Here is a 72,089-nt window from a genome sequence, read left to right as displayed (position 1 = left end):
CATATGCTAGATGGTTGTGGTTATAATAATCACTTTGGCTCTGAAAAATGGAAACTCAACAAAGGTAACTTGGTTGTGGCTAGAGGGGAAAAGCTTTATAAACTACATTGGACAAAAGTTTTGGTTGCTAGGGACAGGGTTAATGTTATATACATGGAAGCATCTTTGTGGCACCGAAGAATTAGTCATATTAGTGAAAAGGGGCTTAATGTTTTGGTCAAAAAGGATGTTATTCTTGGATTAAAGAATGTAGATTTTGAGAAGTGTTCTCATTGCATGGATGGTAAATAGACTAGAGTATTTTTCAAGAGACATCCTCCTTCAAGGAAGTCAAAGTTGCTTCAATTGGTACGTTTTGATATTTGTGGTTCATTAAAGGTAAAATTCTTTAGTGATTCACTTTATTTTGTTACTTTTATTGATGATTGCTCCAGGAAACTATGGTTTTATGCCTTGAAGATAAAAGACCAAGTGTTGGAAAAGTTCAAATATTTCATGCTTTGGTTGAGAGGCAGACATGCGATAATATGAAATGTGTTCGTTCAGACAATGGTGGAGAGTATTCTGGACCATTTGATTTCTATTGCAAGCAACATGGTATTGCACATGAAAAGACTCCTCCTAAAACTCCTCAATTTAATGATTTATCATAGAGGATAAATCAAACACTAATTGAGAGAGTAAGGTGTATGCTCTATAAAGCTAAGTTTCCTAATGATTATTAGGGGCGAGGCACTTTACACGGCAATGCATGTTCTTAATCTCACTCCTACTGGTACTTTGAATAGTGAAGTTCCAGACAAAATTTGGTTTGGAAAGAATGTCAAGTATGATCATTTGAGAATCTTTGGTTGTAAGGCTTTTGTGGATATTCTAAAGGATGAAAGATCCAAGTTGGATGCAAAGTCAAAACAATATATCTTCATCGGCTATGGGCAAGATGATTTTGGTTACAAGTTGTATGATCCTATATGGAAGAAGCTTATTTGAATCCGTGATGTGGTTTTTATGGAAGACCAAACTATTGAAAACATTGATAAGGTAGATAAGGCTACACCCAAGAAGGATATCAGTTTGTCTAATATTGATCCAGTTCGGTTACCTAGTTATAATCTAGATGCTATTGGTGGTGATGATCACAATGGTGAGTCATATGATTATGTTGATGATCAACAACTTGGAGATGAGGTGAATATTCCAACTAATGATGGTGAAGGGGAGAGTGATTTGTCACATGATGAGAATCTTGGTGAAGCTCTAGAATCATCTCAAGTTCAACTTAAGAGGTCTAACAAGCAGAGATAACCTTCTATAAGGTATAATTTTGATGAGTATGTGACATTGGTTGATGAGAGTGAACTCGAGAATTTTAAAGAGGCCATGGAAAGTGATAAAAATCAAAAGTGAATGGATGAAGTGCATGATGAGATGAAATCATTGAATGATAATCACACTTATGATTTACTGAAGCTTCCTAAAGGCAAAAGAGCTTTGGAAAAAAATGGATTTATAGGGTTAAACATGAGAGCAACTCTAAGTCTCCAAGATATAAATCCAGATTACTGGTGAAAGGTTTCCGTAAAATAATGGGTGTTGATTTTAATAATATTCTCTCACCTGTTGTAAAGATCTCATCAATTAGAATCGTGTTGAGTTTGCCTGCTACTCTTGATTTAGAGGTTGAGCAAATGGATATGAAAACTGATTTTCTTCATGGTGATTTGGAGGAAGAGATCTACATGAAACAACCTGGTGATTTTCAAGTTAAAGATAAAGAAGATCATGTGTGTAAATTGAGAAAAAGTTTATATGGGTTGAAGCAAGCTCCAAGGCAGTGGTACAAGAAGGTTGACCCTATTATATGTGACAAAGGATACCAGAAGACTACTTCAGATCATTGCGTATTTGTTAGAAAATTTTCTAAAGATGACTTAATTATCCTATTGTTATATGTTGTTGATATACTTATTGTAAGGAAAAGTATTTCTAACATTAACAGGTTAAAGAAGAAATTTGGAGAGTCATTTTCCATGAAAGACATGAGAGCATCTAAACATATTCTTAGCATTAGAATCATGCGTGACATAAAAGAGAAGAAACTTTTGATGTCACAAGAATATTATATCGAAATAGTGCTGCAAAGGTTCAAAATGGAAAGTTCTAAGGCGATAAGCAATCCTCTCGCTACTCATTTCAAGTTGAGTTCTAACTAAAGTCCTTCATGTGAAGATGAAGTATTTGATATGAAATGTATTCCTTATGTGTTTGCTATGAGTAGTTTAATATATGCAATGATGTGTACAAGACTAGATATATCACATGTTGTTGGTATAGCCGGTAGATTTTTGTAAAACGTAGGTAGAGAGCATTGGAATGTTGTAAAATGGATTTTAAGGTATCTTTGCGGTACTATTTCTACACGGCTTTGTTTTGAAGAAGATAAGTCTACTCTAGTAGGATACTCTGACTCTAATATGGATAGAAACATTGATTCCAGAAAGTCCACTTCGGGCTACATGATTAAATTTGCAGGGGGAGCTATGGCTTGGCAGTCCAAATTACAAAAGTGTGTAGCACTGTCTACTACAGAGGTTGAGTTTATTATAACTACCGAAGCATGCAAAGAGTTACTATGGTTGAAGAATTTTTTGCATGAGTTTGGTTTTGTTCAAGACAAATATGTGTTGTTTGTTTATAGTCAAAGTACTATTCATCTTGGTAAGAATATGACTTTTCATAATAGGTCCAAACACATTTATGTGAGATATAATTGGATACATGATCTTTTGGATGTTAGTTGTTGGAGTTAGCTAAAGTTCATGCAGATGATAATGATTCTGATATGATGACTAAAGCATTACCAAGAGGAAAATTTGAAGCTTGTTGTGATATCGTCAGTTTGGCGATTTCCTCCACATAGCTGCGAGGGGAAGATTTATTGAGTTTAGGCTCCCTTCCTATGTGGAGAAATACCCAAATATGATTAGCTCATTTGTATCACTTATTAGATGATCAATTTATGATTAAGAGAAATAGAGAGAAAATAAGGATTCAAAAGAGAGAAAAGATGAGAGAAACTCAGTCTCATTTTTCTGCAACCATTCTCACTAATCGAAGATCCCGGATTCGTTAACTGTCGGATCGAGCTTAAATTTGGAGCGAATGTTTGTAACACATGTATCTAACTTTTGATTGTTAAGAATTTCAAAACAACGTTTGAGGTGAGAGTTATCTGCTTCACACTAAAGTTGTAGATTTGGAAAAAAAATCATCTTTTTTATTCTTATTGTAAGCTAGTTTGCTTTGTGATTTGCGGTTGTTAGCACTAGTTTGTGAATCATTTTAAGACTCTCTTGCACCCTTAATTGATTATAGTGAAGTTATTTCTTTGGTTGGACAAATCATGGTTTTTACTTTCATATTGAGGGGTTTTCCATGTTAAAAATATCGGTGTTCTTTGGTGCCTTTATTTATTTGATTTATCATCTTATATTTGTTGTTGATCATCAAGGTTCCTACAAATCTGGGGAATTTTATATCCGATTTATATTGGTCTGTTATTGTGTCTTAATTTCTCATCAATATAATGTTAAATTTATATTAACGTTAACGATTATCTATGTAATATTTATTTTGATATTAATGTTAAACTTATGTGTTTGTTTATTTTTCGTTATGTCTGTCATTATTCTTGGTTGTTTCTGGTTTGAACTAACATGACATAAATTATGTGTCCGTACAAAAATGCATCTCTAGACTAAAAATTTTAATAAAACAATGGTTTCCCATCCATTAGCATTGAGGAGTGTGTAAAAAAGATGTGTTCGAAGTGACGTCTTCAAACGCTAAGGATAGTTGTGACTATTCACGATAGGACCCCTAAGAATAAAAAGAACAATGTGCTTTGGCTTCATTTACAATTTTAATATTGTATTTTTATTTTAAAATTTGGTAATTTATATTTTGGTATAAAGACATTGCTCAATCAACAAATAACTTATTACATCATCAACATCACATACCACATCATCCAATAGTAAACATAGTTGTATATTTTATGTGGTCAGGTGTTAACTTTTAAATATCTCCAAAGGTTAGAAAGGATGTTTAATTTATGGATTGGTGCATAAAACTTTTTATAATGTTTGAACTTGAAAGATAAGAATAAAGTGAGTAATGGAAGCCAGTTGGAAAGGTTAGCACATGCACATCTTTTGGCTTAACTTGCACATGCATTTTGCCATATTGTCTCCTTTTTTTTCACAAGAAGATAGGCAACAACAAATTATATTTGATTCCTTCTTTAACTACTACCTCACCTGTCCATTTTGTCCATTTCATAAATTCATGCTAATCCAAAATGGATCATGCATTGCAGATTCCTCACAACATTGATATGATGCCAACCTTCCCCCTTGTAGTATCCAAATCCCTTTTCATAACTTTATATTAAAGTACGTTTGCTTTCAATGAATCACTTATAACTAGTAGATTTTCAAACTAGTTAATTAATATAGTTTGGACTAACTTTTGACATGTGAAATTGGAGTGAAGAGTATATGCATTTTTATAAATTATCCTTAATCTTGATTTCAAAGAGAAGCAATACTTGTAAACAAATGATTGGTAATTGATTCCAATTACTCAATTGTCATCTGCAAAAACTTGTAAACTTGGCTCAACAGAATTAATGAAATATATTGAAATGAATGAATCAAATTAGTAGCTTCAGCTACACATATCAAAAGTTAACTGAAAGGAGAAAAACATGAAACAAATATTCAGTTTTTCAGCAAAACTCCTTAAAAAGTGCTACAGAGAGAGTATGAAATTAATCATGGAAGAAAACTACACCATGAAAAATGATAATCAAGTTCCACATAGAAAAAACCATCACAAGAAAGCAATTAGAATCACAATACACACAGAGAACCACCATACAATTACAAATTATGTACAAAATCAAACATGATCGATCATCTACCATCGGCCGACGTGAAAGAATCGGCAAATCCATATGGACGAGTAGGTATACTTGTTTGCGTGTTATCCAAACTTGGAAGAAGCGAAGAAGAAGACGTCGACTCCAATTGACTTGCACCTTCATAAGCCTGCCATTTCTTGAGTGCTTGTGGTAAAGACAAGTCAAGGTCGATACCATATATATCTTCGGAATTTGAATCAGATGGTTTCCATTGTTCAACAAGAGACGAAAGCACGTTAACCGCGTGTCCCATGTCTGGTCTTTGATATGGCTCCCTTGCACTGCAGTGACCAGCTAACTCTGCTACGGTGTGAATACTAGCGAGTGTTTCCTCGTTGATGTCAATTGTGGGGTCGATGGACTTGCGGAATGAGTCCTTATCTAAGTACATTCTTCGGAACCATGCTACAAGGTGCATGCTATCCTCAGGTTGGCTCTCGTCAAGTGCTTTTCTTCCGGTTATCAGCTCCATCAATATTACTCCAAAGCTGAACACGTCAACTTTAGTTGTCACACGGCCGGTAACTGCACAAGTCAGTGTTAAGAGACATTTTCCGAAAAATCAAACATCCAAGAATGATCAAAATTAAACATATGCATTCAGAATTTTTGTACTATCAAATAAACACAACCGTTCAATCAAATACGCCACACGCATAGCCGATTTTACAAATTGAATATGAACAACATTTTTGGACACAAGTTACATTATTGAATTTCTATTAACAGCATGAAGTTGCATTATTGACTTTCTATTAACAGCATGAAATTGCATTATTGACTTTCTATTAACAGCATGAAGTTGCATTATTGACTTTCTTAGTTATGTAGCTACATTCAAACCAAGTCAATATATTGATCAAGGTGTTGATTATATCTACTTTTTATTTGGTATTACTAACTAAAAAAGAGCATAGAACACCGAGAACAAGTGATGGAAAGGAAAGAAAAAGAACTAAAATAACATACCTGCATATTCCGGAGCTAAATATCCAAAAGTTCCTGCAATTCTTGTTTCAATTGAGGCTTTCCCTTCGGGAGCGAGACGCACAAGACCAAAATCTGCGACCTTGGCCCTCATATCATCTCCAAGGAGAATGTTTGAAGGTTTTAAGTCTCTGTGTATGAAGCTTTGATGAGCCAAGCTATGAAGGTACTCAACACCCCTGGCGACATCTAAGGCAATGATCAATCTCCTATTCCACGCAAGTGGTTCGAGCCCTTCATCCGGCCAATTAAAAATATATCTACTTAAGGTCCCCTGAGGCATGTACTCATACACAAGAAGCTTCTCGTTCCCATCCAAGCAGTATCCGAGAAGAGCAACAAGATGACGGTGACGAACCTTTGTCAAAACAGCAATTTCAGACTTAAATTCTGACGCACCCTTGCCGGCTATTGCCCCACACTCCATTCTTTTCACTGCAATTCTTGTACCATCATGGAGTTCACCTTTATAAACCGTTCCAAAACCTCCTTGTCCCAATATATTTTTCTCGCTGAAATTGTTTGTAACACTCCTTAAAACCTGTATTGAAATGACCATGTTTCCCGCTTCAACCATTTGAATATCTCCCACCTCACCATTGGGCACAGCGTGGCCTTCACTCACACCTCCAACACTGACACTCGAACCTGCAACTGTTATCTTCACACTTTCGTTATCCGATCCAGAATGTCGAGGGTGAATAACTAGTGCATTCGGACTCTGAACCCTACTTAACTTCTTTTGCTTCAACCTTAGCAAGCAGAAAACAAAGAAACCAATCAAAGAGGCCACAAAAACAGCACCAACAACAGCAAACACAATCAATCCTACACGAGACGAAGACTTTTTGCCGCCATTTCCAGAACTCCCACCATTTCCGTCACTCACATCGGTACCATTAGGAGACAGTGAACCCTGAGGTGAAAGACTGCTCTTATCCTTCCCCATATCAATGTTCCCACTAGTAGTCACAACTACATTCCTCTTAAAACTAGGTGTTTTTCCATAGAGATGATTGTTTGCAACATTCAACTGAGTTAGCATAGGCAAAGTAGTAAGCTCATTAGGAATCAAACCCGTGATATTGTTATCGGACAGAATAAGTCTTTGCAGCGACTTAAGCTTAGCAAACTCCGGAGATATCACACCGCTAAGACCCATCTTTTGAAAATTAACAACACTAATGTTCCCATCACTACAAGTAATCCCAATCCAATTAACACAAGGATCATTCCCCTTCCAACTCTCAGCAAACTTCAAAGGATAACCCATAACCCCAACAATAGAAAGAAGCACCTGCACCCTAGGATCACAATCACCAGGACTAGACAAACAAAAGCTATTAGAATCCTTAACATTATCAACCTCAACCCCAGCACCAAAATCAGGCACAGGACCCTGAAACAAGTTATTAGTCAAGTTCACAACTTTAAGCGACTTCAAGCTAACCAATGAACTGGGAACAACACCAGTGAAAGAGTTATCTCTTAAACTCAAAACCTCTAAATCCTTCAACCCTTCAAAACCAGGTAAAGGACCGTTAAAAGCATTAGAATGCAACCAAACCTCAGTCAAAGAAGTCATATTCTGCAAAACCTCAACCGACCCAGTAAGCTTACCATCACTCTTCTGACCATTCAACCACAAAGACTCAACCTTTAAACCAGAAAAGCTCTTCGGCAACACACCCTCAAGATTATTGAAGGCTAAATGCAAAAGGGTCAGAACAGGAAAAACATCATCACCCAAAAAATCCGGTAACTTACCCTTCACATTAGCATTGTTAGCAGAAAAATTCTGAAGCGAAGAAGCATCTTTAAGAGACACGGGAATCTCCCAAGGCTCAAAAGGATTATCATCGATCTCTACAGAAACAAGCTGAGACATACCAGCAAAAAAATCGCCGGGAATCACTGTAAAACGGTTACTACTCGCCATGAAAACTTGAAGAGAGTTTAACCCGTTTAAACTCGGGAGAGGACCCGAGAAATTGTTGAACTGAAGCTCCAAGTGTTGTAACTCGGTTAAGTTGTTGAGGCTCCGAGGGATTGTGCCGTGGAGATTCTGACGACCGATTTGGATTCGAGTAACCCGGTTATCGCCGGAGCATGAAACGTGGGTCCATTTACATGGATCCGGGTCGGACCAACCGAGTGAAGCGGGCGGGTTGATATTTCTTTTGAGAGATAACATGACTGAAGCGTCGTCGTTTTGGGAGTGAGTGAAGAGGGTAATAATGAAGAGGAAGAAAGAAAAAGTTAAAGGGTTTAGTACTATGATGTTTTTCTTCATGTTGTTGTTGTTGTGGAAGAGAAGAGAAGAAGGTGGTGTTTTGTTTTTGGTTAGTTTTAGTTTAAAGAGTGAGAAAAATGGGAAGAGAAGTAATGCACATGCAGGTGGGGTCCATGTAAGTTGTCATGAAGAAAGTTTGAGAGGCTGTTCTGTACTGTCATGTGTGTGTATGATTCTGGTATGTATGGGCCACCTTCTCCTCCTCCTCATCTTCATTTATAATTTATACTTTTTTATATATGCACAAAAGTGAAGAATTTAAACATTTACAGCTCATTAGTGTCTGGAAATTTGCAAAAATATTCTACTTTAAATATTTTATTTTTAAAATTAAAAAGGATAAATTTATTTGTAATCCTCTTAAATATTTTATAAATAATTTCACTTATATTTTATTTCTTTTATAATTTAGTACGATTTTTAAATTTAACCGAATTAGCGACGAACGGCTTGTATAAGAGATTAAATATATGCGTAAAAAATTTTAAAAAGATTATTTGAAAGAAATTTTTTAAGTGACTAAAAATAAAAATATGAAATATTTATAAAAATCACAAACAAATTTAATTTAAAATTATATAATAAATAATAATAAAATGATTGTGGTATAAGAATTGGATATTGGGATTTGAGTTTAAATTCGTGACATTTTAATTATTTTTATCTTTAAAGATAAAATTACAACCAAAAAATATTTAATTTTATATTAAAAAGTAAAAAATATATTTATTTTAAAATAAACTTTAATTAATAAAATAATACTATTTTTTAAAGAAATTTTAAACTAATTTTATTAAGAGGCATGGTGTTGGGTTTCTCAAAATTAGAATGTACTTTAGTTTATTGAAGTAACAATTTTATATTGGACTCATAATGAATTGAATCAATTTGAACATAGTTCGAAATTCGATTCGATTTGGTAACTAAATTATTGAATTTGGTTCATGAACCAATGAATTGAATATAAGAAAAAAAAAACTAAATTTATTAATTAAATGAGTTGAACTTGAACAATGTATAATTCGATTTGTTAGATTCATGAATCAATTCGGTTATATATATATATATATATATATATATATATATATATATATATATATATATATATATATATATATATATATATATATATATATATATATATATATATATATATATATATATATATATATATTATGTTTTTAAATTATATATCTTAATAATATCATTTAAAACAATTAATGCATAGATTTTAACTTTTTAACTTATCAAATTAAATATTTAAAAAAATACTTCTCTTTTTTTTTACCCAAAAAAATCTTCTAATTTAAAAAAAAAAAATCTATACACCGTGACTTTTAAAGTACCATTTTAAAATACTTTTTAAAAATAACGCTTTTTAAATATCGTAGTATTTACCTTATCTTTTAATTTATATTTTTTTTTTAGTTTATTATTAATTATTTTTAAGATTTTAAATATGCACCTTTATTAGTATTGTATTTTTCAAAAACAAAATCTTTAATCTCCTTTTTAGATATTAGAGAATTCATTCATCTTTCGTTCTCTTTAGGATATGTTCTCTTGTTGTTTTCGGTTTTGAAAAATTTACCATAAAGAAAATTATCGGGACGAGTCGTGTACTAGGTCACTTTCTTTAAGACGTTTCATCGTACTGCAAATAATTATGCAATACAGTCGAGTATCGATGACGTCTCCAGGATAAAACAGTTTGTTCAATTTTACGATTATCACTTGCACTATAATAAATCGTTCAAAGAAATACACCTTCAGATGGTATTTAAACCACTCGTCGTGTCTGGAAAACAATTTAGTCGTTGATGGCACAATAGGCCACTCAAAAAATAAAGAAGAATATAAATAATTTGAGATGAATAGAATAAAGAGGGAGAAGATAGATTCTAAATATTTAGGAAACTGGAGCAAACTGCAACTGAATTGATGAACCCTATTTATGGGTAAATGATTCAATTGAGTAGAGAGAAAATAATGGGGGGAGTTACTTAGTCAAACTAGGTTAAAACTAGGTTTTGATGAGTGACACCTTATAAATATTAATTAATATTAATTAACTAATTTCCACCTAATTAACTTCCATTAATTAATCGGATGACTCTTTCAAATTCACATCAATTTTTCAACAATCCCCCACTTGAACTTAAAAGGTGATTTTAGAAGTAACGTAAAACGTTTCTAAGATTGTGCAAACGCAAAGGTGTTTACGACTTGAACCTTTGCGTAACAAATAGGATTCTAATTCAACAAGAGTGACACAATTGTCTTGAACTCTATCTCAGACATCAGACCCACACACAATCTTTTCTTAAGGTGTATCCTAATAGCCCGTACTTTAATGATCATGCACATGTATCCCGGTTTAGTGAAGGCTCTAGGAATTCTGCCCCGAAATTCCATAAGAACCGGCCCAAGTTCCACAATCACAAAGGTGAGTCTATCAAGAGTACTCTTGTAGCCTAGGTACTCCCTCATACATAATATAGATCTCTTTAAGAGCTTCTATTATATCATCCTCTTATTACTTCAGGATTCATGCTTCACTTGCATGATCATCTCATATTACTCATAACCTGTTATTACCCATTGAACTTATTTCTTGGGATCTCCAGTCATCTAGGTCGGGTTACCATCATGAGCAACTCATTTCTTTATAGGAATTAGTCTCATCTTCTTAGATGTATTGTGAACTTTCTCTCTAGCTAATCCTTTTCTCAAATGATCTGCTAAATTTTCATCAGTGCGTACATGATCCGCTCTTACAGCTTCTCTAGAGATACAATCTTTACTGGTGTTGTGCTTTCTTCTTATTTGACGTCTTTTTCCATTATAATAATGGTCTCAATATTTGTAATAGTCACAGTACTATCGCAGTGGATCAACACAACTGGTATAGGTTTTTCCCATAAGGGGATCTCAGCTAGTAAGCATCTTAACCAACTTGTTTCTCCACTAGCTGTGACTAGTGCTATCATCTCAGAATCCATTGTGGACTGAGCCAGGATAGTCTGTTTCTTTGATTTCCAAGATACTGTTCCTCCAGTTATACTAAATATATTGTCACTTATAGCTTTGGAATCATCCGATAAGGTGTTCCAATCTACATCATTGTACCCTTCTAATACAACAGGAAATTTCTGATAATGTAGGCTGAGATCCATGGTCTTTTTAAGGTACCTCATGACTCGCTCAATAGCGTGCCAATGCTCGTTACTCGATCTAGTCGTAAACCTGTACACCAATGTCTGGTCTAGTATAATCAATGGCATACCCAAGACTACCAATGATGCTTGCATATGCTGTTTGTCTGACACTTTCACTAGTGTTCTTAAGCAATTTCACACTTGGATCATATGGCATGCATGCAAGTTTACAGTCAAAATATTTATATTTCTTTAAGATCTTCTCCATATAGTGTGATTGATCCAAAGAAATTCCTTGTTCGGATCTTGTGATCTTGACACCAAGGATCACGCTTTCTTCTCTGAGGTCTTTCATGTCAAAGTTGTTTCACAACAATGATTCCACATCATTAATGGTCTGAATGTTTGATCCAAATACGAGTAGATCGTCAACATAGAGACATATGATAATGCATATGCGATTCTCATTTTTGTAATAAATGCATTTGTCACTTTCATTCACTTTGTACCCATTCGATATCATTAAGTTATCAAACTTTTCATGTCATTTTTTAGGAGCTTGTTTTAGTCCATACAGAGACTTGTCTAACTTACAAACCTTGTTTTCTTGTCCATAGATCACAACCCCTTCTGGTTGTTCCATATAGATTTCTTCTTCTAAGTCACCATTTAAAAAAGTTTTTTTAACATCCATTTGGTGTACTATTAAGTTATAAATAGAAGCTATTGAAATAAGTACACTAATGGATGTAATTCTAGTGACTGGAGAAAAGGTGTCGAAGAAATCTATGTTTTCTCTTTGTCTAAAACCATTTGCTACAAGGCGAGCCTTGTATTTATTAATAGTTCCATCAGGTTTTAGTTTCTTTTTCAAAATCCATTTACAACCAGGAGGCAACTCTACTAAGTGTCAGGTCTTGTTACTTTCTAGAGATTCTATCTCATCATTAATAGCCTCTTGCCATAAATATGCATCTAGAGATGGCAAGGCTTCTTGAAGATTTATTGGATTTCCTTCTACATTATAAGCTACATAATCAGGCTCATAGTCTTTAGAAATTCTTACTCTTTTACTTCGCCGAAGTTTTGTTTCTACATTGTCGTTTCTTTCTGTGCTTCTAATCACGGGAACGTGGCTCGATTGAGTGCCCCCACTATTTCTTGATTTGAAAGGAAATTTGTCTTCATAGAATTCAGCATCATTTGATTCTATGATCACTTTTGTATTTAGGTCATAAAACCTATATGCCTTACTATTTGTTGCATACCCAATGTGAACACATTCATAGGCTCTACTAGCGAGTTTAACTCGTTTGAGATCCGGAATTATGACATAAGTCAGACAACCCCAAGTTATCAACTAAGACAAGTTTGGTTGTCTTTTCTTTAATATCTCATAAGGAGAGATATTACTTTTTGACTTGGGAACTCTATTCAGGACATAGCAAAATGTCAATAAAATTTCTCCCTACCAGTGAGGTGCAGCACCAGAATTCATCATAATTACAACAACAAGTTTAGTAAGAGTTCTATTCTTTCTTTCTGCTTTACCATTCATTTCAAGAGAATATGGAGCAGTCATTTCATATATAATTCCATGTTTACTAGAAAAATCATTACATAACCCAGAATCGTATTCAGTTCCCCTATCACTACGAAGTCTCTTAATCTTCTTACTAAGTTGATTCTCAATTTCAGTTACATACATCTTAAACATGTCAAGCGCTTCACTTTTATTCTTCATTAAGTACACATAAGTATAATTATAATAATCATCAATAAAGGTGATAAAATAACATTTACTATTTCTAGTTAAAGTTCCATCTAATTCGCATGTATCAGAGTGTATAAGATCTAGGGGATCGGATTCTTTAATGATTGATTTATGAGAAGTCTTAATTATTTTAGCTTGACTACAATATTCACATTTATTTGAATAATTGACATTTAATTTAGGGATTAGGCCTAAGTTGCATGCATTAGAAATAACTCGCTTATTAACATGACAAAGTCTGGCATGCCAAATATTAAAATCACATAGAGAGTAAACAGGAGGAGAAATTTTATTCAATTCAACATTCAACTTAAACATGTCATCAGTGGCATACCCTTTCTCAACAAAAATACCATTCTTAGTAATGGTGTACAAATCTTCCCCAACAGACTAACTAAACCCTGCCTTATTTAAAAGAAAACCAGAAACAGGATTCTTCCTAATTTCAGGAACATGCATGACATCCTTCAAGATCAAAGTCTTTCATGAGGTGAAGTTCAACTCAACATCTCCAATTCCAGCAACATTAGTGGTGTAAGCATCTCCCAACATCACTTTCTTATCTTCAGCATTCGTGTACGTCTTGAACATAGCACGATCATAACAGACATGACGTGAGGCACTAGTGTCTATCCACCAACCATCACTTCCACCAACCATGTTGATTTCGGTGATCATAGTAATGAATTGCTCATCAGTCAGGTTAACATATGCATTAGAGCCAACAAATTTAGGCTTGCTCTTACATTTCTTAGCCATATAACCTGGTTTTCCATAATTAAAGCAAGTGAAGATCGGAGCGTCATTTCTCTGAGATGGTGGTTGCTGTCTAGAAATCGGAGCATATGGGGCCCTTGAGGGATTACTATTCTTATATCGATTCACAACATTGTGGTTCTGATTCTTTAATGGTTTTCCCATAGGCTTCAGAACTGCATTGAATCTCTTGTTGTTATTAGAAACAACTAAGACTTCATCTTTCTTATCTCGTCTCCTAGCTTCCTCTTCAATTCGGAGGCAAGTGATCAGACTCTCGATTGAAAACTCTTTTGTTTTGTGTCAAAGCAAATTTTTGAAGTCTTTCCAACCAAGGGGAAGTTTGTCAATTATAACAACAATTTGAAATTGTTCATCGAGGGGCATATCTTCAGTTGTGATTTCATGAGCAATTTTTTGAATTTCGTGGCTTTGAGCTTCCAACAGACCTTTCATCCACCATCTTATAGTTCAAGTAGTGGCTGACAGCATATTTCTTTGCACTTGCTTCTTCAGTATCATATTTATTTTGCAGAGTTTCTCATACCAGTTTAGCAGTCTTACAATTACTGTAGTAATCGTACAGATCATCAGCAAGACTGTTCAAAATGTGATTTTTGTAGAGATAGTCACTTTCATGCCATAAGTCGATTTCTTTCCTGATCTGTAAACTCGCAGATTCATCAGGTTTAGCAATTCCACTTGAATCTGCAGAGTTCTTACCATTAGTTTGTTCGGGTGATCCAGAATGAGCAACAAGGATATCCTCAGCCAGAACTTGGGCAACCTTCTTTAAAGTTAAGAAATTTTTTATCTTAGCTTGCCAACATTTGAAGTGAAAACCCTCAAACTTAAATGGTTTGTCAGAGACAGCAGCGGCCACAGTAGTATCGATAATTTCCTCAATAGCTATGGCAGTTAAAGCAACATTTTAAAATTGTTGTTTTTGGTTTTTAAAAATTTGCCACAAAGAAAATTATCGGGACGAGTCGCGTACTAGGTCGCTTTCTTTAAGACGTTATGTTGTACTACCAATAATTATGCAATGCAGTCGAGTTTCGACGATGTCTCCAGGATAAAACAACTCGTTCAATTTTACGATTATCACTTGCACTGTAATAAATCGTTCAAAGAAATACACATTCATATGGTATTTAAACCACTCATCGTATCTGGAAAAAATTCAGTCGTTGATGGTACAATAGGCCACTCGAAAAATAAAGAAGAATATAAATAATTTGAGATGAAGAGAATAAAGAGGGAGAAGAGAGATTCTAAAAATTTAGAAAACTTGAGCAAACTGCAAGTGAACTGAGGAACTCTATTTATGGGTAAAGGATTCAACTGAGTGGAGAGAAAATAGTGGGGGGGAGTTACTTAGTCAAACTAGGTTAAAATTAGGTTTTGATGAGTGACACCTTATAAATATTAATTAATTAATTTTCACATAATTAACGTCCATTAATTAAGAGGATGACTCTTTCAAATTCACATCAATTTTTCAACATCTCTATTCTGGAGAAAAAAATAATCTTTTTTCTAGGTTCCATTCAAAACAACACTCTTCTACTTTGTTTCAAATATCATCAAATTTATATCTCTACATTACCTATCATCTAGATTCAACAATGTTTGTCAATAAAGGTAAATATTATTTCCTCATCATCATCTGGTTGTTTTAGTAGCTTTGTTACTTTTTTTTAATGTGTTATGAATATGTTCTTCCTAGAATAAACTATAATTGTGTTATACGAATTTTATTTCTTTACTTTGTTTTGTATATGTTCTTCCTGAATCTGTTCTTTCCGGAATAGACTAAATAGATAACTTTGTTATGAGAATTTTTTTATTGTGTTATGTTTAAAAATTTTAATGATTTTTTTAATGGAACTTGTAGCTTTATTTATTTTTCTATTGTAGAGATGTCATACTCCCCACCAGAAATTGGAGAAGAATACTTAAACATATTGAATCCTGTCATTGATTTAGATGCAAATACAAATGAAGAACCACTAACAAATGAATCAACATCCGCAAATAAAATTGTGAATGAAGACAATGTTGAGAGCAGTGACATTGTTATTCAAAAGTCCAAGAGGAAAAAAACTTCTCTAGTTTGGGATCATTTTAAAAAAATGGAATTAAAGAATGGAAAAAAATGGCAATGTATACACTATAAAAAGAATTATGTTGTTGTTGCTAGTGGATCAACCAGTCATTTGATGAGGCATTTAAAAGAAATATGTCATGTTTACAAGAAGCTAGCAGCACAACAACAAAAGTTAAACTTTTAGCCTACAAAAAGCATGATTGATTAGAAGCTTTTTGACCACTACTTATGAATTCAGGGGTTAAATATGACCATGAAAGACAACGATAAGCCACTGTATATTGGATTATGATGCATGAACATGCATTTAGTATTGTTGAGGAATAAGGTTTTCTTTTTATGATTAAATGTTCTAATATTTCATATAAGAAAATTAGTCGGAAAACATTGAAGAGTGATTGTATTGTTGTTTATGAAGCTGAAAGAAAAAAGTTGAAGTCTACTTTGAGGACAGTAAATAAGATTTGCTTGACCAATGATTTATGGAAGTCACAAAATCAGAAGATAGAATACATGGTGTTAACTTGCCATTTCATTGATGCGGACTGGGTTTTGCAAAAATGCATTCTTAGCTTTGTTCATGTTCCTCCTCCTCGGCGTGGTGAAAGTGTGAAGTTCATCAATTAGTCTGAAGCAAGGTTGCAAACATTCTCACAAATAGTTCAACAACTAAAGCTTGGTGGTAAAAAATTAATTCTTGATTTCCATACTCGTTGGAACTCCACCTATCAAATGTTGTCAGTTGCAATGCAGTTCAAAGAAGTCTTCCCTCTTTTTCAAGATCGAGAACCAAGCTATAAAACTCTTCCAGATGATGATGATTAGAAAAAGGTTGGAAAAGTTTCCAAGTTGCTAGAGGTATTTAATGTTGTTACAAATATTATTTCTGGTTGTGAATATCCAACTGCTAACTTATATCGTGCCGAGGTGTTTCGAATCAAGCTAGTTTTAGATCAAGCTATCCAAGATGAATATGATTTTATTAAAGAAATGGAAAAAACAATGAAAGAAAAATTTGACAAATATTGGAGTCAATATAATCTTGTCATGGCACTTGCTTATGTTTTGGACCTTAGGATCAAAATGATGGATGTTAACATGTGTTTTCCCTTAATTTATGCAGAAAATGAAGCTAGAAAAAATATAGAAAATGTGTGTATTTCTCTTGATGATATGTACAAAGAGTATGCTGATTTACTTAGTGAGAACGATGAAGAAGGATATAGTAGAACTAGTGTTGATCAAAATGAGCTTATTTTGGAGCCACAAAAATCCTTAGGGTGGTCATCGTTAATGAATTACGTCGAAGAACAACAAGCAATTCCTGCTGTAAAATATGAAATTGAAGAGTATTTGAATGAGCCAATATCTACTATGGCTTCAGAGTCAACCTTTAGCTCCGGAGGGAGAGTTATTGATTCATTTTGAGCTTCTTTAGAGTATGATGATCTGCTTAGTGAGCACGATGAAGAAGGATATAGTAGAACTAGTGTTGATCAAAATGAGCTTATTTTGGAGCCACAAAAATCCTCAGGGTGGTCATCGTTAATGAATTACATCGAAGAACAACAAGCAATTCCTGCTGTAAAATATGAAATTGAAGAGTATTTGAATGAGCCAATACCTATTATGGCTTCAGAGTCAACCTTTAGCTCCGGAGGGAGAGTTATTCATTCATTTTGAACTTCTTTACATTTATCTACTGTTGAAGCTTTAATTTGTGGTGGTGACTGGCTTCGAATATTGCATGGAATTAGAAACAAACCTAAGGTAATAGGCTATCTTTTGATTATTAAATATAATATAAACTTTCAAAAATAGCATGATAATTTATTAAAACTAACTTCTTCTTTTTATTAATAGGTGGAGCAAGTGCAAACAAAAATTACATTGCTCCCTTGATGATAAATAAGTACATTTTTTATTTTTCTTTGTTCATTAATGGATTTGGTTTTATTTCATCATGGGTAGTATGCTTAATAATAGTTACTGTCCTTTTTTACTTCTTCCATAATACAATTTCAAAATATTTGTGTACTCTTCCAGAAACATGAAAAGTTGTCTTTGCAACTTTTTAATTAAGCTTCGAAGTTATATTGTAGTGTCAGAATCGAGAAAGGAATAAGCACGCTGAAGTTTATTATGCTCCTGAAGTTATAATTACTCTAAATTAGGTGGTTAAGCTTCCAAATTTTTTTTTTGATGTTTTGTTTTGCAAATGGCATGCCTTTCAAAATTTAATATATATATATATATATATATATATATATATATATATATATATATATATATATGTTTATCATAATGTATTTTGTTATATATTGATGATGAAAACTATGGTGATGTAGAATAGCATGACATGATAATTGTGTTAGTGTTGCAATATATGAATTTATTTGGTTAAAAGAATACCATCTTGCATTTTGCAGGTATAATCACTCTATGGTGGGAATGTATCAATTTTTAGTAGTATTTGTTATAATATTTCATTAAAAATTGGAAGATTACTAAATATTTAGATAAAGTTGTAAAACAAAGTTAAACTCTAATTAAGTAGTTTTTGAATTAGAATTTCATATGTATCTTTTGAAAGATTGGTATTTGGTAGTTTTTTATGTTGTAGATCTTTAGAGACAAAGTTAAATTCTAATTTGATAAATTTTATATCAATTCAATATTTTTATTTTAAATAATATTAATTTAAAATGTCAAATAGAAAAAAATAGATTTAAAAAAATAACTTTTAAGCTCGTAAACAAACAAGCTGAATCTAATGAGATGCACTTAACAAGATGAATCAAGTTGTTCGTGAACTATAAACTAATCAAATTTAAACTTAAAATAGAATTTGTATTGAATTTCAAACTGAACATGTTTTTATCGAGTCAAGTTAAACTAAGACTCATTTTCAAATTTGATTGTATATATAAAAAAAAAAAATTGTTGTCAGGTAATCGATTAATTCATACAGAAAAAAAATATAAAAGTAATGATGGCTTATCAAAGTTAGTATATTATAAAATCAAAAAGTTTGAGATTTTGACTTATTAATAAAAGTATAGAATTATTTAAATATATTATGTGATATATGGCTTAATAATAAAGGTGCAATTTAGAGTTTTTCTACTTAAAATTGTGCACTAAAGATAATATTAAAATATCCTTTTAAATCAAATGGTACTTGACTAAAAATAAAAAGAATTAATGGTGCTGACATAACCGTCTTTTGAGAATCTTATAATGTTGATGTTCGCATAAATTATTATTGTTTTTCTTACTTTACATAAATTAATGTTTTACTTGCTTTGTTTATTTTTGTTTTTAATATTTAGAAGATATTTTTAGAATTTGTGAAGAAAACTCAAAGTGGAAAGAAGCATCCCGACTCAATAATTGTTTTGCATAAGCTTTTTCAAATACAAATTTATACTATATTTTTATTTAAAAAATAGCAAGTAACCGATAAACTAGTTTGTACCGCATGTGTTATTCTTATACTCCACTATATATCAATTATTAGAACGTTAGCATGACACCAATGTCAGCAGAGGGAGAGTGGAGGCCGGTGAAGGGAAGAAGCGGGAGGTTGGTTCAAAACTCAACATAGAAGATCCAAAGGAAATAATTCGTTCAGTAATGATGGTAGTTTAATGTTCTTTTTCACTTTTTTTCCGGATGAGTTTATAGTTAGTGATTTGTTTGAGGAGTTCAAATGTTTTAGAGATTGAAGAGGTCGTCATTCATTCAAAGAGAGATATTTGTGGGAATCATTATGGTTTTGTTAGATTCTTCAATGTGGAAAATGATAAGCTATTAGAAACTAAACTTGACAATCTTTTCCTTGGTGAGCAGAAGCTTTTTCTCATATTCCCAGGTTCCAACGCAAGTTTAGGTTGGGTCAAAGACCTCAAGAGGCACAGTTCAAAGGTGGTTTCGTCAAGGCTTCTCATGGTGGTGTCCCTAGAGGTAGGAGTGATATTAGTGGCAGCTTGAGAGGAACCATATCATTTGCGAATGTGGTGAGGAACAGAGTGATGGGTGGCGCTTTAGGGGGAGACACTTCTAACGATAATGATGATTCACATTGTACGTCTCTGTTGCCTCAGGTGAAATATGTTGACAAGGAAACAAAGGATAGTTTGAGGTTTGAGAAAGCTTACATATGGGTGGTGGAGGTTTCAGGGAAGACATTCAAGATGCAGGAGCATTTCAATATGGAGGGGTATTTTGATTTTAAAATCTCTCCTTTAGGTCCTAATTTTTCTTTGTTGGAAGACAGAGTTTCAAGGGTGCTTGAGGATATTATTACCAGAGATCAAGACTAAGTGATATGGATTTGGAGAGTGACTTGGATGAGGTTGTAGGGCGTTCCATGTCATGTTTGGAACTAGCACTTCTTTGATTTTGTTTCCACTATGTTCAGGAAGTTCATCAGTTCCAATGGTCCAACAACTATGAAATCTCAGTTGAATTGTGTTAGAATCATGATAAGTACTAGATGCTCCATGCTTATCAATGAACATATTTTGGTTAAGATTAAGGGGTGTGTGTTTAGGATCATAATTTTGGAAGATTTGTCGGGATCTTTGGTGGTGGGAGGTGATGACCCTTCAGGTGTGAAGGAGGATTCAAATTTGGATGATGATGACATTCTTGCGACATAGTTAGATGACAATGAGGCATGAACTTTAATCGAGGAGGAAGGTGAAGATTTATCAGATAAAATTTTAAAAGATAATGTCTCTTCAACAGGCGTGGGGCCTTGTACTAACATTGAAGGAGGTTTTCTTGATATTGGTGGGGGGAAAAGGGATTACTTGTCATGCATGATTAGGAGATGGAGGTTGGAGGGGATGTGGCTTTATCTGATAAGGCGACAGAGGTTCGTGAAAAGGTGAATAGACTAGAGGCCTTAGAGTCTGTAGATGTTAGGATGCGTGGAGGTGAAGGTTTTAACTTGAAAAAATCTAAGGTCAAACTTCAGAAATTGAAAAGCCTAAAAGATATCCACGCTTTGCATGATGATTTTAATCATGTGGTTAGCAAGGTGGGTCAGGCAAATGTTAAGGGTGTGGGTGTTGGGCCCAAAGAGATTAGGGCATGCTGCAGTGTTGTTGGCCTTACGAATTATGGACCAGTTGAACCTAAGGGTGGAGTTGGGAAATCTCAAAGGATTTTGTCTTCCAAGGCCCAATCATCATATTCGATAGAAGATGTGGAGTTGTTCAGACTGTCTTACTATTCCATCCATAACCCAGAAACACGTAACAAAGGTAATATGGCTTTGGCTTCCTCTTCTAGTTCGGTGGCATTATCGGAGAGATTCTCGACTAGATCAATCCTATGCTGCGAATCTGTGGGGGATTCTGATGTGGCTCATTATAATAAATGATTTTTACTCAAAAAATAGGAAGACATGTCTTTAAAGATTTGGGATAAAGCTGCTTTTTTGGAGTTAGGGGAGGGGATATTGATGATGCACATGTTAAAGTAATCAAGCAATTGGAGGCAAATGACAAGGCGGGAGTATCTTAGAAGGAGATGCAAAATAGTGGTGATCAATGAATGTTCTATCATACAATTTGAGAGGCTCTGGTAGCTATATTAAGAGGAAAATTTTGTGTCGGTTAATTAAAGATTAGTGTTTTGATGTGTGCTTTCTGCAAGAGACTAAGATCCAGGTTGTTACGGAGGTCGATATTTTTGAGTTATGGGGTAGCAAAGAGGTGGAGTGGACTTGTAAAGGAGGAGAGGGAAGATCAGGGGGTATCATTTTTATATGGAAGGCATGTGTGTTTCAACATTTATTCGGTTTTTCAAGAGAAGGATTCGTTGGAATTAATGTTTATTGGCAAGGGAATTTTGTCTATTTAGTAAACATATATCCTTCTTGATCCATTACCAAGAAGAGGTTATTGTGAAAACAAATTCAGGACTTCAAGAGTAGTTTTCCCGTGGGCGATTAGTGTTTAGCGGGAGACTTCAATTTGGTCAAAGTGGAGCCAAGGAGAAAAGGGTGTGGCGACGTTGTTAACGTGAGAGAGATGGACGGATTTGGGGACTTCATTTTGAATATGGAGCTAGGTGATGTATCTACAGCTGGTAACAAGTTCACTTGGTACATCTTGGATGGCAAGGCTATAAGTAAATTTGATAAATTTCTAATATCAGAGGATTTTCTTCTTATGTGGAATATCACACTCCTATTTGGATTAAAGGTAACAATTTGAGTTGGGGGCCCAAACTGTTTAAACTTTTCAACTATTGGTTGAAAAATGATGAGTTAGTTTCTTTGATCAAGAATTTATGGGAGTTTAATACTATTGAGGGTAAGGCGGCATCTGGTTTTGAAGGAGAAGTTAAGGTTGTTGAGAGGGGTTTTAAGAAAGTGACATAAGGAGGTTTTTGGAGGGATCAACTTGGAGGTGGTGAAGCTACGCGAATTATACCTGAGCGCATCGCGCGCTTAAAGATACAACAGAGTCGCCATCGAACTTTATTTATTCTCGAAGAAAAGGGAAAACATCGATAAAACCCGGGGGAAGAGAAATGGGTAAGAAAGTCGGTTATGCAAAGGGAAGGTATTGTTAGTTTCTAGTGATGTATTATTCTACTGTTGTTTGTGATGCCTTGCTATTATGAGGTTATGAATGTAGTTATGTTGTTATGTTTGAAGTGGACCATTAGTATTGCAATGAATAGTTTGTAATGCTAGGTTGGTGCAATTGGATTGAGATGATGATGAATGTTTAGCCTTGTTTGTTATACTTCGCCATTTGCTTGTGCAAATTCGATTTTGACATGGGGAGCAAAAGGATAACCCATAAATGAATGGAAGGTCAAGTTTGGAGGATGATGGAACTTGAAGATTAGGTGTTTAGAAATAATAGGTTTATGACTTTTGTGTAATTTTCTATGCATTTGAGATGGATTTGTTATGAAAGTAGCACATGTAACGGATTTGAATGTGTGATTAGATGTAATGGTTGAATTGGATTAGCTTATGATATAAATGGAAATGTAAGTTGAAAATGAAAATGAATTGAAAATGGAAATGTATGGTCTTGTATTGGCCATGGATTTAAATATATGTATGTGATTGGAATTTTGAATGAATATGTGTAAAGGTTATTATGGGCAATGAATGAAATGGTTATCTTGGTATATGGAATGGCATTGTTTAGGGAATTGAAATAAAATGGTTGTTTTGAATGATTTAATTGGAATGATTTATGATGTATATGAAATTAAAGCTTGAATAGCTATATGATCATGTGATGAATATGGTTTAAATGATTTAAAATGAAAAGATGGCTTGAAGATGGAAATTGGATTAAAAGATGGTTTAGAATCAAAATGGTTTGAAAAGTTTAAAATGAACATGGCATATGGTTTGAAAAGTGACAAATGGCATTGGTTCAAAAATGAATCATGGTGAATCAAAGGTGGACTATGGAGAGATGGAAATAGAGATTAGGGTTTGGGATGAGAAAATGATTAGTTGACTTTGGTCAACTGGTTGATCAAAAAGTCAACAGTTGACCAAAAGTCATCTTAGGTAAGAATGTGCATTTTCTTATGGACAAATGAATGTGTACCACAATGCCTTTAAAATATTCCATGCTATGAATCGAACCAGATGAATACCAACCAAGCAACATATCATGACCATGTAAAACTTTGAATGAACCCTACTCAATGAATCAGAATCATGAATATTGCTCAAATAAATGAACCATCCATAATGGACCAGACGCCCTTAATGAATCCTTAATCTTGAATGCGTACACCATAGATGATAATGCCATAACCAATAATTAGGGTTTCAGACAAAGGCACAAAGCTCCACCAACAACATCTCAAACTATGGGCCCATAATTAGGGCTCAAAAGACAAGTCCAGGCTTGGAAGTTCAAGCAACGAGATCCCTCAAGATCAAGTATTAGGGTTTCAATCCATATGATGAGGAAAATCACAACCTTCAAGCCAAAACCCTGATTTTATCAATCATAAACCTTGAATCTATGATGCCTGTTAGAAAATGTTAATCATGAATGAATGATACACATGAGTGGGATATGGATGAGCATAGATGGGTCTCAACTTATAGGTCAGATGAAAAGCAAAAAGGGAGGGAAAATTTTGGGGTATGACAGGTGGATAGTGTTATCAAGGACCTTAATTAGTTAGACTGTTTAGCTGTTATAGGTAGGGATGTTAAGGATCTTTTGGATGGAGTAGATTTTTAAAGGTTAAGGTGGGAGGCAACCAGGAATGTGTGGAAGTCCTTGCACAATAGATAAAGAATTTTAAGACAGAAACCTATAAGCATTTGGATCAAAGAGCGCGATCGTAACACGAAGTTTTTCCACCACTCGATGAAGGCATGACTTATAATAAATAACATTGTGGGGCTTAACACAAGCAGTGGCAGACTTGAGAAAGTTCAAGAAGTGAAGGCAAAAATCAAAAATCATTTTGAGCTTAGGTTTTCAGAATCTAACCACTTGAGGTCTATGTTGGAGGGAGTGGGCTTTAGGCAGCTATCTTTAGAGGATAAGGCTTTTCTTGAAGCGCCTTTTGCTTTGGAAGAGGTTAAGGAAGTGATTTGGAGTGGAGACAAAGATAAGAGTTCGGGTCTAGACGATTTTAATTTGGGTTTCTTTAAGGTTTGCTGGAATTTTCTCAAGGAATATATTGCCAGATTTGCTAATGAGTTTCATGATTGTGGAATAGTTCCAAAGGCAATTACGGCCTCGTTTCTTTCTCTTGTTCCAAAAGGTGATAACCCGTAAGATATTGACGACTTTATACTAATAGTATAACTTATTGGTAGCCTTTATAGGATTGTCTCCAAGATCTTGGCTAACATAATCAAGATCATCCCGAGCAAATTGGTTTCAAAATCTCAAACTGCTTTCTTAGTTGGCTGGCAAATATTGGACGACATTTTAGTGGTAAATGAATTTATGGACTTTGATAAGCGTAATAAGGAGTGTCTTCTCGTGAAGGTTTATTTGCTAAGGCGTACAACTACATCTCTTGGGAATATTTGAGAAACAATTTAGGTAGGATGGGATTTGGGCCTAGGTGGATGCTTTGGATGAAGGCTTAATCTTCAACAACTCTATGTCGATTCTTGTAAACGGTAGTCCAACGGAATTTTTTTTATGGTAAGAGGACTTCGGTAAGGCGACCTGCTTTCTCTTTTTTTCCCTGCTAGTTGCAAAAGGTCTGGCGGGGCTGGTGCGGAATGCTATGAATTTGGGGCATTTTAGTGGCTTTAAGGTTAGTGGTTATATCCAGTTTGAGTTGTTACAACTTACAAATGATATGGTAGTTATATGCAATGGAAAGTGGGAAAATTTGTGGAGTTTGAAATCAATCTTAAGGGGATTTCAGTTGGTGTCACAACTTTGTCATAACCTGAATAAAAGCATGGTGTTTGTTGTTAATATTAAAGCATGGAATCCTATTATTTTGTTTTTGTTCTTGGGCATGTCGGTGGGGGCTAATCACCGAAGAAGACAAGCATGGAATCCTATTATTTATAAGATGCGGCAGAGACTCTCGGTTTGACACAGAAAGTCCTTAACATTAGGAGGCAAAGTCACGATGTTGAATGTAGTTCTGGCTAACATTCCGATTTATTTTCTTTCTTTTTCCAAGGCTCTTAAAGAGGTCGTGCATAATTTGATCTCAATTCAGCGGAGATTCCTTTAGAGAGGGGTTGATGAAGTTAAGAAGGTTTGTTGGATAAGTTGGGAAGATATTTGTAAGCATAAAAAGGATGGGGGGCTTGGTGTGAAACATATCTAAAATTTTAATATCGTGTTGCTCCGTAAATGGATTTGGCATATCTTGGTTGAGAAGGATAATTTGTGGATTGGTCTTTTAACAGCTAGGTATGGTAATCTGATTTATAACATTTTTGCAAACTCAAGTTCAGAGAATGCGTTAAAGCATAAACATTCGTTGTGGGGGAGAGATATTAGTACCATTTGATCAGTTTTCTCTCTTAATCATAACTGGTTTAATGAGGCCATTAGAGGAAAAATTGGTGACGATGATAATAGTGATTTCTTGCAGCATTGTTGGATTTGTGTGAAATTGATAGTTAATGTATTCCCTAATCTATTCGGAAGCATTGCAACAAGCCCAATCAAGATTAAAGATATGAGTGATTGGAACGATGGCGATTGAGTGCGGAATCTAACTAAAAGCTTTGTTACTCTTAGCGTGCAGGCCCATGAGAAGCTTACTAAGTTGGAATAAATTTTGGTGATGGTCCATCCTAAGCAGATGGGTGCCGATTCGTTTGTCTAGAAGTTGGATGAGAACAGTTTCTCTATGGCTAGTAACTACACGTGGATATATTCGTTCAACGAGGAGGAGTCAATTACTGAACCTTTGGTTCTAAAAGGCTTGTCGAATGTTTGGAGATCGAAGGCGTCGAGTAAAATCCAGTTTTTTGTTTGGAGAATTTTGTTAAATAGGTTACCTATTAAGCTGAATTCATTCAGAATAGGCACCAATTTGGGTAATTCTTTCCGCCCTCTTTGTTTTAATGCTGGTGAAACTCTCTTTTGCCTTTTTTATTCTTGTGAGATGGCGACAGCGATTTGGTCGCATTTGTGTTGTTGGTTTGGCATCGATCATCTGGCGGAGAAGAATTCTTTGGTCACTCTATTTTTGTATTTTAAGAACTTATGTAATCACAAATTCAAAGTTAAGTTTCATTGTTGTTTTTGGCTAGCTGTTTGCTGGGTTTTGTGGACGTCTAGGAACTTTATCCTCTTTGACGAAGGGAGATTGGAGAATATGTATATTTTTGGCTCATTAAATCCTTGTCTAGGGAGTGGCTTTTGGCTAAGTATTATGGGTTAGTCGATGTGAATTTGTCTGTGTGGCAAACCAACCTTTCTTATTTTTTAGTTGGATAATGGGTTTTTCTTTTTATTTGTTTTGTTGATTTGTATTTGTACGAGTTGACTACCCATTGTGCTCTTCATTATATTTATTATTTTTTCTTATAAAAAAAAATTAGAACATGCAACCAAAAATTTTACAATGTCTTTCCCTGGTTGAAATATTTACATACTAAAAATGAAATTTCGTAAATGACAAGTGTCCTAAATATTCACACTTCTCATTCTATCTGAACATTACACGTGGCAATCGAAAATCAATATCTCATTTCAACTTAGGGTTTTCCCTCCTTTCACAAAATTCATTTTTATCCTTCCCTCTCTCTCCATTACTCTTACCCCATCATCATGGATTCTTCCAATAAGTATGAATTTTTGTTGAATGTTCACATTTTTTCATCTTTTATTCACTTTCTTTCATTTTGTTTCATTCATATTTTCATGGTGCACTCATAACTCTATTTTCGACTAAACTGCATGTGAAACAATGAGTTTTCTTCACTTTCTCTTTGTTTCATCTATGTCTCACTGCTTCATAACTATGTTTAAATGTATCTATCTGTAGGTAGGAAATAGATATTAAGTGCCTACTAGTTTTGGAGAATAAAACCTTAAAGTTTATAAATTAATCATATTGATATTACTAACTCATATGAAACTAGTATTGTGTATCCTATATCTATCCATAACATTTCTCTCGTTGAGTTGCAAATTTGGTGGTTTTTAGTTTTGTAGTGTCGTGCCGCGAAATATACAGAGTCGTCACCGAACTTTATTTATTCCAAAGGAAATGGAAAATATCGATAAAACCCTCAAAAGAAAAGAAGATGGTCATCGCAACCAAATTCGGGTTCGGAAGTCGATTATGCAAGGAGAAGGTATTAGCACCCCTCACATATGTTGTACTCAACGAGAACCATTTTGATTTTTTCTTTGCGTGTATGGGTGTTATTATCTAAAGGTTACTTGTAATTATTGGATTTAATTGAGGGGTAAAATAAGTTTTCAATTAGTGTGCTCGCCAAGATTTCAAAATCCTATGACTACGTATTCCCATAGTGCAATGAGAAAATCAAAGCTCTGTAGTTCGTGGTATAGAGAATAAGTGTTTGTTAGTTATTTTTAGTGGACGATGTTAACATTCGGTTTCTAGCAGTTAAACATTGTTTATGTACTCACACATGAGAGACTTAAGTGTTTGTTTGTATTGCGGTAGAAGGGATGCGCTTGGGTCGCATTCTAGCAGTTAAACATATTTTGTATGCTCACGCATGGGAGGTTTAAGTGTGGCTTGTATTGCAGTAGAAAGAAAATAACATGTCCTTTTTGAAAGAGTTTTTGAATGTTTCCTTGAGGCATAAAATCGGATTTTATTGGTTGTGATTGATTTTAGTATGAAGATGAGTGTTGAAAAATGTTTTGATTTGAATTGCACTAAAGTCTATGAATGAAGGTGAATACTTTGAACAAATAGGTCAGGCATCCCGTATCCCAGGATATTCAGAATAAGGATATGAATGTTCCCTCTCATACTTCTCCATTTCTTAAAGCTCATGGCGCACAATTCAAATTGTATTTTTAAAGTATTTTGAAGACGAGGAACCAAAGTTCATGTTTATTGCGAAAATAACGTTAATCTTATCATGATATAAAGGAAAAAATGAATATTACCAATAATTAGATAAAATACCAAGATGATTTCACTTTCTTTCATGCAACACCAAAATGGTTTAAATCCTAATATTTCATCTAAACTCTTAAGGGTTCATGTTCAATTAATTAACCAATTAACTAAACAAGGAAGGGAGGTATTATCCAAGTTATCCAAGCATTATTCAAGTATTTTTAATTAATAAGTTAACCAAGTCATGAATAAAAAATAAGATAGTATATAATCATGATCAAATTAGGCTAAAATCAACAATAGCCGAAATGATAAAAAACCCTAAATCAAAATTATGTTCAAAATTAAAAGATATCCATAAAATGATCTCCTAATTGTCATAATTAAATTATAATAAAAAAATTAATCCCAAAAGTAAGAATAAATTTTAATTATCATGAGATTTATATTGTTATGAAATAAAATCTAAAGAAAATTCTAAAGAAATCCTAAAAAGAAAAGAAGAATAAATAAGATGGATCCTGGGGTGCAATGTGGGAATGGGTGTAAAGCTCATTAGCATGTAGCCAGCCCATAAAAAAATTGGATTTGTCTTGGTTCACTTAAGAAACCTGGGAAAATTTTACCCTGTACCCCTACAATTGTACCCACACCCCTACATTTAAATTTTTTTGACCAAAATACCCTCATATAAATAGGGTATATTTTCCATTTCAAATTTTTTACCATTTTCGTTGAAGACTTCCGGAGAAGACAAATATTTGGCTTTTTTGCATTGTAAACCGGAACACTCAGAGTAAGTCTTCTGGTTCATTAATTGTATACCGGAACACTTCTCTAAAGAGTTCCGGTTTGTTGCCTTTAAGGGGCACTGAACCGGAAGTATTTTAGAAAGTCTTCCGGTTTGTATCGTTGTATATCAGAAGTCTTTCTTAAAGACTTCCGGTTAGGATGATGTATACCGGAACTCTTTAGGAAAGTGTTATGGAAGGCTTTTTTATTTTTTACTAACCGGAACTCTTCTTTGAAGTGTTCCGGTACGTATTTTTTTTTAAAAAATTTAATTATTTTTTTAAACTTTTTTTTTGCAGTGGTTCGAAGACGAGGTGCAGATGGCCGGATTCCAGTCCGCACGTTAGACCGGGGTGCATCTTCATCTGCAGCTGAGCCGACTGGATATCCAGGAGGGTCGTACGATACGTCTCTTTTGGTGAAGTTCGAGCATCATGTTGCTCGACATTTATGGTTCGGTGAGGTAAGTAAACGAACTATATTTGAAAATGAATAATAGTTGAATATTTTATAATTTGTTTTTTAATATGTGTTTTAATTGTTTTTAGGAAAGAGGTCCAAAGAAAGAGTTGAAGGTTGCCGGACATGGACTGAAGTTGACTTCTAGGGTTCCATTGGCTCTTCCACCACAGATGGAGAGTTGGGTATCTAGATCCAGTTTATCTTCACTGCAGAGAACCAGTCTGAACAAGATAGACATAAATCTTGTCTCTGCATTTGTGGAAAGATGGCATCTAGAGACATCTTCATTTCACATGCCGTTTGGTGAAATGAGCATTACTTTAGATGATGTCGCATGTCTACTTCACTTGCCCATCAGGGGTATCTTCTGGAGTCCTCAGGATGTGACTGAAGAGCTAGCTGTTGAACTTGTTGTTGACTACCTAGGAGTGTCACAGGATCAGACACAGTCACGTGTTCGTAGCTGCAGGGGGTCGTATTACAAGTTGGAGTGGTTATACGATTTATTCGTACATCATAGAGCTGCTTCCAGCTGGGCATATGCGACTAGAGCATATCTATTGATGTTGGTGGGTTCCACCATATTTGCTGATAAGACCTTTACACTTGTAGAGGCACGATACCTCCTCCTGTTTAGGGACTTGGATGGATGTTCAGGATATAGTTAGGGAGCAGCTGCACTAGTTACCCTCTACCGATATCTTGGAGATGCGTCCATGTACAGTTGCAAACAGCTCGGTGGATATCCTACTCTCTTACAGGTATATAATTTAATTTTGTTAATTAAGTGTTGGATTCATTTTATAAAATATGTTAACTTAATTTGTTTTATTTATTATGTTTGTATTTTGTAATAGTGTTGGATTCACGAGTACTTTCCAACTGTTGGAAAAAGAGGGGAGAATTGGAAATCTGCTGAAAATTGTGGTCTTCCCCGAGCGATGAGATGGTCGTATAGGCAGGGAGTCCTGAAGGTCGATGATTTACGACCTATTTTGGACGAGCTGACACCTACCGACGTCATATGGCGACCATTTAAGGATCATAGAGCATGACGTGTATTTGATGAGATATGTCTTTACAGGGGCTGTTTGAAGTGGGGTGAAACAGTTGTTCCATACTTGCCTGATAGATGTTTACGTCAGTTCGGGTATAGGCAGTATGTTCCATCCCCACCTCTGGATTGTATGATGGCGACGGATATTAATGTTGATTGGATCAGTTACCATCAGAGTGTTATCGCTGTGATCGGTTCATCTACCATGGCCACCACTCCATCTGATGTAGAAGACGGTTATCTGGAGTGGTATTATCGTGTTTCCCATCCACGGTTGGTCCCTACCCATCGTGACGCTCCTAGAGAGGTACCTGTCATACCCCGATTTTGGTCCTGATTTTTTTATTTTTTTTATTTATTTTTATTTGACACTTGGCCTGAAATTCATTTGCATACATTCATTCCCAAATCCATTTTGTTTATTGATAGACATTGGTCATTATCTAGCTTCAAGATTCATGTTTAATTTCATCAATTCATTTCCATTCAAATCATGCTCATATGAGACCGTTCAAGGCAATTACATTTCCAAACCATAAACCATCCCCATTACAACATGGTCATGAATTACAAAGTCATCTTCCAAAGGACAAACATTTTAAAACCATAAACATGGACTTGGCATTCACTTGATCCAACCTACACCAATTCACATTTTCACTTAAACCATACAATATTTCAATCCCAATTCAAATCAATATCATTCCATGTTCCAAAATGCTAATTTCATATAACAACTATCATATAATCATACACTTCCCATTTCATTCAAAATCAAATTACAAATAACATTTCAAGTACATTTGCACCATTTCACATTTCCATACAATTCCAACCATGTCTTACATGCTTTACACTGCATTGATTTGGTTCCAAACTACATCCAAGCTATAGCCCACACATGCTTACAATGATTAACTCATATACAAATCCAAACATTCCATCCAATTACCAACTTCGAATTCAAAATTCAAGGTTCAAGTACATAATCATGTTGATATCTTACATATGAATCAAATTCAAAAATACAAGCTCATGACATAAGGTTCTAACATTTAATTCAAATTCCTAAGCATTAACATCCACCATCTTCATGCTTTCATATCATCATCTCCTTCTATCCCAAGTTACTTTTCCTTCCATGGAGGTTCCTACAAAACAAAGTAATCAAAAGGCCATGAATTTCACACACAAGAACCGCCTGCTTTCTTTTTCAACAAGCATCAAAGCATCATTGTGGTTTGTACTTACCACTGGTTCTTAACATGATCATTATGAATACCCTGCAAATTCACACGGGCCAGATTTGAAAACTCAAAAATATTGGAACTTCATCATCATATCAAGAGAATTAACAACAACATACGACAATTCATCAAGGCTACAACATTCATGGGTATCAATTGTTAGCATCTGTATAAAGTTGATAGGAAGAACATTATTAATACAAGCTTACTGCTAAGCATCCTACTCAATGTGACAGAAGCAGAAATCAACATAAGTTCATTTGCTAAATTTCTGCATAACTTGATAGGAAAAATAATTACAATAAAAGCCTTGTTCTCTGCTAAGCATTCGGCAGAATCTCATATTCAGTCTCGAATAATCTTCAAATTCAACCTGCAGTACAACAACCAATGAGCAAGTCAGAAGCAACCTTGCAGGTAAGGCACCATGGTTAAGCACAACAATGTTATCCCCAATGAACATTTTCGTAAACATTGGCAAAACTACGTGAAGACATGGTTTAATCAACCAGCAAGGAAGACCAGAAGACGCTTGGCTCGCCAAAAGAAGGCAGTTAAGATTTTCCCCAGGCCTACTGCTGGACCTCTTAGGCCAATTGTTCATGGACAAACTGCCAAATACAACATGAAACTCCGAGCTGGTAAATGATTTTCTCTTAAAAAGTTGAAGGCTGCTGGTATCCCAAAGAAGCTTGCTCCAACCATTGGCATTGCCATAGATCATCGTCGCAGGAACCGTTCTTTGGAGGGTCTTCAAGCTAATGTGCAGAGGCTGAAGACATACAAGGCCAAGTTGGTTGTATTCCCAAGACGTGGACGCAAGACCAAGGCTGGTGACTCTACACCTGAGGAACTTGCTAATGCCACACAAGTCCAGGGATCATACTTGCCAATTGTGAGGGAGAAGCCAGCCGTTGAACTTGTTAAAATTATTGATGAAATGAAGGCATTCAAAGCTTATTACAAGCTCCGCCTTGAACGCACAAACAAGCGTCACCTTGGTGCTCAGCTCAAGAGGGCCGCTGAGGCAGAAAAGGAAGACAACAAGAAGAGACGATCAAATGGAAACGCTACAAGCCAAAGCCATTCCTGCGTTAACCAATTTTCACTGCAGTAAAAGATAAAGTAATCAGTCAAAGAGTTAAAATTTCAAGGAAATTCCCAAATTGGAATTGAGACAAAAACAAAGAGGAATGCTCAGATGCTCAGATTACCTGTTAACAAATTCTAGCATCAAAAAGGTCAATCCAATTTCTGAGCACAAAAGGAACTTCGCAGAGTAACTTCTTGTAACACCAAAGATACCTATTCAAACCCTAATTCGTGAGAGATATAAGAGGGAAGAAAGCGAATCAGTAAGGGGACGAAAATTAGAGAGCGGCGAAAAACTTCAAAAGAACCCTAATCCCAAAAATCGATACATACCTGGAATAGAGAGGCGAAATAGTGAAGTTTAGGCTCCATCATCACCGTCGCCACCGCCGAAGGTGAGCCCTTTTTGTTTTAGCCATGGTTTCTTGCATCGTTTCAGAGAGATTGAGTGAGATGTGAGCGACGATGGGCGATTTTAAGAGAGATTGTGAGAGGTGAGCGAATGAGAGGTTGTGAGAGGTTGTGAGGGGTGAGAGAAGGTTGACGGTGAAGGTTGGGGACGCGAGAGCAGAGGGAGTTTTCATTGAGGGCGAGTGAGATAGAGAGAGGAAGACGATTGGGATTCTGGATTTTCCTTCGTTGTCCTCACCTTTTCTTTTCTTTTTTTTATTTATTCATTATTGTTTCTCTTTTTTTTAGCAGAACCTTTAAATCCCAATGGTTGAACGTTGAGTTTTCAAATGGTCATTAACTATTGTTTATTGGTATTAGTATTAGTTAATTGCTATTTAGTGTTCCCAAATCCTAACCTTGTGAACCCAACAGCCAGGCGGCTGGGTTTGATTTTTGTTCATTTTCCTGGTAGTCCAACAAATTTTTTTATCTTAGTTTTTATTCTAATGTCTAATATATCTTGGTTTACATATCTAAAATAGCATTAAAATAATAACTAGTCATGAGTGGTCTGGTGGAGAGGGGTGATTTTTATGGTCTTTAGTGTAGTGGGTTCGATACTCGTATTGAGCATTTTATTTCTTTTAGCTTTTTCTTTTAGCATTTTATTTTCTTTTAGCATTTTATTATATGTTTGTGTTTTTATTATACTCATGGTTGATTTGTTTTCTTTTAATTTCATCATCCACTCAAAACCGCTTTAAACTATAAAAAATCATTTTTCTCGATTCAATATCGAGCCCATTTTCATACCCTTGTAAGTCGATTGCTTTTAAGCATCGCCATCAACCTCACATGGCTTACTCTTGGGCCTTCTTACAATGAGCTCTTAAGCAACATCAACTTAACTTTCAATAATTTCAAACCTCGGTGCTTTAATTGTTTTAATTTAATATTCAAATCATTTTCTAAATAAAACGTGAAGAAAAAGGTTACCTGGATGGAATGTCCAGTCGTAATCCCGAATATTAGGCTCAAGCTGTAAGAGCTTGCAAGCCATAAATATTCGTCTTCTCTTTAACACTCCAATATTCAAAATCATTTTCTTAATAAAGTTGGAAGAAAAAGGTTACCTGGATGGAATGTTCAGTCGTAATCCCGAATATTAGGCTCAAGCTGTAAGAGCTTGCAAGCCATAAATATTCGTCTTCTCTCCAAAACACCTGTAAATATCTCAAACCATCTTCTTAATAAAGTTGGAAGAAAAAGATTACCTGGAGGGAATATCCAGTTGTAATCCCGAATATTAGGCTCAAGCTGTAAGAGCTTGCAAGCCATAAATATTCGTCTTCCCTCCAAAACATTCATAAATATTCGAATCATTTTCTTAGCAATATTGGAAAGAAACAGACTGCCTGGGTGGAATGTCCAGACGTAGTCCCGAGTATTAGACCCAAGCTGTAAGAGCTTGTAGGTCACAAGTACTCGTCTTTCAAACTTCAAAATACCTAATTCATACCTTAATACTTTTTCAATAAAGATGGAAATGGAACATGGTGTATACCGTGCACTCCTGAGGCTAGGATTCAAGATGTATATCTCGCTCATCCAAGTTCTCGCCATCACTCAAAATACATCCAACTAATCAAACACTTTTCTCGCCGCCGTGCGATTAATCAAAAACCTTTTTCATAAACGAAAGGTATCTTGTCTTAAGTGATATAAAACAATGTTTCGGCCACGATTGTTGAGTCGAGATAAGTGACGCTTTTCCGAATGTAGATTTATAAATCCGTTCGATGTGTGGTATGCGTCCACTCCTCATCTGTTTTGGGTAAAACAATGTTTCCGTCGATTAATACAATATAGCTTTCGCTAAAATCGACCAACAAACAAACATTTTTCTACCCAGAACTACGTAAGCCTTGACTTCTCTTTTGAGATACGTAGGAGCAGCATTTTTAAATCTTGTCAGGCCCACTAATAAAAAACTTAGGTTTAGTCCTTCGTTAAAAAATCCAAAAACATCTTCTCTTTCCTTTTGATTCTATTTATTCTTTCCCACCTAATAAATCGAAAAGCCTAATATTTCAAACTAACATTAACGCACACAATTAACCTAATGGTTCCCGTTGAGTACAACGGACGTGAGGGGTGCTAATACCTTCCCCTTGCGTAATCGACTCCCGAACCCTGATATTGGTTGCGATGACCATATCTTATCCTTTCTTTTGTCCTGGGTTTTATCGATATTTCCCCTTTCCTTTTTAGGAATAAATAAAGTTCGGTGGCGACTCTGTTTAGTCCATCATTGCGAGCGTGCGGCCGCGCTTCGCTTTGAAGTCGTATCCCCATTTTTCGAGGTGCGACAGTACCCGTTCCTGTATATGACGCCGGACCATCTGATCCTGATTGGGCTCGTGTATCTACATTGATTCATCGTTATTTGAGACAGGTTAATGCCGAAGACGAAGATCCACAGTTTTCTGATTTATTTGAAGCTTTGCATATTTCTCGTTCACATTGGTTTTATGTATTAAGCTTTGAATATAATAGACATAATAATATAAAATTCATGTTTTGATTACATATTTATGTTTTGATTACATAATCATGCTAATACAGGTGTAAGTAATTGCCAATGTTGCATACGTCCTGCAAATCCTAACATCCAAGTAGTTGCTATATGAGAACGAAATTTCTTCCAATCTAATGTTAACCTGATAAAGTAAAATAATTAAAAGATTAAGTCATATAACATAAAATATTAACTGAAATAATTAAAATATTTAGGCATATAAATACGTACCTGAACCCAATGATTGTGGTTAACAAAACCAATGCAATAAATAGAGACATTTGGTGAATGTGAACTTGTCATCGGAAAGAAAGTGATGCACGGATTGCCTAAAAAGACAAGTACAACATTATAGCGATTCACTATCAAGTAACCCATATCTGGTAGACTCATCCATTTTTCAGGTGTCTGTGAACCAAAGGATTCTATCATCAAAGATTCTCTCACTGCTGACAACCGATTAGAAAATAACTTGTCATACAAAGTTGACCTATCCTTGTCTATTATTTCCAACCCCAACTCTCTGCGAACCATTGGCCAACCATCCTCACCATATCCATGCAATGATGCAATGACTCTAAATCCACAATTACCATCTGATTCAACATTAACTACATCTTCAATGTATGACCTAATATGATTAGGAAATTGAAGAATGAATTGTGGTTGCTTTTTTGATAATTTGATCTTCTTCGAAGTCTGTGATGGTTGAGATTGCCTTTGTGAAGATTGAGATGCCTTATCAACATACTCATGATACGAAGGGTCCCTATAAACATCATAATTTGCTGGTTTTTTCCCTTTCTTCTTCACTCCTCCTTTGGTTTTTATTTTCTCAGGTGGTGGACACAATGTTGTCATTGTTGGGTATGCTAGTTCACATACCCTACTCTTTAATGCCCTTTTCCCAATAACATCTAATGACCTAAATCGTCTCCACAACTCATCCTTTGCAGAAGTCATATCCACCTCTGATCCATCATCTTCACCTACCTCTAACTCAACTTCCATAGTTAGTTTCCTCCAATGAACATGAACAACATCAATGGGTATCGGTATACCACCTACTCTGTATCTTCCTAACTCACAAGCACAAGGTAACCCATAAGATGTTCTAAGAGTACAACCACATATTTGCCTGTTAGTTCCAACATAATCAACTCTCAATAACTCTTCAGCAATACGTCTCAAAGCAGCCCGAGATACAGAACCACGCAAAAAACCATAAAAGGGACTTACGTGCGCGTGCTCAACTTCGTAAAAACTCTTTTGAAAAGAAGCTCTAATGTTTCCCAGTTGTAACCTCAAGTTGTTATTCATGGCTTCCCAACATTTGACCATGTCACCTATACTGTTTCCTAACATCTACTTTAACTTCCAATGAGCAGATTCAACCCTAAAAATATTGAAAATAACACATAAAAAATACATAAAAATAATATCAGATATAAAAATAACACATACAAAATTATAAGACGTACCGATTAGTCGTTGTGTTACCCAAATGTAGCACTCGATTAATCCATGCTCCAACAAATCTATGCCTATGTGGAGTCAACCATGTGTCTTTCACATAATTAATAAATCCACTATAATCAACACATGCTTGCTCAAGTTGATGCAACCGCTGACCATACTCAACCTCATCACTAGCCCAGACAACTTCCATCCATAATGTGTCTATCGTCTTTTGCAGGTCATTCACCACATGTTGTTTGCATTTGGCACCAACGTTTTTGTTAATGTGAAATCTACATAGCAAATTAATCGAGCTGGGAAACACAACTTCAATTGCTTTCATCAAAGCAAGATCTCTATCTGTCAAAATCACTTGTGGACACATGTCTTTCTTCACAAACAACTCTTTTAATTTCTCCAATACCCAGCAAAAATTCTCTGTTTGCTCAGACTCCATATACGCAAATCCAACAGCAAAAGTCAACTCGGTCGATGTCATGCCAACAATTTCAAACAAAGGTTATCTATATTTGTTTTTCTTTTAGGTGCTATCCATAACTAACACAATCGGAAATATATTCAACAACTTAACTGAATCAGGATGTGCCCAAAATATCTCTCTCACCACTTCAGAGTCATTCTTTTTTCTACTCCAATACACATATCCTGCATCCTCAATAAGCTTAAACAGATGTTGTATCTCACTCCTAGGACCTCTTATCTCTTTTTGTATCACACTCTTATGCTTGTATACTTGCGTAATCCGAGTGACATTCTCAGGATAATTGTCTTGAAAGGAAAGCAACATGTGTCTAGGTGCTACATGTCTCTTTGCCAAATCAGCGACATGTTGCTTCTCATTTGTGGTCAACCTACCAATAAACGAATGACCTTCTAATCTATCAGGTAAACCATGATTATGTAACCCACATTTTACATCAATCTTCCAACCAGATCCATCTTTTGCCGGAGTCGACCTGATTTTAAATGGACATCCACATTTCTTGGACGCACTTTGGGTACCACTATCACTAATCTTGTGTTTCTCACCTTTATCACAACCAAATATTATTTTGTTACTTCTCTCTCTTCCCCGTTTCAGTATCTGAACGACTAATAATAACAGTTACTTTATTGTCGATTCCAACCTCTTTAATCCATCTGATAACCTCTTCTCGTGTACCAAATCTTTCCGTCGTCATAAACGCATCAGTAGTATCTACACATATTTGGGGAAGATTTTCCATTTCTGCAAAAAAAAAAAATTAAAAAAAAAAAAAGCGAACCGGAAGACTTCTTGAAAGACTTCCGGTACACACATAAACCAAATCGGAACACTTTTCCAAAGAGTTCTGGTATGTATAAATTTGTTCACCGGAACTCTTTAAAAAAGTGTTCCGGTTTGGGATTTTTTTTTAATTGAACCGGAACTCTTTTATGAAGTGTTCCGGTTCATTGATTTATGTGTTCCGGAACTCTTTCTTTAAGTCTTCCGGTTTGGGAAAAATACATACCGGAAGTCTTTTTGCAGGTGTTCCGGAACGAGGGGTGTGAAAGTGTAATTTCTGAAATTTTCAACTGAATGATAAAAATGAAATGGTAAATTGGTTAAAACCAATTAAGGGTAGAATGAGAATTTTTAAAATTTTGTAGGGGTATGGGACTAACTGTAGGGGTACAAGGTAAAATTTTCGAAACCTCGTCGGATTCAACCGAAATTGAACCCTTAACGTAAGAAAGAAAACAGGTTTTTCCATTTGAAATTACCTTCTTCCTCTTTTCCTTTAATCTCTCGTTTTCACTCTCTCCACCATGGACAGAATTTCACCATTGTCAAAGCCCAACAAAAACTCAACATAAATCCACCTTTTAAATTACTAAAACTCTAAAGAAAACCCTCTGGTTTTCTCAACAACCAAACAAGACCCAAGAATTAATCATAACTACCCAGAAACCCTAAGTGTGGCAACTCAAATTAAATAGCATAGGCGCGAGACTAATGGATGCAACCATGATGGTTCTGATTTAAGATTCCTGATTCTTTTGATGTGTTTCTCCGAAATATTCTCTTCTAGAATGTCGAGATATACCATGGACATTGTTTGCTGCTTCTCCTCTAAATAATTTTCCACAGAATCAGCACCAATGGATACATCCTCAATAAAGTTTAACAGTTCTTCTACTGTCATGGCATCTACACCATGAGTAGAGACTTTATGTAGAAAATCAATAACAAGAGCATGGTCAAGGTCAGCCGATTGAGAAACATTAATAATATACAATTGACCCTCATAATAAAGTGTATTATTATATTTACTGAGGTCATCATGCACCAATTCATGTTTCTGATATAATGACCACATTACAACAATTATCTCAACATCGCCTTTTCGTAACTTTTCTAAAGATAGATCTGCATCTTTGATTCAGCACATAAAGGTCACATGCAAGCTTCATAGCGGCTTGAGCACTTGGGTTAGGAGAGTCCAACAACACAAACAATGAAAACCACAATTCATTTCTTCGCTTCCTCAATGAGGTCTCCTTTTCTCTGTTTTTACTATAATACGTATTTTATTATGAACCCTAGTTTGAGATTTTGACAGTTGGTTTAATTTTCTGAGTGATGTTGATTTGGTGATTTCATGTTATAATTTCATTTTTGTAGAAAACCATATGGTGGTGAACAAAGACAGGCATAAGCAATAATAGCTAATGAAAGTTGACGAATAGAACCATCGTGTGATGGTTGTGCACTGCACAAACAACAAATGCTAGCAGTTGTTATAAGAAGGGATTGTTTTATCTATACCGATTCTTTTGGGAGGCTTAATTACTGTGTTGGTTTTGACATATTGCCAAAGGTTTTTGCATAACCCAAAGATTGTAAGTTAGTGATGAAACTCTACTTCTACAAGTGTGGCACATATCTTTCCATGGCATCATAGCAAACTGTTTTGTTACTTATCCAGTTACCGCACCACCAACACCGTATTTTCCATCTTGTGTTAGTAATTGTGCCGCCCAAATGTTTTGGTACTATTGTTTATATGAATTTTTCAAACTATATTGAGTTCCACATAATGGTGTACCATAATAATGAGGTTGTTGCAACCGAACCTGTGGTCCTGCTGTAGGAAGCTTATCAAGGTAAGAAGTGGATGTATACTGATTTGAAGTTGTAGGTATTACTGCCATGTTTGAAATTTTGAGACACTTTAAGTTAAGTATGCCTCAAAACAACATAAAGTAAGGATACTAAGTTGCATTTGATGTTGATGTGTCCAATCCAAATTCTGTAATTAGCAACTAAGTTGGACTGATTTGTGCGGTATTGTTTTTGTGAACTTCCTTTGCATGTTGCTATAACAAGGGTCATTATTCCATCAATAAATTTACTACTAATCTCACCATTATCATTTTCAACATTGTTGGAGAAATAATCTTCAGAAATCACATACTTATCATTTTGTATTGATGAAGACGCCAAAACTGCATCCAGTTTGTCTCTTTCTTTATCAACAATAGTTTTCCACTCTGAGTGGAAGTTCTTCAACAACTATCAAAGAACATCTGAAAGTAACAACATCTTCCAACTCCTTGAAGAAATAATTGTATGTCGATTATTTTGGTTGATGTTGCAAACTTATTAATCGTTGCAATTGTGCAGGTTGAACATTGTCAGAAAGACCTCAGTTTTGTGGAACTTGACAGTTAGTTTATTGATTAGTTTTAATAATTAAAATTTGTTAATGTATTAATTTATGATCAACTGATTGTGTGTTATTCATGACATTTTTTAGATTTTTGAAAGTTATGAAACCTCGACTTCAACATTAACTTCTCCTCAGTGTTCTAATAATTTTAAAGGAATGACATCCACCCAAAATTTGCATTAATGTATGAAGCCAGCTGAAATATACCTGAATGCATTGCACACTCGAACATACAACAGAGTCTCCGTAGTTCAAAGAACTAGTGGTGGGAGATGAAAAGAAGTTGTGATAACAGTATGGTATGAACCAAAGGATTGTATGATTTGAACTCCAACAAGGGGTGAAAACGTGATCCCAAGAGTAAAACTGGTATGAACCAACAAGTGAGGGCCTACAACACTGTATTAGAACAACCGAAAAAGAAAGGATTACCTGTTTATGGCTGCAAAGTAAGTAAGGATATGTTCGTCTAAGCAATGAGAGGACTAACAAGACAAACACATTGACTCTTGGTTCACAAAGAGATACAAGATGGAGCTCAAAGGTATATTGTATTTGGCTCAAAAGATAGGATGTATCACATGAAGTGGATGAAGGTAGAGTATGACCACATCATGGAAATGAATGGGGGGGATACCCTAAGGCAGGAATAATAAATAAGTATGCTCGCGGAGGATTTGAACCCTCGTGCCTACGTATTCTCATCGTGCAATGAGAAAATCATAACAATCGTAGTTCATCATACTACGACTGAAAACAAAGGAACGAGATTGATAGTCAAGGGGAAGGATAAGTTGCTTAACAAGCAAGAGTGTTGTACTAACCTAATAATGGTGATCTACCATAAGGGCAAGTGAAATATGAGATATGATTGGTCTATACACAAGAGGATTTACAAGGCAAAAGATTCGTCTAAGCACAAGAGGTCTTATAAGATGAACACTAATTAAGAAATGATTGGCCTACACACGAGAGGATTTATAAGGCAAGAGAGTTCCGTCTAAGCATGAGAGGTCTTATAAGACGAACAATGATTAAGAAATGATTATCCTACACACGAGAGGATTTATAAGGCAAGAGAGTTTTGTCTAAGCACGGGAGGTCTTATAAGACGAACAATGATTGGCCTACACACGAGAGGATTTATAAGGAAAGAGAGTTTCGTCTGAGCACGAGAGGTCTTATAAGACGAACAATGATTAAGAAATGATTGGGTTACACACGAGAGGATTTATAAGGAAAGAGGGTTTCGTCTAAGCATGAGAGGTCTTATAAGATGAATAAATGATTAAGGGGGTTGCCAAAGCACAAGAGGAGTGATAAGGCAAACAATGATTGACTGGAGTGAGCCCAAGCACAAGAGGACTGATAAGGCTCATAATGAATAAGGGTTTGCCAAAGCACAAGAGGACTGACGACGCAAACAATGATTGCGTTGATTGATTATGATTCAAAGACTTGATTATAAGGGAATTGATCCAAAGGATATCTAAATGTCAAAGGGAGTATGATTAATGATCTACTAAGGAAGAAATGATTGATGTGTAATGGTTCTTTTCTATTGAAGTGTTGAACGATTGATCGATAAATAGGGTAGATTGATAAATAAGGTAGCTCACGAAGAATTTGGATTCTCCTACCTACGTATCCTTATAGTGCAATAAGGAAATCAGAGCTTTCGTAGTTCAGCCTACTAGGGATGAAAACAAGTTGATTGAGGAGGCAAAAGAATATGATTGAATGATTAATTGAAATAATTAGAATGGAGAATGAATTAATAATAAGATTGACAGTCGATTGATAGGAATCACACTAAAGTCTATGAATAAGGGAGAATGCTTTGAATAGCTAGGGCATACGCCCCGTACGCAGAGTCACTCTAGACAAAGATAGGAGAAACTTTGTCTCATCATTCCTTACTACTTAAGGCTCGTGGTGCATGATACTTTTCTTAACTGACAAGTTGTTGGAGGAGGGTCTTCATTATTACTCCTTGTGTTGGTGTTGTCTTGTGTGAAGAAGACTTGGTAGTTTATTCGATTCGTATCGCACTAAAGTCTATGAATAAGGGTGAATGCTCTGAATATCTAGGGCCTATGCCTCGTACGCAGAGTCACTCTAGACAAGGATAGGAGAAACTCTATCTCATCATTCCTTACTACTTAAGGCTCGTTTCGTACAATTTGAATCGTATTTACGAAGTGTTAACCTTTGATTTATCTTGTATAATCTGCTGCTCGATGTGACTGAGGATGCCTTGATTGAAGATCTGACTTGAGATCTTGAGCTCCACAGCTTGGAAGGATAAGTCTTATTAAGTGACCAAGGGTCTTTTGGTCACTCAGTTTAGACTGTGTGATTATACAAGTTCAAAGGATTTAATTCATCAAAATTGCTTTTGATCAATTTAAATCTGAGGGTTTGGATTAATTGGAAATTAAAATTAAACCTAATCTAATAGGTAGAAATTAATCGAACCAACCTAAGGGATCATGATATAATTGATCGAGGCCTGATTAAAAATCTATGTCAAAAATTTCTAAGGGAACATGGATTTTCATGGCTAACATGACAAAATAACCCCTTAAGGGTAAAAAGGACATTTCACACTAATTGACCAGTTAGTCCAATTAAACCTAATTATCTAATTTCAATAAATTCTAAGTCATCAAATTGACCTAAATTTCTTTGTCAATAAATTAAAATTTAATAGGCGTACCCAAGATTCTAAAAACTAAACGATTCTAAATTTCTAATAATAAAAATATATATTTCTAGCCTATTAGCCTAATTAGGTAAACATAATTAATTTCTAAGTGATTCTAATTAAGTCTAAATCAATCTAAATTTCTAAAATTAATTAACTAACCTAAATCAAAGACTTAGTTAACGTAATCAAACTACTAATTTAGTTGATAGTCCAAACAACACAAAAGAACGAAAATACAAAAAGGCCAAGAAAAGGTACAAGGACTAAGGCATAAGGCCCATGGCAGGCCCAAAGGCCTTCATTTGGACGCAGGGGTGTTCCAACGTTAATGTAGGTATGAAAAGTGTCTGGCTTGTTTAGGCTTGATGCTAAGCTAACACATAGGAAGCCAAAAGTGGATCGGATCGGATCCATCCCCACCTTGCACCAGTCAAAGCGTCATAAGAACAAGGGTCTCTTGGTGTGAAACTGACGGAAATGTACGTGTTCGACCTTCAACTCACATTCATCATCGATTTCGCCTTTCGTTCATCCATGAAGAAATGATCGACGCCAATTCTTCAAACACCACCAAATATTCTCCTCTCCGTCTCGCGTTCCTCATCCATCGCCGAATTTCAACGACACCTTACAGATTCAGAATTGTCTGTTAATCGACACCACATGCATGCTTCTAATCATAAAGCGGTGATCTAAGCTTTCTCTCGCGATATCAATAAAAACCAACATTGTGATCCACGACGCAGAATAACAATCGTAATTACACCATTTGAATCAACGCGAATGACACAAGGAGAAGACTTACCGGTTCTCTATCGCCTAAAAGGTATAAATTATGGTTGCTCTTCTTATATGCTTATTTTTCTTCCTTTCTCACTCTACTTCCTCCTTTGCATATGCATGATGTGGATAATTCGAATCTCACTCATGTTCATAGAGCTTTGATCTTCTTATCACTCATGTTTTCAACAAGCATATTGAATCTCTTAAAGATTTAGAATACTCCGTCCTTTCGCTTGATCACATAGATTCACATCTTTTGACTAAACTCATTGACAAACGAAATAAAATACTTGTTTCCACCAATAGTATGCTCTTCAAAAGGTCCACATACATTTGAATGTACAACGTCGAGTATGCATGAGGATCTCATTAGCATAGTCGAAATGAAAGACTTTCTGGATTGCTTTCTGACTAGACAACCTTCATAGAGTTTGTCGGGAATCTCCAGACCTGGTATGCCAGTCATAATATCTTGAATGATAATTTGATTGAGTGATCGAAAGTTCAAATGTTCAAACCTCAAATGTCACATCCAACTATGCTTGTGGTCGACAACAGTTTTTAGACATTGTGCTTCAGTCGAACTCATCATGGTCTTGAATGTCCTATTTTTTGACAAAGGATATTTCAAGACCAAATTATTCCGAGTGTCGAATAGTTCCAAGGCCCCATCTTTTATAATCACTGAGAAACCTTTTTCGACCAATTGTCTAACACTTAGCAAATTGCACTTCATTCCAGGTACATAGAGTACATCTTTGATCATAGCTTTTCCTACATTGCACCTTTGAATAACTATGTTGCCAAGACCTTTTGCTTGCATTGAGATATTATCAACAAGTTTTACTTTGCTCTTCTTCGACAAGTCGAAATCTGCTAACCACACTTTTTGACCAGTCATATGATTCGATCAGCTTGAGTCGAGGAACCAGATCTTAGAATCGACATGGTCATCTATAATTGCATCCATAACCACCATATCTTTATAATCATCTGAATCCTGGTGTGCAAGGTTTTCTCCTTCCTCCTTGCCTTTTGCCGATCCCTTGTCTTTATTATACCAATAATTCTTGGCCACGTGACCCCATTTTTCACAATTATAGCACTGCACACCTTTTTTCTCTTTGTCTTTCTGATATGCGTTTCCTCGTCTTCTTTTCGAGGATTCAGAAGCCCTATCACCGACCTTGTGTTTTTGAGGGTTTGACCAAAACTTCTTGCTCTGAGTCTTGTCTCCTTTGACTTTGAATTTGTTGGAACCGTCGTGCTTCTTCCAAGCCTGATCCTGTAGTGCTTGTATCGAATCTTGAACGTCTTTCTTTCGACAATCCTAATCTCACACACCTCCAACGAACCAACCAAATCTTCCAGTTTCATGGTTTCAACATTGTTGAATTCTTGAATAGCTACTATAACGTGATCAAAGTGAGAGGTCAGCGTACGCATTAGCTTATCAATTGTCATCTTATAAGTTAGGGTTTCACCATAATCCTTCATGAGATGAACGAGATTCTTCACCTTCGACACATAGCCCGCAATCTTTCCATCTTTTCCCATCTACAACAATTCATACTTTTGTTGCAAAGTCTGCAATTTGACGTCTTTGACTTTTTACCTCCTTAATAGTACTTGACAAAAATATCCCATGTCTCCTTTGTCGATTCAGCATGAAAGATCTTGCCAAAATTCTCCGAATCTACCGCCGATTGAATGTAATACGCATCCTTGCTATCTTTTTTCTTTGCCTCCTTGAGCGCGACTCTATGAGCATCGGTTTCATTCTCAGTAAGCTCAGGGACGTCATTAGTAACCACTTATTGGATTTCACGAAAGCCGAACAAGGACTGCATCTATTTTTTCCATCGAATCCAATTCTTTCCGTCAAGAATTTGAAGAGAAATCGGAATGCCATTAGTACCATTCATCTTTGCAACGATTGATTAACAACTCGTGATCCCAGAAACACGATCACCGACGTGTGATTCTTGAAAACACGATCAAGAATCTAATCAGAACTCTAGATATCAATTTGTCAGTGCGTGAGGCACTTTTAGTGAGGAGGGAGAGAGAGAGGGAGAGTATAAAATAAGGATTACTATTATTGAAAAATGATCGTGTTACAAATTGATTTACATATGTATGTATTTCTATTTAAAGTTACTTGACTACTAAGTAACAAATATAACAAACTAAGTAAAAAACCTCAAACCCTAATTATCTTTGGACTTGAAACTCGCACAACTTGGATTATATTTTATATCCCAACGTCATTATTTCAATAGACGGTGCTCGTAAAAGTAGTCTATTATTTAAACAAAAATAAATAAAGAAAAGGAAAGGTAGTGCTTGAGTAAAAAATGATCCCAAATCTTGGAAACTTGAAAATAATCCATAGTTTAACTAAAGCAAAGGTGTCCTACCAACATATTTCCTCTAAAATTTTAGCGCATTGATTCCACTTTTACATTAAGTAAAATTATTTCTAGTGATGTAAAATTGGTTTTAAGAGGGATTTTTAATTATTTTATTGAAAACAAGTCTCTCATCCATATTCCATAATATAGGGCAAATAACTATCACTATGAGATGTAACTAAGTGATAAATTGTAAAGATGATTCCTAATACTACTCAAATTTATATGTTAATTACATACAAAACATGCCCCAAAAAAAGACAATTATGCAAGCTATTCAAAGGGTACAATACTTTAAGTGATTTATTTTTTTCATATGTATATAAATTTAAAGTAAGTATCAATAATATCAATGCCTAGACTTTGAAGATTGCATTCCCTTGACCACAGTGACCGGGCAAGAAGCATTTGTAACCACATGCTTGCTAACACTTCCTAACAACACACTGAAAAAATAAGAAAAAACATGTCAAATGTTTAAACAATCTTTTGAATCAAATTAATCACAAAAGTTCTCTTAAAACATTCAAATTAATTTAGTGAAACATAAATTTTAGTACTACCTTTTAATGGTACCTAAACCCCTGCTTCCAACAACCAATGAATCCAAATGAAGATCTTCCACAGCACTGCACAATTTCTCCCTTGGATCTCCCCAATACACCTTTGCAATTACCTTTGCCTGATTCAAAACATCAATACTTCAAATTACAAACAAAGTCCGAGATATCGACATACATGATTATATTCAATTACATAAATACCCCTTTGGTTTTGGAAGCAGTTTCAAGGATATCTATGACTTCAACATCTTTGGCAATCCCATATTGCTTTGTAAAGTTTATTTCTCTCAATTCCTCTAGAGGCACCAAAGCTGCAACCTCATTAAAAAAACACAGAAAAGTTGTCATAGATTGTGATGCAAGAAAGAACTACCTGTGATATAAAAGAAAGAGAATGAGAAAAAGGGCACTAACGTGAACCAGTGTTTTCGAAAAGCTCTTTTCTGGTGTGATCAGCTGAGGGAGGTTGAACAATGATCATGATGATTTCATCATTTTTGTTGATCAGATTATCAACAGCCCATCGAAGTGCTAATTTGCTGGTAGGAGAGAAGTCCATGGCTACTCCAACTTGGTGTGTTTTTGCCATCTTTCTTTCACTGATGTTGATAATAATTTTAGACTGGTTATATCCTTTTTATAGATGAGGTTTGATTTAAAACCAAGGAGTTATGTTGTTGGCTGGTTTTGGAATTAACAGAGAAGAATGTTCAAGAAAGTGCTATAGTTGGAAAAGAAAAAGAGAAAGGAATTTCTAACAAGTTTGTTTTGTTCCTTACAAATTAAAAATAAAAAGAATTTCTAACCATAATAACTTATATAAAATAATTTTGATATCTGACACGTGTTAATGTCAAGTATCAGACACCGACACTTATGACAATAATAATCTTCATAACACCGACAATTTTGATTCAAAATATGTTAGTTTCTAAAACGTGTCGATGTTAAGTATCAAACACTTACACTTACATTTGATTATATTCAATTAATTTTAATAATCTATATAAAACAATTTTGATATCTGACACGTATTAATGTCAAATATCAGACATCTTTATAGTACGTTGATGTCAAACACGTGTCGATGTTAAGTGTCAAACACTTACACATACATGTGATTATATTCAATTAATTTATAATAACCTATATAAAACAATTTTGATATCTATACTATATAAAACAATTTTGATATCTGATATATGTTAATGTCAAGTACCAGACACCGACGTTTATGACAATAATAATCTTCATAGCACCGACAATTTTGATTCAAGATATGTTGGTGTCTAAAGCGTGTCGATGTTAAGTGTCAAACACTTACACGTACATCTGATCATATTCAATTAATTTTAATAACATATATAAAACAATTTTGATATCTGACACGTGTTAATGTCAAGTACCAAACACGGAGACACAGACACGTATGACAATAATAATCTTCCTAACATCAATAATTTTGATTCAAGTTATATTGGTGTCTAACATGTATCGATATGATGTGTCTAACACTTAGACGTACATGTGATTATATTCGATTAATTTAATTTTTTTCACAGTAGAATATTGCATATATATATATATATATATATATATATATATATATATATATATATATATATATATATATATATATATATATATATATATATATATATATATATATATATATATATATATATATATATATATATATATATATATATATATATATATATAAAGATGAAAGGCATAAAGAAAGTGAACCTTGCTTTTCCTTACATAGAAACAGAAAGAAAAATATAGATACAACTATCATACAGGTGTATATCATTGTTGTCAATGTCATGGACACATTGTCACATCTTGTCTAGCCAATTCACTTGCATCAGTTTATTAGTTGAAAAAAGGACATTGCTAGAAAAGAACAAAGAATATGATTGTCCTTGAAATCACTAATCTTCTACAATTAAGTAAAGCAACAAAAGATGTAAAGAGTAGAGAATAAATAGGTGAAAGAATTAAGAATCCTTATGCTGCAACTCGCTTCTAAAATCTTCTAGCTTGTAAGGGTTCTTTTGTTGTTGGTATTAGTCTATTAGAAATAGAATAGCTAAAAAAATATCTATAAATTTGGCTTTCTATATTCATCATACTTTTAGTATTGCCAACTTTTTTTTGCCCCCACATACATGCATGCATACATATATTATTTAATAGTTGTACCTATTCTAATTAATAATTTGGGTAGTAGAAACTATTGACTATTCTAAGTTTGTGTCTGATTTTGTATAAAGTGCTTGATAGCATATTATTAGTAAGATTTTAGGCAGATATCTTTCTTTTATATTTGATTCTTTAATCAAGTTCAAAGAACAAAAATTGCTTTTTCTCATAGGTTGTATGAAAAACATTGCGATATGTTTTTTGGAATAAATCTTATACAGGTAAATGTATTGCTTTAAATTTTTGGAATAAATCTCATAGTTGAAATGAGTTTTGATATATACTTTCTAAGATTCATTATCCACCACCCTATAATTACTTTAAAGTCCCACATGACTTCTCTGGTTTAAATTAAATGGTAAAAAAACTTTTTTCATTTCAACCCTCTTTTGCCAAACTAGTAACATCTCATGTATAATAAACAGCATATCAAAGCTATGATACAAGAATCAAAACCTCTTAAAATCACAATAAACACAATTATAATGAATAAATAAATAATAGTTCAATATTGTTATACAGGTGCAGGAGAAAGTAGAAAGTCTGGTTGTTTCCTCTGTAGCAGAATCCCACAAAAGGGACATAATGGTTTCGAGGATACTGCTTGAGAGGAAGATCTATTTGAGGACTCTGAATCTGGACAACATGAAGACATCCTAAAAAGTGGTTCTGGAGGCAATCTAAACACAACCCTGTGGCAACATACACAAAACCATAGGGGGCTATTAGGACAAACCTCCATACAAACAGCACATCTCAATAACTTACGCCGTTTAACATTATCGCTGGTACAATCTTTACTTTGACAAAAACCAAACTCTGGGGATTCAAATCGAACAGCTGCAGAACAATAACTGCATGACTCCACTGCTGAACATCTCTTGGACGCAAACCTGTTTTTAAGAAAATACAATTTGCATTGTGATTAGCAAATTTTCTAGCTTCAATCACAGATACATCTTAGGAAACACAAAAACTATGGACATGTTTGCAATCATATTGGAATTGCTTAAGAACTCTTCGGTTAAGATAACCATAAAATTAATTATTGTAGATCATTTATCACTGCATTATGCAAACTAGTCCTAAAAGCAGCTCAGATTGACGAGTTCTAGAAGGCTGAGCAGTTTCATCACATTTTGGAAGCTTGCATGCGTACAAAATTAAGAAGACCGGTTCTTAACAAAGGATGGCTATATATATTTGTATAGCATCTAACAATTCTTAACAAAGTCTGCACTATAATGACACGAGGCAGAACCCTACTCTCTTCTTCTTCGTCTTGCCGTTTGCAAAGCCCCATTACGATTACTTAATGGTATATAAAAACGTACTGTAGAATTAAAAGAGGGAAATATCACGCAACAAGGACCGCATAGCGCAGTGGATTAGCGCGTCTGACTTCGGATCAGAAGGTCGTGGGTTCGACTCCCACTGTGGTCGTTTCTTTTTTGTACACAATCGTAAAATTTGCTTAACACCTCTCCATTTTTATTTCCGACACTTCCCTCCCAAATAGCTCTTTTCAATATTTGTATGAGCCTATACTAAAGTATAATTCTATAATATCTCCCACCAAACTTTTTTGCCAAAAGTTAATAATAAATAATATCGACAAAATTAATTAAATTATAATTAATAAATAAATATTAATAATAAATAATTTGATATTAACAAGGTTAAATTGAATTTTATTAATTTATTATTAGATTAATAAAATGATGATTAATTTAGATTATTAAGTTATTTAGTTTTTAATTGATTAGAATAATAGATTAGTTAGTTTATTATTAGATATGAATTAAATTAGGTGTTTAAATAATTTGTTTTAGGGTTAACTTGCTATTTAATTATTGTTTTTTTCTCGATTTTTATTGGACTTATCATTAATCTATAATGTCACGTCGAAGGTGTATGTTCTCTTAGGGAACTTATCATTCTTTTCTGTTTCGACGGGGTTTTTCCCGTTCGAAGGTGCAAGAACCTTGCAAGAGTAAGGTGACCCTTGTTTCAACTCGGCCAAATTGATTTCGCTTTTGTCAAAACCTATGTGATGGCTATATATCCTGACTATCCCCATACATTTTGACATACACTACCCTTTCCCTTATTTTGTTCTTACTTGCCCTAGCTTTTTCAGCTTTCAAACGCTCTACCTGTCGAACTCGGTCTGCTAATTGGACCATATCTCTTCCTAATGGAATAATCTAAACCACCCGCAGTCATTTCGACTAGTTCATGTTCGGGAACTTGTGTGAAACACCTTGCCTTCAAAAACCGGAACCTATTTAGATAATCATATATTGGCTCACTAAACTTTCGCTTAATACTAGCCAATTCCTTCAAACTGATCTTAGATTGTCCCATATAAAACTGTTCATGGAACAATCTTTTTAAACGAGTCCAATCATGGAGGGAGTTTGTTGGGAGTGTGGTGAACCAAGTGAAAGCATTTTTCGTGAGGGAACTAGGAATTATCCTATCCTTCAGTTCTCGTTATTAGCAATGTCCCCATCCTCAGTCAAGTACCTGGCTATATACTCGACAGTAGATTCACTGGTATCACCAAAGAATTTTGGGACTTTCCATCCCTTGGGAATTTTAGTTTGTAACACATATCCAGAGAAAGGAGAAGTATAGTATGGAATAATCAATACAGAATCAAATGATTCTGTTTGTACAGCTCATTAAGGATTAGGATTAATGTAATTAATTAGCTATTATTTCCTGTTCTTTTCTGTAATTAGAATTAGCATTCATGGGAAATTAATTCCCCTAATTCTTAGGTCAGATTTCTCTTTCAAATCCTGCCTTATGCAGTCTATAAATACAACATATGTAATTCTCATAAAACAGAGGGAAATATACAATATATTTCTACATGGTATCAGAGCACGATCTGAACCATCCCTAACCTAGCGCCGCCAAACTATGGAGGTTCCCAAATCTGATGAATCGCTCAAAGTGGAGACTGGATCATTTCCGACCAGTTCACACGAAGGGCTCACTCATCACAGGACATAAATTAAATGGTCAAAACTATACCCAATGGGTAAGGTCAGTCAAGATCTTCCTCGAAGGAAAAGGAAGGGAAGGCTACACAACGGGGGATTCTAAATGTCCCGAAAAAGGAGACAAAAACTTTCAGAAATGGAAACTTGAGAACAGCCAAGTAATTTCATGGCTGCTCAATACCATGACAAACGAAATTGGTGAAAATTTCATGTTCTATGACACTGCAAAAGAGATATGGGATGCAGTGAAGGAAACATACTCAAATGTTGACAATACATCTGTCATATTTGAGATTAAAAGCATTCTTCATGACCTTCGACAGGGAGAATCTTTTGTTACTGAGTATTTTAATATACTTAACAAACACTGGCAGCAACTCGACATATATGAAGAGGTTACATGGTGTTGTACAGAAGATCAAAAGAAATATAAGGAGCTGGTGGAAAAAGATAGGATTTACAAGTTCCTATTGGGGCTAAACAAGGACCTAGATGAAATTCGTGGAAGGATCCTTGGAACCAAACCACTTCTCAAAATTCGAGAAGCCTTTTCAGAAGTGAGAAGGGAAGAAAGCAGGAAGAAAATCATGTTGGGAACACCTAGCTCAGTTTCGTACAGCGAGAGCTCGGCCACCACAAAAGAAAACCCGCCCCTGGTGTGAACACTGCAAGAGACCAGGCCACACAAAGGAAACATGTTGGATCATACATGGAAAACCTTCAGAGACCAAATTTTTCAAAGGCAATGAGGGAAGAGGTAACACAACATTTAACAATCAAGAAGCTGAGGTATACTCTAACTCATCTCTTTTTTGCAAAGAACAAATGGAGGCTCTTCAAAAACTCCTTCAGCAAACCATGTTAACTGCAGAAAAAGGTGGTACTGCTGTAGTGGCTCAAAGAGGTAATTACTTACATGCTCTAAACACTAGTAAGGAAAAAATAAAATCATGGATTGTTGACTCAGGGGCTTCAGATCACATGACTGGAGATTTTACTTTGTTTAGTAGTTATTCTCCATGTCCCTATAACTATAATGTTCGAATAGCTGATGGTACACATTCTAAGGTCATGGGTAAAGGATCAATTATCATTTCACCAAATATTACACTTGACTCTATTTTGTATGTGCCTAAACTGGATTGTAACTTGCTGTCTATTAGCAAGATTACAAGAGATTTGAAATGTGTTACTAAATTCTTCCCTAACTTGTGTGAATTTCAGACTTTGGAGTCGGGGAAGACGATTGGCAATGCTGAAGAGTGTGCTGGACTCTACCTCCTTCAAGTGGAAAAATCAGAAGAAAAACTCAAGAATAATTGTCATGTTGCAGCTGCAGTTTCAAGTGATAATAATCCTGTAATGATGTGGCACTATAGATTAGGCCATCCAAATTTCATATACTTGGAAAAAATGTGTCCCTCTTTATTCAATAAAAACAAGGAACATTTTCAGTGTGAAATTTGCCAACTGTCTAAACATACTCGAAACCATTACTCACCCCAATCTTATAAACCCTCAACCTTTTTCATTAATTCATAGTGATGTATGGGGACCATTACGAGTCCACAACATTACAGGCTCGAGATGGTTTGTCACCTTTATTGATGATCACACATGTGTTACCTGGGTGTTTCTAATGAAGGAAAAATTAGAAGTAGGGAGAATATTTGAAATTTATCATAAGATGGTACAAACACAATTCCAAAGCAATATTCAGATACTTAGAACTGACAATGGTCGTGAGTATTACAACCTTGCTCTAAACTCCTACCTTCAAAAGGTTGGAATTGTTCACCAAAGCTCGTGTGTGGACACTCCCCAATAAAATGGAGTTGTGGAAAGGAAGAATAGACACCTTTTGGAAGTGACTAGATCAATAATGTTAGCCACAAATGTCCCACAACACTTTTGGGGAGAAGCTGTCCTTTCAGCAACTCACCTTATAAATCGAACACCCTCCCGTATCCTTAACTTTAAGACCCCACTCTCCACACTTCAAAACCTATTTCCAACCAGCAAAATCTTTTCCTCTATTCCATTAAAAATATTTGGATGCTCAACTTTTGTCCATAACCTCAACCCTCACCGAAGCAAATTAGACCCAAAATCCATCAAATGCATTTTTCTTGGTTACTCTCCTCACCAAAAGGGATATAGGTGTTACTCTCCCCATACCAAAAAAATTTACCACACTATGGATGTAACCTTCTTTGAAAATCAACCCTATTACACCAAAACTGGTATTCAAGGGGAGCATATAGAAAATTCAGAATACCAACTTTTGCCTCTTGAACTAACCGAACATGACAAAATTTTACCAAACCAAACCGGCAACACTCAATCAGCCAAACCTATGCCTAAACCGGCTGAAAAATTACCAGACCAGACCTCAAACATTCAGCCGAGTGAAAGGACAACAGAAGTTATGAGGGAAACAGAACCAATTATAGTTTCAACCACATCTCAACAGGATTGTGATCCAAAAACAGGCAAGTGGAAGGGTTTTTGTTATAAAAGGAAAGAGGTAGAGTCAAGCAAAGCTCTAATGCAAGGCCATGAGTCAAACCAGACTCCAGAAAATGAAGTTCCCACAAGTAATATTCTTCCTAACTCTGAACATGTTGATACAATAGATATTGATATTCTTATTGCTATGAGAAAAGGGGTTAGAACTTGCACTAAACACCCTATTGAAAAATATATCTCCTATGGAAAACTATCACAAAGTTACAGGTCCTTTGTAGTAGCTGTTGACAACATAGAAATTCCAAATAATATTCAAGAAGCATTGCAGAAACCTGAATGGGCAGCAGCTGTAACAGAAGAAGTTCAAGCACTTGTAAGAAATGGCACATGGGAGATCACTACTATACCAGAAGGGAAGAAAGCAGTAGGATGCAAGTGGATATTTTCAATTAAACACAATGCTGATGGGAGTATAAACAGGTACAAAGCTCGGTTGGTTGCAAAGGGGTTCACACAATCATATGGGGTGGATTATGAGGAGACTTTTGCACCTGTTGCGAAGCTCAATTCTGTCCGGGTTCTACTATCTTTGGCAGCAAATCTAGATTGGCCCCTATACCAACTAGACATAAAGAATGCATTTCTAAATGGAGAGTTAGAAGAAGAGGTATATATGCAAATTCCTCCGGGACTTGAATCACCTGGAACCGCCAACATGGTGTGTCGACTTCGCAAATCTCTATATGGCCTCAAACAATCACCAAGGGCATGGTTTGATAGACTAATAAAAGTTGTCAAACAAGATGGTTTTGTTCAATGTCAAACAGACCATACCATGTTTGTCAAGCACTCTTTGGATGGGAAGATAGTTTTGTTTATTGTCTATGTTGATGATATCGTAATTACGGGAGACGATGATGAACAAGTCAACCAGTTAAAGAAACTTCTAGCAAAAGAATTTAAAGTCAAAGACTCGGGACAACTCAAGTATTTTCTAGGGATGGAAATTGCACGAACAAAGAATGGTATTTCAGTTTCTCAAAGGAAGTACACTCTGGATTTACTTCAAGAAACATGTATGCTTGGATGCAAAGCTGCCAATACTCCCATAGAACAAGTAAAAAGGAGTGAAGATGAGAATGTACCAGCTAATAAAGATAGATATCAAAGTCTAGTCGGAAAACTAATCTATCTAACTCACACCAGACCAGACATTGGTTTTGCTGTAAGCATGGCTAGTCGTTATATGTCAAATCCAACTGAAACTGGCGTGAGAAATGTGAACAAAATTCTCCAGTACCTGAAAGGTACACCAGGCCGAGGACTTTATTTTCAAAAGAACTCAAACAGAGGCGTTGAAGTCTACACCGATTCTGATTGGGCAGGATGTTTATCTGACAGGAAATCAACTATAGGCTACTGCATATTTGTATGGGGTAATATGGTAACTTGGAGAAGCAAGAAACAATCTGTTGTGGCTAGGAGTAGCGCAGAAGCAGAATTCAGAGCTATGTCACAAGGTATTTGTGAAGGAATTTGGCTTAAGCGAATGCTAGATGAGATCACAATCCCTACCAATCACCCCATGAAGATATTATGTGATAACAAGGCTGCTATTAGCATTGCTAAGAACCCGATACAACATGATAGAACAAAGCATGTGGAGATAGACCGACACTTCATCAAGGAGAAAATTGATCATGAAATTATAAGTGTTAATCATATTCCATCATGCCAGCAAACTGCAGACATTCTAACAAAAGCCCTTCCAAGGAACATATACGAGAATATCAGATCCAATCTGGGTATGATAGACATCTACCACCCAGATTGAGGGGGAGTATGGAATAATCAATACAGAATCAAATGATTTTGTTTGTACAACTCATTACGGATTAGGATTAATGTAATTAATTAGCTATTATTTCCTGTTCTTTTCTGTAATTAGAATTAGCATTCATGGGAAATTAATTCCCCTGATTCTTAGGTCAGATTTCTCTTTCAAATCCTGCCTTATGCAGTCTATAAATACATCATATGTAATTCTCATAAAACAGAGGGAAATATACAATATATTTCTACATATAGTTTGGCATGCACAGGCTTATGTTTACCCCATTTCGCGCCATAATCCTTTTGACCTTGGCTGCCAAATTGTTATCCTCTATAACTTTGTCCTGTCGAACCCGATGAATGATTTTGTCAGCATTTTGGTTTCGATTGACCATCACTACTCTAGGGGCTTCTTGTTGGTGTAAGCCCTAGAGGCCAATACTTTTGGTACTTGTATCAAATTATTTATTAATATTAAAAGGCTTTTTCTTTATTATGTTTTTTTAAAAAGTCCCTAGAATAGCTAGTCCGTTTAATGTATCAAGTGTGACTTAATCATGAGATCCCATTAAACATAAGGACATTATTCTTAAAGTATTCGTAGTCGAGCTTTATTGTGAAGTGGGATAACATTAAAGCATTAAGACTATTATATATAGACTGATGATCACATCTCATGGATCATGGATAAGGAGTTATCAAGTCTTAAACATAAGTATGAATACTGAGAGTAATATTCATAACTGGATTGACCCGCTATGAGAATACTATATAGAAATTTATGCTAAGTGTCATAAGTTATTCTCATGGTGATAATGGTGTATACCACCCTTTGACCTGAAACCACTATGTACCCTAGATGTAGAGTCGAGTGCCTTATTGCTGATCAAATATTGTCCGTAACTGGATGACCATAAAGATAGTTGATGGGTACTCTACGAAGCATGCTGAGGGACATGAGTGACCTAGATGGACTTTTCCCATCCTGCGTAACAGGATAAATGTCTACGGGCCCAATATTGAACTAGACAAGGATGACACGATCTATACCTTGTGTTCAATATAGACATATGGGTAAAGGGGTAAATGTACACATAAGTATTATCACAAAAGGATTTTTCATATCACATGACATTTTCGTGTCTTGAGTAGCAGTGATGTGTTGCTAGATACCGCTCACTGTTTATTATGTTAAATACGTAATTTAATATAATTGTCAATGCTGTGAAAACCTACAGGGTCACACACAAAAGGACAGATTAATGAGAGATAGAATAACTAAGGAACACCGTAAGGTACAATGCACTTAAGTGAATTGTAGAACATCGTAAGGTACGGTGTACTTAAGTAGAATACGAAATATGGTAAGGTACCACGCGCTTAAATGCTTTTGGCATATTATAAGATATGGGCCACATACACTTAAGCGGGCTTTTTAGCTTGCAGCCCACATAAGTGGTTCTATAAATAGAACCCTTGTGCAGAAGCATTTGTGCAGTTGCAATTTCGTTTCTCTCTCTCTCTCTCTCTCTCTCTCTCTCTCTCTCTCTCTCTCTCTCTCTCTCTCTCTCTCTCTCTCTCTCTCTCTCTTGTCGCAACGCGAAAAACAACCGGCGGAAAAAAAATAGTTTACAAAGCCGCCACCGACGCTACTCATCCTATGACGGAAAGGAAGCGCATGACTAACCTAAGAAAGGGAAAGGAACTGTCTTACGACCAGAGATTGCAAGGTACGGGAGTCGGTTACGCAAGGGGAAGGTATTAGCACCCCTCACGTCCGCCGTACTCGACGGGATCCACGCTCAAAAGATAGCTCAAAGAATAGAATAAGGTTGCTAATGAACTACTCAAAGAAATTGTACAAACTGAAATAAGAAAACAGGTGAAAGAAGACGGAGGAAGTGGACTCGGCAGGATGTTGCATCCTGGGCCTATGTAGTTTGTCAGAAACAAACATCAGAGTCAACGTAGTTCGGGGAAATAGGGAACATGCTCGCTAGGACATCGCATCCTATGCCTACGTATCTTCTCTATCCAGAGGAAGAATCAGAGCACTCGTAGCTCGACTAACGCACGCCGAAACAAAACGCCAAAAGGAGATGCTGAGACGTCAAAGAAACACTCAACAGGAAACAGAATGCCAATACATGGACTTACGCCTGACTCCCAACAACAAACACAAAAGGAAACAGAATGCCAATACATGGACTTATATCCGACTCCCAACAACAACAAACAAAAGGAAACAGAATGCCAATACATGGACTTACATCCGACTCCAAACAAACCCAAAACAAGGAAACAGAATGCCAATACATGGACTTACATCCGACTCCAAACAAACCCAAAACAAGGAAACAGAATGCCAATACATGGACTTATATCCGACTCCTAACAATAACAAACGCTAACCAATGTACACCAAAGAAAAAGTTATCAGATTACCCCAACAAAGTAATCAAAAATCCAAAGATGAACCCCGAAGATGAACCCCAAGTGAGTGACAACCGTCACAAATGAACCCCAAAGATGATAACCATCATCACAAATGAACCACAAGTGAGTGACAACCGTCACAAATGAACCCCAAGCGAATCTCAAAGATGAACCCCATAAGGTATAAACATACCACACACGCCCACGCTGGACGAACAAGTACTCACACCAAAACAAAGAAGAGGGTGAACACACGCAAGATAACACAGCAAAAAAGAAAAAGGGTGCCCGGAGAGATTTCGCTCAATCTCCTGCCTACGTATCTCATCTGGTATGAGAATCAGGGCGACGTAGTTCCCCTTAACAGGGGAAACAACAAACTAATAGGGAGTCTGGAACTCGATCCTAATAGTTGTCATGCAAACAATATCCCTAAGTCTGGAATAAGGGTGATGAACACACACAAAACCAAAACAACAACAAAAAATAGGTGCCCAGAGAGATTGCTCGCAACCTCCTGCCTACGTATCTCATCTGGTATGAGAATCAGGGCGACGTAGTTCCCCTTAACAAGGGTACAACACTCTCCTAACCAGAGACCAGGGAAACAACAAACTAATAGGGAGACTAAGACTCGAGCCTAATAGTTGTCATGCAATCAACAATCCCTAAGTTGAGGTCTCTAACATGCATCCTACTTCCTCAGAAGTCAATCATACAACTCCTACAGAAATGGAGATGAGAAGAGGAAAGCAGATAAACACATTAACACAAGTGAACAAGCATCACTCACTATATCCACACAAGAGGCCCAAACAATGGGTAGGCTTTAGTCAAGAGGGGTCATATCAACCTCGACAAACAAGCCAAACTGTAAGGGGTAATCTGTAGCTCTTAACCACTAACATTGAGAGTTAGGGTGAAGCAGATCAAAGATGGAAATGAGGATGAGACCTCATGCTCTTAACCCTGGCCAGGGTGAGCTCAAATCAAAGGAAGCGTGGGGATCCAGAAAGAGGGACCCTATTCCACTTGACAGACTCTGTACAAAGATCTCGGGTACATGTTCAAAAGCATCAGCACGTAGTGCGAGCATAATGAACGACTCACTGAATAACGGGGCATTGATTGCTAATCCCTTTTATCCGTCAATTGCCTCTTCACTTAGGAGGACTTATCAAGTAACATGCCTAACTTGGAGGTGTTTGGCACAAATGTAAACAATCACAAACATAGCCTCTTAAGGAGGACTTCAGCCAAATGCCTGCCAAAAAGGTGACAGGACTTCCAGACTACATGGAGTAAGAGAATAGCTACCTAAGTGGTGTATCAACCACAATCCAAAGCTCAAGCAAGAGCTAAAAGCAAGCAACTAATATACCTGTACAAAAGCTAAACAGTTAATATCTCAGACAACCAATCAGAAAACAAACAGTGAAATCAATCAACTGTACACAATTCAATGAGTAATGGTCAAGCAATCAAATGAAGCAATGAGCTCAATATATCAACTCAAATCCCTACAAAACACAAAGAAGTCAGAACACAATCCAATTTACATCTCAAAAGGTGAGCAACTCAACCATTAATGCTAAGTGTCCAAACCTGAAACACAAGTCAAGGTTAGTTCATGTACAAAACACTAGTACAAAGACTAGGTTCAAAACCAAATCAAATGATCAAAACAGAAGTCAATCTTTTGCACAAAGCAAGTTCAAACAATCAATAAAATTTCCTAAAAAGGACCAACATCAATTCATAAGGCAAAGGCATCAAATGATCAATGTAAAGCAAAGGCCACCAAAGGTGCACAAAATGGACATCCAAATTAGGAAATCCAAATCAAAACAGAAATGCATCCAATGGCTATGAAATTTTTTCTGTAAGTTTCTCATGTCATGAACAAACAATGTGCAAAAAATCAAATCCAGAAGAGTTCAAATGATAGATGAACAAAAATGCACAAATGCAATGCCAAAAATGTGACACAAATTGTCACATTATATCTTCATGTGTCAAAAACAATGATAACATATGATAAAAATTCCAAACCAATTATCAAAAATTCATATCACATGTGAAGATCAATCATACAAAAATTAAATCAATTGGCTCAAAGATAAGCATTTCACAAAGCATTGATCACAACATGTCAAAATATCACCATGTTCATTCAAAATCACACATAAAAAATCCAGCACTCAACAATTCATGGAGATAATGCTATAAAAAACTAGACATTAAAACAGAAATATGAAAAAAGATTGGAGTCAATTTGGAGCATTTTACTATTTTTTATGATTTTTAGAAGATGAACAAAATAATATGAAATATTAAAATGAAATGGAGGGAAAACAATATTCAAATTAAATCAGAATTAATCTGAGTCACATGATAAGGCGCGCAAATCTGATCTAATGGTCCCAATTCAAACATCAAAATGCATAGTATCACTAATCTACATCAGCACACACATCAGCAAGTTAATCATGCGTGGCAAAGTCAAACAAATGAGAACCAATGGAACACACACATAAGCGCATCATCAGCATCCAACTCAGTTAAATGAAACGAAACATTTCATTTGATGATTCATCATGCACACACAGCAATTCAAACACATGTGGCTCGGTCAAGCGAATCTCAGCTAATGGAATGGACGACGCAAGCAATGACATGGCGAACACGTAGGACTAAAACCCTAACAGTTGCAGAGACGCCGGAGCAAAGCTCCGGTCGTCTTCTCCGGCCAACCAGGCGGCGGAGCTCACAATTTTTTTCCAGATTTCAACAAAATGTACACCGTTCGAAAGCTCCTTCATCATACAATCCAAATCCATGATCCATTCATCCTAATTCAGGCTAGGTTTTACAAATCGATCAAAAACATTTTCAAGATCAAAACAGAAAGTTCACATAACATACTCATTTCTCATCCATTTTCAAAATTAAACATATCAACGTGCTCAGTGTAACACCCCGATAATAATAAAATAATTATTTAAAATTGAGTTAATAATTATTTATTAATTTAATTAAATAATTGGGAATTTTATTATTACTATTATTTGTTGGATTATTATTATTATTATTATTATTTGGAAAATATATAAGTTGGAAATAAGAGAAAAGAGCCTCATTTGGAACAGAAGGGTTTTCACGTGAAAAGTTGAGAAGCTGCAGAGAAGAGGAAAAAGGGCAAGAGAAAAACTGAAGAGCACGGTTGAAGAACGGAAAAGCTAAAGCTTAGAATCGCCGGATTAACTCAGGTAAGGGGGGTTTATCGTCGATTAATGGGTATTATGGGATAATATGTCGTGGGTAGTGATAAGCCGTCAAGTTAGCCCTAATTGGAACTGTATATGCTGAAATTGATGTTGGTTAAACTGTGTAAAATCTGTAAATTTAATCGGTAGTTGTGTGAGTCTTGAATGTTAGACTAGGGCAAGAACCCCAACCAAAAACTTGAATCGGTACTACCAATTTACCAAAACAAATTGTTATGTTTAGAGATGGTTTCAGATGAGGAAACGGCCGGAAAAACCGGATCTGCGTAAGCTGACAGAACCCTGGAATAATGCAGAAAATCTGAGTCTGCGCGCGAGCGGTCGACCATAGGGTCGGCGTGCGCTGACCCGTGAGGCATGCGCCGACTGCATGCGTCGACGCAAGGGACTTGTGCGCTGACCCGTGAGGCATGCGCCGACTGCATGCGTCGACGCAAAGGAGTTTCGCGCTGACTCCCTCCAGTTGAGCAGAGTGGAAAAATTGGATATTCAATGTGGTGTACATAATTGAGAGCTGACCTATGTTGGTATACGATGTGATAGGGAATTATACCCCGCTGTTGTGAGCAGTATAAGTATTAGTAGAGAGTGCTAATACTGTGTTTAATTGAATTGCATAATAATGATGTGTTGATGATGTATGATGGCATGCATAGTGATGTGAATGTATATATTATGCCTGTGTTGTGAATGGACTGTTGTATGGCTTATATGTGTGAGCTTATGTCCGTTGTGAATTGTTGTTGATGCTGCATTGCTAGATGATTAGCGTGCATAGCATAGCCTTCGGGGCTGTAGCTAATTCCCACGGTGAGGAATTGGTGAGTGAGTCATTAGATCTCAAATGAGTGGGACTAGTGAGCTTAGTAGCCGTATCTGGATTTGATCGGTGAGCTTGAACTATATGTTCAAGAATAGTCGGTACCGCATGTGTAGAGTCTCATGGCATAATGAATGTATGGCATATAATATGAATGGATGTATTCCAGTACTATATGTGTGTGGTGTGTTGTGTTGTTGATGTTGATTGTGGTCAAGAATCTACTGTTAAGTATGTTGTTGGAACGGATATTGCTGTTGCTGAATGCGTAGTATGATTAGGGTGATTTAATGCGTTAATTACTTAACATTACATAATGTTGTATAATGCTTATTTATCGATTGAGGAACTCACCCTTACACCTATTTTTCAGGTAACGAGAAATGAATCGAGTAGAAGCTAATGCTTGGAGTCTAGAGTAGTTCTTATGGGTCATGCTCTGATAGATGTAACATCGGGAGGGGGTGTTTTAATTAATTTGATATTGGTTGTTGAATGATTTACATGTATCGTGTTACATGCTTTACATTGATGTTGGATTTTATTCCGCTGCGAATTATGCAAAAGAACCTTATTTTGATTTAATAAATGAGCATGACAGGACATTTTGATAATTGTGGTGAAATGGTTGTGTGACACCCTTCGGGGCATAATTACTCTGATGAATATATTGTTATTTGAAATTATAAAATTTTGGGGCATTTAGAAGGGTGTTACATTAGTGGTATCAGAGCATAGTCGGTCGAGTCGAGTCGTAGTTATTCTGTTTCCCCTGTACGGGATAGGTGTTGTGTAACCCTATCAGTACTTATTGTTTTAGTTTGTTTGGGTTTCAGAATAGAGATGGCTGGAAGAGGTAGAGACGATGCTGCGATTGCTGAGGCTCTGGGTATGCTAGCTGGAGTACTTGGAGGGAATCCAAATGTTATGGGAATGGGAACTGCTCGTCAGTTGAGTGAGTTCCAGAAGAACAATCCTCCAATGTTCAAGGGAGCATACGATCCAGATGGCGCTCAGAAGTGGTTGAAGGAGATAGAGAGGATCTTCAGAGTAACTGAGTGTGCTGATAACCAGAAGGTCAGGTTCGGTACGCATATGCTGTCAGAGGAAGCTGATGATTGGTGGGTTGCTACCCGCACTGAGTTGGAATCCGCTGGGAATGCTGAGATTACTTGGGCTGTGTTCAGAGAGAGATTTCTGAGGAAGTATTTTCCCGAGGATGTCAGAGGAAAGAAAGAGATAGAATTCTTGGAATTGAAGCAGGGTAACCGGACTGTTACTGAGTATGCTGCGAAGTTCACCGAGCTGTCAAAGTACTATACTCCCTATAATGATGCTGCTGGAGAATTTTCGAAATGTGTGAAGTTTGAGAACGGGTTGCGTCCTGAGATCAAACAAGCTATTGGATATCAGAGGATCAGAGTGTTTTCTGACTTGGTTGACTGTTGCAGAATTTTTGAACAGGATTCCAAGGCTAGAGCAGAGAGCTATCAGCAGAGGGTTGATAGGAAGGGTAAGAATCAGATGGATCGTGGAAAACCGTATGCAGCTGGCAGAGGTTTTCAGAAGCAGAGTGGGATGAAGAGGCCTAGTGGGGGAGACTCTAGTGCTCCTGTTAAGTGTTATAGATGTGGTCGGGCTGGACATCGTGTTCATGAGTGTACCAGTGCTGAGATGAAGTGTTTCAAGTGTGGCAAGGGTGGTCATTTGGCTGCAGAGTGTCGGTTGAAGACTGTAACTTGTTTCAACTGTGGAGAGTTGGGTCATATCAGTCCACAGTGTCCTAAGCCGAAGAAGGAGAATCAGTCAGGAGGCAAGGTTTTTGCTCTATCAGGTTCTGAGACTTCTGCAGATGATCGTTTGATCAGAGGTACGTGTTATATTAATGGCTTTCCTCTTGTAGCTATTATTGACACAGGTGCAACTCATTCTTTTATATCCTTGGATTGTGCTGTGAAACTTAAGTTAGAGATATCTGAGATGTTGGGTAGTATGGTGATTGATACTCCTGCGAAGGGTTCAGTGACTACTACTTCAGTTTGTTTGAGTTGTCCTTTGAGTATTTTTGGTAGGGATTTTGGGATAGACCTTGTGTGTCTTCCTCTAGTACAGATTGACGTTATCTTGGGTATGAACTGGTTGGTGTTTAACCGGGTTTCTATCAATTGTTTTGATAAGACTGTGATATTTCCTGAAGTTGAGGAAGAAAAGAGTTTGTTTCTATCAGCGAGGCAGGTGAATGAGGAAGTGGCAGATGGGGCAGAATTGTTTATGCTGTTAGCGACTTTGGAGGCTAAAGATAAACTGGTGATTCGTGATCTAGCAGTGGTGTGTGACTTTCCTGATGTATTTCCGGAAGAAGTGAATGAATTGCCGCCAGAGCGTGAAGTTGAGTTCTCGATCGATTTGGTACCTGGTACTAGACCGATATCGATGGCTCCGTATCGTATGTCTGCTATTGAGTTAGCTGAATTGAAGAGTCAGCTGGAAGATCTGTTGGATAAGAAATTCATTCGTCCGAGTGTATCACCGTGGGGTGCACCAGTGTTGTTGGTTAAGAAGAAGGAAGGTACTATGAGGTTGTGTGTGGACTACAGGCAACTGAATAAAGTGACGATCAAGAATCGGTATCCCTTGCCGAGGATTGATGATTTGATGGATCAGTTGGTTGGTGCGAGTGTGTTCAGCAAGATAGACTTGAGATCTGGGTATCATCAGATACGTGTGAAGACTGAGGATATTCAGAAGACTGCTTTCAGAACAAGGTATGGACATTATGAGTATTCTGTAATGCCTTTTGGTGTGACTAATGCGCCTGGAGTATTTATGGAGTATATGAATAGGGTTTTTCATCCGTACCTGGACAAGTTTGTTGTGGTGTTTATTGATGACATTTTGGTGTATTCGAAATCTGAAGAAGAGCATTCTGAGCATTTGAGATTGGTTTTAGGAGTTCTACGAGAAAAGAAGTTGTTTGCTAAACTCTCTAAATGTGAATTTTGGTTAGAAGAGGTTAGTTTTCTTGGTCATGTGATTTCAAGAGGTGGTGTTGCTGTTGATCCTTCTAAGATAGAAGCGGTATCTAAGTGGGAAGCTCCTAAGTCTGTTGCTGAGATTCGAAGTTTCCTTGGTTTGGCCGGTTATTATAGGAAGTTCATTGAGGGATTTTCTAAGTTGGCGTTACCGTTGACGATGTTGACCAGAAAGGGGCAAGCGTTCGTTTGGGACTCAAAATGTGAAGAAGGTTTCCAAGAGTTAAAGAGGAGGTTGACTACTGCTCCTATTCTGATATTACCGAGTTCGTCGGAACCATTTGAGGTTTACTGTGATGCTTCATTGTTGGGTTTGGGTGGTGTGTTGATGCAGAATAAGCAGGTTATAGCTTATGCTTCGAGACAGCTGAGGGTTCATGAGAGGAACTATCCGACGCATGATTTAGAGTTGGCAGCTGTGGTATTTGTTCTGAAATTATGGAGACATTATTTGTACGGGTCAAGATTTGAAGTTTTCAGTGACCATAAGAGTTTAAAGTATCTGTTTGATCAGAAAGAGCTGAATATGAGACAGAGGAGATGGTTAGAGTTTCTGAAGGATTATGACTTTGGTTTGAATTACCATCCGGGTAAAGCAAACGTAGTGGCTGATGCATTGAGTCGGAAATCATTACATATGTCTATGTTAATGGTTAAGGAATTGGATTTAATTGAACAGTTTAGAGATTTGAGTTTGGTGTGTGAGAGCACTCACAATAGTGTTAAATTGGGAATGTTGAAGTTAACAAGTGGTATTCTGGATGAGATTGGAGAAGGTCAGAAATCTGATATGCTTTTGGTTGATAAGTTGACTCTAGTGAATCAAGGCCAAGGTGGTGAATTCAGAGTTGATGAGAATGGTATTTTGAAATTTGGTAATCGGGTGTGTATTCCGGATGTTACTGAGCTTAAGAAGAGTATTCTTGAGGAAGGACATCGTAGTGGATTGAGTATTCATCCGGGAGCTACGAAGATGTATCATGATTTGAAGAAGTTATTTTGGTGGCCGGGAATGAAAAGAGAAATTGCGAGTTTTGTTTACTCCTGTTTGACTTGTCAGAAGTCAAAGATTGAGCATCAGAAGCCGTCTGGGCTAATGCAACCGTTGGCTATTCCAGAGTGGAAGTGGGATAGTATCAGTATGGATTTTGTTTCTGGTTTACCGAGGACGAGTAAGAATTTTGAAGCTATTTGGGTGATTGTTGACAGATTGACGAAATCGGCTCATTTCATTCCGATCAGAATGGATTATCCGTTAGAAAGATTAGCCGAGTTGTATATTGAGAAGATCGTAAGTTTGCATGGTATTCCGTCGAGTATTGTTTCGGACAGAGATCCTAGATTTACATCGAAGTTCTGGGAAAGTTTGCAGAGGGCGTTGGGAACTAAGCTGAGATTGAGTTCTGCATATCATCCGCAGACTGATGGTCAGACTGAGAGGACGATTCAGTCATTAGAGGATCTGTTGAGGGCTTGTGTTTTGGAAAAAGGAGGTGCTTGGGATTGTTATTTGCCTTTGATTGAGTTTACCTACAACAATAGTTTTCATTCGAGCATTGGTATGGCACCGTTTGAAGCTTTGTATGGTAGGCGATGTCGGACACCTTTATGTTGGTATGAGTCCGGTGAGAGTGCTGTGGTTGGACCAGAGATTGTTCAACAGACTACAGAAAAGATTAAGATGATTCAGGAGAAGATGAGGATTGCTCAGAGTCGTCAGAAGAGTTATCATGACAAGAGGAGGAAGTCACTTAAGTTCCAAGAGGGAGATCATGTGTTTCTTCGTGTTACTCCGATAACTGGCGTTGGTCGAGCTTTGAAGTCAAAGAAGTTGACACCTCGATTCATTGGTCCTTATCAGATTTTAGAAAGGATAGGAGAGGTAGCCTATCGTGTCGCCTTACCGCCGTCGCTTGCGAATTTGCATGAGGTTTTTCATGTGTCTCAGTTGAGGAGGTATATTCATGATCCGTCGCATGTAATCCAAGTAGATGATGTACAGGTGAGAGATAACCTGACTGTTGAAACATCACCTATGAGGATCGAGGATCGAGAGTTGAAGCAGTTGCGGGGTAAAGAGATTGCCTTGGTGAAGGTAGCTTGGGGAGGGCCAGCAGGTGGCAACGTGACTTGGGAACTGGAGAGTAAGATGAAGGAATCTTACCCAGAGTTGTTCGCTTGAGGTATGTTTTCGAGGACGAAAACTCTTTTAGTGGGGGAGAGTTGTAACACCCCGATAATAATAAAATAATTATTTAAAATTGAGTTAATAATTATTTATTAATTTAATTAAATAATTGGGAATTTTATTATTACTATTATTTGTTGGATTATTATTATTATTATTATTATTTGGAAAATATATAAGTTGGAAATAAGAGAAAAGAGCCTCATTTGGAACAGAAGGGTTTTCACGTGAAAAGTTGAGAAGCTGCAGAGAAGAGGAAAAAGGGCAAGAGAAAAACTGAAGAGCACGGTTGAAGAACGGAAAAGCTAAAGCTTAGAATCGCCGGATTAACTCAGGTAAGGGGGGTTTATCGTCGATTAATGGGTATTATGGGATAATATGTCGTGGGTAGTGATAAGCCGTCAAGTTAGCCCTAATTGGAACTGTATATGCTGAAATTGATGTTGGTTAAACTGTGTAAAATCTGTAAATTTAATCGGTAGTTGTGTGAGTCTTGAATGTTAGACTAGGGCAAGAACCCCAACCAAAAACTTGAATCGGTACTACCAATTTACCAAAACAAATTGTTATGTTTAGAGATGGTTTCAGATGAGGAAACGGCCGGAAAAACCGGATCTGCGTAAGCTGACAGAACCCTGGAATAATGCAGAAAATCTGAGTCTGCGCGCGAGCGGTCGACCATAGGGTCGGCGTGCGCTGACCCGTGAGGCATGCGCCGACTGCATGCGTCGACGCAAGGGACTTGTGCGCTGACCCGTGAGGCATGCGCCGACTGCATGCGTCGACGCAAAGGAGTTTCGCGCTGACTCCCTCCAGTTGAGCAGAGTGGAAAAATTGGATATTCAATGTGGTGTACATAATTGAGAGCTGACCTATGTTGGTATACGATGTGATAGGGAATTATACCCCGCTGTTGTGAGCAGTATAAGTATTAGTAGAGAGTGCTAATACTGTGTTTAATTGAATTGCATAATAATGATGTGTTGATGATGTATGATGGCATGCATAGTGATGTGAATGTATATATTATGCCTGTGTTGTGAATGGACTGTTGTATGGCTTATATGTGTGAGCTTATGTCCGTTGTGAATTGTTGTTGATGCTGCATTGCTAGATGATTAGCGTGCATAGCATAGCCTTCGGGGCTGTAGCTAATTCCCATGGTGAGGAATTAGTGAGTGAATCATTGTGGAGTTGTCGTTGATGTTTGCATACTAGATGATTAGTGTGCATAGTCTAGCCTTCGGGGCTGTAGCTAATTCCCACGGTGAGGAATTGGTGAGTGAGTCATTAGATCTCAAATGAGTGGGACTAGTGAGCTTAGTAGCCGTATCTGGATTTGATCGGTGAGCTTGAACTATATGTTCAAGAATAGTCGGTACCGCATGTGTAGAGTCTCATGGCATAATGAATGTATGGCATATAATATGAATGGATGTATTCCAGTACTATATGTGTGTGGTGTGTTGTGTTGTTGATGTTGATTGTGGTCAAGAATCTACTGTTAAGTATGTTGTTGGAACGGATATTGCTGTTGCTGAATGCGTAGTATGATTAGGGTGATTTAATGCGTTAATTACTTAACATTACATAATGTTGTATAATGCTTATTTATCGATTGAGGAACTCACCCTTACACCTATTTTTCAGGTAACGAGAAATGAATCGAGTAGAAGCTAATGCTTGGAGTCTAGAGTAGTTCTTATGGGTCATGCTCTGATAGATGTAACATCGGGAGGGGGTGTTTTAATTAATTTGATATTGGTTGTTGAATGATTTACATGTATCGTGTTACATGCTTTACATTGATGTTGGATTTTATTCCGCTGCGAATTATGCAAAAGAACCTTATTTTGATTTAATAAATGAGCATGACAGGACATTTTGATAATTGTGGTGAAATGGTTGTGTGACACCCTTCGGGGCATAATTACTCTGATGAATATATTGTTATTTGAAATTATAAAATTTTGGGGCATTTAGAAGGGTGTTACACTCAGCAATGCAAGATCTACATGACTATAACAAGAAATTGGCAAAAGGGGGTGATGAAATTTTGACTTACTTGAGATGTAGTGCTATGAACTCGTGTCCTCAGGCTTTCACAATCTCCAGATCTACTCCTCTATGCTTGACTAGAAGCTTTGTGCAAGAAACAGCAGCTGAAACCACCTAAACTCACTTCAATTTCAGAAATCCATTGACATGTAAGTGCACTTGTTCTGCTCGAAACTGGACTGAATTCTTCAAAGTAAGGGATGGATCTTGCTCAGTGATGCTCCATGATCAAGAATATGCAAGAGTTTTGAGGAATTGTGTGAAGAAATTTGAGTTTTGAAGAGAGAGAATTTGGAGGGAATTTGAGATTTTCAGATCTGAATTCTGTTATCCTCTCAAATGCAGCTAGGGTTTTCCTTTTATATGGTGTGCTAATCATGATGATAATCAAATTAGGCTTGGTGTTAAGCATGATTAGTGAGAAATGAGGTGAAATGCAAAAATTTCAAGTGAGCTTAGCATGCACATGCCACACATGAACAGTACCATGCTGAGCTTCAAATCCACTTAAAATCAACCAATAAACATGATGGAATGATTAAATTGCTTGTTCCATAAGCCAATTTTAAATTGTAGAAATTCCCTCCAAAATGCACATGAATGGAATAGTGAGCATACAAGCTTCTCTCATGCATGGTAATGGTTCACTTGAAAAGTATTGGTCATGAGGAGTATTTTACAAAAAGAATGGACCAATTTGGAGTTTTGAATCAAAAGTTATGTCACTTTGAACTTCCATGCATACTTTGTGATCATTTGGCCATAACTTCTCAACCATTCATCATATGATCATGAAATAGGACTTTTTGGAAAGGGGAGACAAAGATCTTCAACTTTCATGTTCACCAAAAATCCATTTGAAACT

The 72,089-nt window shown here is 36.1% G+C and overlaps 2 protein-coding genes, 1 non-coding gene and 1 pseudogene across 3 annotated transcripts; 2 read left to right on the top strand and 2 right to left on the bottom strand.

Moving 5' to 3' along the window:
• Positions 1-4,769: 4,769 nt before the first annotated feature.
• Positions 4,770-8,457, bottom strand: LOC127118359 (receptor protein kinase TMK1). The gene is made up of 2 exons (XM_051048540.1): positions 5,954-8,457; positions 4,770-5,509 (listed from the first exon to the last, which is right to left on the bottom strand). Exons 1-2 carry the CDS (start codon positions 8,262-8,264, stop codon positions 4,977-4,979), a joined length of 2,844 nt encoding a protein of 947 aa, XP_050904497.1. The 5' UTR covers positions 8,265-8,457; the 3' UTR covers positions 4,770-4,976.
• Positions 8,458-32,568: 24,111 nt separating this feature from the next.
• LOC127122133 (60S ribosomal protein L13-1-like) lies at positions 32,569-33,289 on the top strand (annotated as a pseudogene).
• Positions 33,290-47,515: 14,226 nt separating this feature from the next.
• LOC127121200 (universal stress protein PHOS32) lies at positions 47,516-48,640 on the bottom strand. Its single transcript, XM_051051771.1, has 4 exons — positions 48,294-48,640; positions 48,081-48,190; positions 47,880-47,998; positions 47,516-47,762 (listed from the first exon to the last, which is right to left on the bottom strand). The coding sequence occupies exons 1-4, from the start codon at positions 48,466-48,468 to the stop codon at positions 47,666-47,668; spliced, it is 501 nt and encodes a 166-aa protein (XP_050907728.1). The 5' UTR covers positions 48,469-48,640; the 3' UTR covers positions 47,516-47,665.
• Positions 48,641-51,456: 2,816 nt separating this feature from the next.
• Positions 51,457-51,530, top strand: TRNAR-UCG (transfer RNA arginine (anticodon UCG)). The gene has a single exon. It is a non-coding gene; the product is annotated as a tRNA-Arg (tRNA).
• The last annotated feature ends 20,559 nt before the right edge of the window (positions 51,531-72,089 follow it).

The sequence above is a fragment of the Lathyrus oleraceus genome, chromosome 2, assembly GCF_024323335.1.
Source record: "Lathyrus oleraceus cultivar Zhongwan6 chromosome 2, CAAS_Psat_ZW6_1.0, whole genome shotgun sequence".
In the NCBI taxonomy this organism is placed as follows: Eukaryota; Viridiplantae; Streptophyta; class Magnoliopsida; order Fabales; family Fabaceae; genus Lathyrus; species Lathyrus oleraceus.
Note: the sequence above shows the minus strand (reverse complement) of the source record. Positions and strands in the feature narration are given on the sequence as shown.

Excerpts from the sequence above, each read along its gene's own strand:
- LOC127118359 (XM_051048540.1), bottom strand. The coding sequence starts at position 8,264 with ATGAAGAAAAACATCATAGTACTAAACCCTTTAACTTTTTCTTTCTTC. Across the intron at positions 5,510-5,953 it reads TTTAGCTCCGGAATATGCAG|TTACCGGCCGTGTGACAACT; the intron begins GTATGTTATTTT and ends TGACTTGTGCAG.
- LOC127121200 (XM_051051771.1), bottom strand. The coding sequence starts at position 48,468 with ATGGCAAAAACACACCAAGTTGGAGTAGCCATGGACTTCTCTCCTACC. Across the intron at positions 47,999-48,080 it reads CTGCTTCCAAAACCAAAGGG|GCAAAGGTAATTGCAAAGGT; the intron begins GTATTTATGTAA and ends GTTTTGAATCAG. Across the intron at positions 47,763-47,879 it reads GGTTTAGGTACCATTAAAAG|TGTGTTGTTAGGAAGTGTTA; the intron begins GTAGTACTAAAA and ends TTATTTTTTCAG.